The sequence below is a fragment of the Notothenia rossii genome, assembly GCF_949606895.1.
Source record: "Notothenia rossii genome assembly, chromosome: 4".
NCBI classification, from domain to species: Eukaryota; Metazoa; Chordata; class Actinopteri; order Perciformes; family Nototheniidae; genus Notothenia; species Notothenia rossii.
This window is the reverse complement of record NC_136902.1, coordinates 31420612-31492700: the sequence shown is the minus strand read 5'-3', so window position 1 is coordinate 31492700 and position 72089 is coordinate 31420612. Positions and strand designations below refer to the sequence as shown.

Here is a 72089-nt window from a genome sequence, read left to right as displayed (position 1 = left end):
TCAACACTGAAAGATACAAACTTGCGACGTTATCAACAAAAACGTACATCAAAACAAGTGGCGCTAGGTAGCTCACAACGCTAACATGGCTTACCTTCGTCTTTGTCTGGTCTAAACTGGTCTTCAATGGCATTAAAACGATAACAACGATGATGTAGTTAATCCATAGGTTAATATCCAATGTGGCTGTGTCCCCTTTGAAATGTTCTGAAAATCGATAAGCAATACAACTCCAATTCCGTTTTAAAAAAGTAGAGCAGGCCATTCCTAGGCTCTATAGCTTCATTGAATGCGCGAAGACGCCATCTTTTTTTTTAAACATGAGTGTGTGCTTACCATTGTTGGAGATTTGGAGGATGTTTAAAACCAACCTCGTCTCCGCGTGTCGTTTGGTAAGCTGGGTAAATTCGTAAAAAGGAAGGGATTAAGAAACACCAGAATGCAAGTTAAACAATAATCTTTTTTTAATGACACAAAGTAATAATACAAATACAAAGGAAGTACTTCCTGCTCTTTTTCCTGTCTTACTCTCTGGTCAGTCTGAAGAAAAAGAGAGCGAACCAAAGGAAAACACAGGCTTTCATACTAAAAACACAGGAGGAGGTGTGTGGATGTTTTCCCCCAGAGGTCATCTTATTGGGAGAGACCAACACATGGCCTGTCGTGCCCAATCAGCGCGACACAGCAGAAGAAACCCGGAAACAAAAAGTCTCTTTCAGTTTGACGAAAACCAGATACCTTTTTGTGTCTGGAACGAACCTGCTCTAAACAACAAGTTTCCTTATCTTATTTCACATCTTGCAGCCAGCACACACACATCCCCTTTATGGCTCTTTGTCCCTGTGTCCATCTTCCCCCCCCTCAGGTTACCACACACAAGTTAAAAGTATGTTTTAAGATATAATTGTTATAGTTGGCTAAATATATGTAATACATTTAAATTACTTTCATATCAATAATAACGAGGAACACATTACCTATGCTCTTAAGCAGTATTAGAGATGCTTTTCAAATAGTCAAACTTCACACAGGCCCAATATAGAGAACACACTCATTTGTACTCCAGCCTTTCCAGCCATTTGAGCTATTGTTCACATCTTTACTTCAAATAAAAGGTTTCACATTGCATATTTCCAGCTTCCTTTACACATACTGTTATTATTAATACAAAGTAATTAACCACACACATCTATTTAAAACAAGTAGATTTCCCTGATAATTGACATGCTGAAAATCTTAAGAAGAATGTCCCCTCCCCCAGCTCTCTCGTCCCTGTCATAAAAGCTGCTTCCATTTCATATAGAGTAATAAAACATGTTTAAGCTAATTTCTCCACAATGTCTGTAGCCATTTAGTACCCACACATGAAAGAATAAAAACAGAGGTATAGTTGAACAGTAATCACGCAGCACATATATTTACTGCAATGAAAACACACACATTTGCCATAAGCATGTGTAACGCACCCTCTTCTTTTATGAGGGAAACATTCCAGAGTTTTGGAGCTATCCCCAAATACGGATATCCCCTGCTCACATCCCTCTCTAAACACAAAGACTTCACCTCAATATATTGTCCCTTCAAATTTAACACACATGAATATATATAAGGTGACATTAAAATGAATATACCAGATTGAACTTTCCTGCCATAACACGTTACTTTAATACTTCAAATAATTCAAATAATACTTCACCATCCATGGTGTGTGCAGGGACGATTTCCCTTCGATTCTATTGGCTCTAATGATCAGAAAGAGATGTCACATGTCAAAATCAAAGAAGGGGGGCCAGAGATATGGAAAATCCACCCAAATGGCCCCAGAAGAGGTTTTCTTGTCTAAAAAGGTCAAATATCACTTGTTTTGCATCAATCTTGATACAGGGTACTTATGTTGTACTTTGGATTCCTAAAGCTTTTAGTCTACTAACTGTCACACTTCTAGGTTTATGTCACGGTTTTAGTGTTGTCTGTCTGGTTATGGGTTTTGTAAGTCTGTTCATTCGGTGTTTTGTCTGGTCCTCCCTGTCGTTAGTTTCCCTGGTGTGTCTGATTGTCTCATTGTGTTCACCTGTTGCCCTTGTGTTTCTCCCTCCCCTGCCCAGCTGTGTCTTGTCCTGTGATTACCCTTCTGTGTATTTAGTCTAGTCTTCCCATGTGTTCCATGTCGGTTCATTGTTTCCCCTCCATGTTATTCCACGGTCTGTGTTCCTTGTGCTGCTCGTTTGTTTTTGGATATTTTGGATACTGCCTTTTTTGCCACAATCTCATTTTTCGTTAATACTGCTTTTGGGTCCTACTTTTTCCACGCACCCTAACAGAATGAACCGACCAACAATGGACCCAGCGGATTTTTATGATTTTGAGTTGGATCTGTTCGATCTGGATTTCTCCCTACATTGTTATCATGCCGAGTGGAGTGGAACTTCTTCTAGAAGGGACAAAGAGGCTATCCTCAAAAAGGCACAAATGGAGGTGTTCGAAATGCGTTGGTTGAGGAGTTCGTTGCCTGAGTGGCTGCAACTTTTCACAAGTTGTCCTTAGGACTTGTCCGAAACTTCTAACCCTTTCCTGGGATCCGACTACTGTCCTGTTGGAGGTCCACGGAGTCTCCAAAAAGCCTCTAGGAGACGCAGAGCCAGGATTCCAGCCCGTACTCCAACAGCCATGATCCCGGCTTCAGTTCCGGTTTCCACAGCCATGGATCCATGCACCAGTACCGGCCCGCAGAGCTATGTTTCCTTGCTCGATTACCTGGCCCACACAGCCATGGTCCAGGCCTCTGTTCCGGTTCCAGTGGCTCCAGTTCCAGCCTCAGACCTTTTCTCAGGAACCCGTCTGGCGTTTGGAGGTCCACGGAGCCTCCAAAAGGTCTCTGGAAGATGCAAGGCCGGGATTCCAGCCCGTACTCCAGCGGCTCCGGCTCCAGTGCCGGTCCCAGCAGCCATGGATCCGGCCCCAGTTCTGGCCCCAGCAGCCATGGTTCCATCCCCAGTCCTGGCCCCAGCAGCCATGGTTCCGGCCCCAGCAGCCATGGTCCCAACTTCAGCTTCGGCTCCAGTGCTGGCTCTCCGGCCGACGCCAGCTCCCCGTGTCCTGTCGGCGTACCGGCCGACTCCAGCACCTCGTTTCCTGTTGGCTCTCCAGCCGACGCCAGCTCCCCGAGTCCTGTCGGTGTACCGACCGTCTCAAGTCACCTCTCCAGTCCCCTCTCAAGTCCCCTCTCAAGTCACCTCTCAAGTCAACTCTCGGGTCTCCTCTCGAGTTCCCCCTCAGGTCACCTCTCGGGTCCACTCTCGAGTCTCCTCTCGAGTTCGCTATCGAGTCCCCTCTCAAGTCACCTCTCGAGTTCCCTCTCAAGTCAACGCTCGAGTTCCCTCTCAAGTCTCCTGTCAAGTCTCCGTTCAAGTCCCCTCTCGAGATCCCTCTCAAGTCACCTCTCAAGTCAACTCAAGTTTCCTCTCGAGTTCCCTCTCAAGCCCTCTCTCGAGTCCCCACTCAAGTCCCTACTCAAGTGCCGTTGGAGGTTCCGCTGAGGGTCCTGCCAACTCCATGTCCTGTCCCGTTGGGGATCCCGCCGACTGCTCTCCTGCCGGGGGTCTGCCAACTCCATGTCCTGTCCCGTTGGGGTCCCGCCGACTACTCTTCTGCAGGAGGTCCTGCCAACCCTATGTCCTGTCCCGTTGGGGGTCCCGCCAACTACTCTTCTACCGGGGGTCCTGCCAACCCTGTGTACTGTGCCGTTGGAAGTTCCGCTGGGGGTCCTGTCAACTCTATGTCCTGTCCCGTTGGGGGTCCCGCCGACTATTCTCCTGCCGGGGGTCCTGCCAACCCTGTGTCCTGTGCCGTTGGAGTTCCCGCCGACTACTCTCCTGCCGGGGGTCCTGCCAATCCTATTTCCTGTTCCTATGGGGGTCCCGCCGACAACTCTTCTGCCGGGGGTCATGCCAACCCCTTTTCCTGTTCCGTTGGAGGCCCCGCCATCTCCTGTCTCGCCGGGGGTCTTGCCTCTTCCGTGGGGGATCCTGCCGAAGCCTGTCCCTCTGGCTCCGGTTCCTGTTTGGCCGACACCGGGTCCTGCCCGGCCTCCGGAGCTGTCTGGTCTTCGCCCTCGAGCCCGGCCCCCTGAGAGCCATGGTCTTCGCCCTCGAGCCCGGCCCCCTGAGAGCCGCGGTCTTTGCCCTCGAGCCCGGCCCCCTGAGAGCCACGGTCTTCGCCCTCGAGCCCGGCCCCCTGAGTGCAGCGGTCTTCGCTCTCGGGCCCGGCCCCCTGACTCTTCCTGCCGCTGCCTTCGCCCTCATGCTCGACCCCCTGAGTTCGCCCGTTGTGGTCTTCACCCCTCCATGGACTCTGCCTTGCCCCCGGGCCTTCCGCCCGAGACCCCCAACTTGGTCTCTGCCTTGCCCCCGGGCCGTCCGCCCGAGACCAGTCCTCCAGACCCCCTCCACCCACCCTTTCTTGGCCCTAGTTATGTGCAAATGAGCAAAATTCACAGATGCTTGCAGCTAGCCTGAGAATAAATCAAGGCCTGACCTGAACTACCACCAAAGATTGTTTCCTTTTTGATAATTTTGGCAAGTGGGCCTTAAGTTTTATCCTGTTTATTCTCTCATCCTTGCCCCAGACCTTTCTAGCCAATGCAAACCTTTTCACATTGCTTTATGTGGCACATTTAGATTCACCTTTCTACAGTATGTGAAAATAAACCAAACTAAGGGGAAAACTATTTGGCCGACTGCAAACAAACCACAGGAATGTGAATTCCTGCAGGAGATGTCTATAGCTGTCTCATGTGCTCAACATCATTTGAATAAAAATAGAATAAAATAAAAATAGTGGCCATAAAATGAAAGTGGCCAATAAATTCAGGGAAATTGGATTGCAGTCAGCCATTTTGCAAGCAGAATATGTGTGACGGTTTAATGAGTCAGTCGGCCATTTTGGCTTCAGGAGACACAACTTAATCAGTCAATTAGAGCGACGGTTGATTAATACGACCGGACTGGGAGAATTCTCAGCCAAGAGAGAAATGGGCCGGTGAATGAGTAATGACCACCAGAGAACTGGAGCACTGCTGCGTGAGTTATAATCATCAAAGATTGAAGGGGGAAATAAACTCAGATTTTAAATATATGGCCCTGGCACTCAGTTCCTGAGTATGACGATCCATGGGCAATCTTTCTGAATGACTGGAGAAGGATAAAAGTTCAAAGACGGTAATTTGCCAACTGAACAATAAGGACATCTCTGGGGGCTATGAGGAGCAGAGTAATGAATCCAAATGTACTGGCTATAAATCTTTAGTCTCTCCTACTTTCAAAAGACTGAGTAGCCCTTACGTACAATATGACATCATTATAAAGGGGACTTATTATGCCAATTTTCAGTTCCATACTTGTATTTTGGTTTTCCACTTGAACATGTTTTAGAGTCCAAAATAGACATTATTGTTCTCATGACTTTATCTATTCACCACAGAAAGTGAAAAAGTGAGTTTTTCTTAACATGACCCCTTTTATTGTCAATACAGAGTAATTATCCATCTTTGAAAGATGGATACATTTATAAATAATGATTGAGCTGTTGCCAACGAGGCAAAACATTTGTTACCTCAAATGTAATACCAAAATGTTAGTCCTAACTTTTACTGTACACCTTTCAAACAATAAGTTAATGTGTATAGTGCTTGCATGGCATTATGTTTCTTCTCTGTGTAATGTAAGCTAGTGTCAATGCTACTTTTCACAAAAATAAACCAGTAGAATGTAGCAGTAAAATATCATACTAATATTCAGTCATCTTGATGATATTTGTTTAGCCACACAGTATGCAGTATGAAAAGTGCTCTCTGACACATATGTACGGTGGCCGTCAGGTGCAGACGCGTTACCACGGCCCGAAATATTTCCATTAGGAGGAATGCGCTGCAGTTCTAAAAACTATGCAAATTATCTCTCTGTTTCCATTGTGTTATGAGTTTCCTGCAGCGTTTTTTATTTGCAGAATTTTGTATTTGCAGCGTTTCATTTATGCTTTCAGTAAATCCTGCACATTTCTCGTCAAGTTGGTGAAGAGGTGTTTTCATTGCATGTGTTTTGGCACATTTGTGCTTTTGGATCTGCTTCGTTTTTGAAACTGCTAATGGAAGTATTTTTTGCCTTGTCAGCCACCATACTTTTAGTAAAAATACACCTACCATATCTTCCTAATCCCTAATCCGGGTGCTACAAAAGTGAATCAAAAATAAGAAGAATTGTGTAAGTGTGAATTTGAACATTATTGATGTTTCCCAGAAGGTGTCACTTGCATCATAAAGGAAGATATGATCACATACATTAAACAAGCTGCAAAAAAAACAAAACAAGTATGGACAACATTAAAGACCCCAAATGTATAAGTGACCACAGTTGCTTCGAAGTGCATCAGCAAGGAATCTTTTCTCACACTTGTCTCACTCTTAACTTCTAAACCTGACAACTTTAGTGTCTTCAGGGATGTTTTTATCCCTGTCACCAGGCGTCAGCGTCAGACAGTGTTGTAGTCAAGTCACCAATTCACGAGTCCAAGTCACTCTCGAGTCACCACTCTTCGAGTTCGAGTCCAAGTCCGAGTCACCAAGGGAGAGTCGTAGTCGAGTCCGAGTCCAAGTCCGAGTCACCCAAGGAGTGTCCGAGTCGAGTCCGATTCATCATTACCTGTGTTCGAGTCTGGGTCCGGGTCCGAGTCACCTAAGAAGAGTCCAAGTCAAGTCCGAGTCACAAGTCTTCATGTATTAATCTTTGTGGATATACAGTATGTGTTGAAATGTAGCTGCTCCTCTACATTGCTTTTATCCTGTCATGTTATACTAATCTGTCTATTGAACTGCTGTGAAGCGAGTTTGGCTACAATTCTTGTAATAAGTGCTATAGAAATATAAAGCTTATTACTAATATTCATATTATTATTATTGTAAATGACATTTAATATGTCTAACTATATTTAAAATAAGTTACCTTTTAGAGAAGTGATTATATTTGTATGCCAATATTTTCTATGGTAAAGTTTTCGTTTTGCACTTTTATTTTGATAGCAATAAGATCGGGACTCTTATTTTGAAGGAAAATGTACTGGTTAAATCGATTTACTGATAAAGATTTAGACCCAGAAAGCACATGGCTACTTAGCATGCAAAATGACGTCATTCTGCATGTTAAGTAGCCATGTGCTTTCGTGTTATGGCTGAATCTTTATTTATTGATTAGATCACGTTACTCTGATGAGTGTTCAAGACAGCCTATGTCTGAACTAGATCCTTAGAGTAATGTGTTTCGGAACCTTATTTTCTTCAATATTGTTTCCACATAACGAGCATTTTGCGCTGCTCTTTTCCAATGTGGAAGCAGAATGTATGAAAGCATACAGCACGATGCGGGATGTGCCTGACCAGTGGCGTTTTCTCCTGGAGGCCAAGGGAAGCAAGGCTTCCCCTGTTTTTTCGGATTGTAGTTGTAATTTTAATAAATAAATAAAAACACTTTGTTTAGTTTCGGAAATTCTTTGTTGTGTGTTGCTGCCGGCCCGTCTCTCCCCCATTCTCATTGAGTATTTTACAAAGAGTGAAACAGCGCCCCTCTAGATGTTATGGTGAAACAGTAGATTGCACTCTCTGTTGCGAGAGGAGGCCGAAATTTGCTTCCCTTCGTGAAAAGAAATTGAGGGATTGACCAATCAGATGAGGCCTACGTCATGCCCCTGCCAACCTGTGATTGGTCAGAGCCATGCCATGGGAAGCCAGAGGCGGCTGGCTTCCTTTGCCTCACAATCCAATCAAATTGCATCAATTTAGTGGTGCAGTGACGCGTCCCAAAAAGCGGAAGTAAGCTGCGCTCGGTTTCCCTCGACAAAATAGCAATGGGATTTCTCCATAGGATTTTGGAAAATAGCTCGAAAAAAGGTCAGTGGAAAACGAACTTGTTAGGTAAATGCACGTTTTGTTCAGTCGGATAATATCCACATGTCTACCCTACTTTTATAATTTTCGAATCATAAATCTAATCGATAGACGATAGATAGCGTCACTGCACCACTCTCACCGCCGTTAGAAAGTAGCAATCAACTGAAGCAAGTGCAATTATGGAGGGTGAAGATTTGGAGTATTTAATCAAAAATAATTGTACTAAACTTCTGCTGCAGCAGCAACAACAAATACAATCTGATGAAAGGCCAATGCCCAAACTGGAGCTGTGTACAGCGAGGAACAAAGGAGCGAACCGGACATAAAACGTTAAAGGTCTCCTGATTTAGTTTGTGAATGAATGCTTATTAGAGTTTCGGCTGGAGAGTGCGTGCGGACCTGTCGGTCAGATAACAGGGATGTGTAAGTCCTGCATCTGTATGATACAAATGTGTGTAAAATGATACCGGGCGCTGTAATCACTCATCTGGTTACATTATTACATTGACCACCACACCCCCCCCACCCCAAAAGAAAGGACGTATTATTGGCTTCCCCTAATTTTTTCCCCACGCCACGCTACTGTGTCTGACATCTCTGGACTGGAATAGCGGGGCCCAGTACGTGAACTCGCCTCACAGGTGCCCATGCCAGGATAGAGGACATCAGACACTCCAGAGAAAACTTGCTCGATACCGAGTCCGAGTCCAAGTCGGAGCGTCAATGTACAAGTCGAGTCCGAGTCATCTTGGGGGGGGAAATTCACGAGTCCGAGTCCAAGTCATTGTGCGCGAGAATACACGAGTCCAAGTCCGAGTCGCGTCAATCAGTGCGCGAGTCCGAGTCGAGTCACGACTCCCGAAAATACGTACTCGAGTCTGACTCGAGTCCGAGTCCAGGACTCGAATACTCCATCTCTGGCGTCAGAGCTTAACTGCCAGTTATATCTGGCTGTAATAATCACATTTTCCAGTATGGATTTCATATGTATTGCTCCGCAGCCTCATTTTTAAGGTTTGACCAGTGATAATAACCTTCCTGGTTCAAGTCCCCGAACAGACTTAACATATGGAGTGTGTGCTGTTACTTGGAGAGGTGCCAGTTCACCTCCTGGGCCCTGCCGTGGTGCCCTTGAGCAAGGCACCGGACACAGAAAGTCATGTTTAAGCTGGAGTATGGTCTATTCCTGAGAATGGTTCCTAGTTGTAAGAAGACTCATTCTGGTACGTTTGTTCTTTAATACTTAATATTTATTTCTAAAAGTGAGCAAATTTGAAAGAATAACAGCCCGGCTAGAGGGGAACGTTCTCACAACTTTGGCTAACGTTACCTATTGGTTCTAATAAGGTTTTAAAGAAACGTTTTAATCTGATTTTCAAAGAACCTTTTTAGGATGTTTATTTTTTCAAATAATGTTCCTGTAAAATTTAAGGTTAACTAAGACATAACGTTTTAACTGCAACATTCAGAGGTTGTTTTGAGGATGTTATTAAGGCCTGAGATGACAGAAAGTCTTTTAATAAAACGTTCCTTTAATGTGATATTTTAACAAAGGTGGAACGTTTTGCCTGCAACATTCTAAGGATGTGTTTTGGACGTTGTTGGGTAACACATTAAAGATGTTCTTTATAAAACGTTCCCTCAATGTTAAATGATAACAAATGAAGGACATTCTCCAAGCAACATTCTGAAAATGTTTTCAGGATGTTATTGAGGCCTGAGATGACAGAAAGTGTTCTCATTCATAACACTCCGTTCGATGTCTCACTATGGGATGCGCCTCAACGTATGCAAACAGAAGAATCAATCTTATTACGCCAATCCTGATTGGCTAGTGATCTTGACGTCTACGTCAGGGAATCCACCCACCCTTTAAGTAGCTTGCGCTACGTCGCAGCGTCATTCAAAAAACCTCTTCTCACTTCAGAGCACATCTCGGATATCAATGGCCGGGCTAGCTTAACGGTCCACAGACTGAACCCAAGCTAACATTCGGTCGACGGGCGCTTGCCGGTTACTTTTTTGCTTTGCAGAAGAATTGAACAAATATTAACACACCAGTTAATATTGTAATCTGCCCCGCCGTTTTTTCTTTCGAGATAACGGTAAGGTTTGATTTTTTTCTTCAAACAGTAACCTACCTGTTGCTAGTTTATCCCTCCGCGCCGACACCACGGCGAGCGAGGACGGACTCTTCTCTCCCTTCCACCAGAGGAGACGGAGATAAGAAAGATATTAACACACCTGTTAATATTTTTTAAAGAAAGATCTACCTCGTAGTTTTTTCCTTTCGGAATAACGATAAGGTTGGATTTTTTTCGGTAAGATACCTGTTACTAGCTTGTCCCTCCGCGCCGACACCCCGGCAAACGAGGATGGACCCTTCTCTCCCTCACACCAGAGGAGTCGGAGGCTCGGAGGTTCGGCTCTGCGGCTGCAGGTTTAAGATCTCGGGCACGGACTCACACCAGGTCTGCTCGTCCTGCCTTGGGCTGGAACACGCCCAGGAGGCTATCGATACCCCCGGTTCATGCGGGCATTGTGCCCGCTTCACCATCAAGAGCCTCCGCCGACGGCTAGTGCGCCAAGCTAGCCTGTCGGGACAGGACCCCTTCATGTCCGTTAATTCGCCGGCCGGCAATCGGGACATGGTGGCGACCGCCGCTGAGATTGAGCCCCGCGCTGTGTCAGGCTGGGGCTCAACAACGGCGCTAGCCACGGAATCTGAGCCCCGCGCCGTGTCAGGCTCGGGGCCCGGTGGCGGCAAGAGCCGCAAGAGCGGAGCCCCGCGCTGTGTCAAGCTGGGGCTCCCAACTGGACCTCACCGTGGTTCCGCCCGCGGAGGATGTCCTAGAGCTGGATTATATGGAGGAGGATGAAGAGGATGCCTCTGAGTTTCTCTTATCCGACTTGGATGAGCACGAATATGACATCTTCGTTTCATCTGCCCAGGCTGCCCAGCCGGAGGCGATGTCCGCTCCCCCAGGCGAAAGCACACCAGCTTCGCCCTGCCACAGTATGGACTTGCAGGCCGTGTGCCAACGTGCTGCGTCCAGGCTGGACATCCCCTGGCCTGAAGTGGCCTAGGAGACCTCCAGATCTCGCTATGAGGGGAAGAACTTGCCCCAAGCAGCGAGGATGAAGAGGCAGCTTCTCCCAGTCTCTCCAGAGATGCTGGACGAGGTGTCGTTCTCCTGGAGAGACCGCTCTTTCAGCAACAAGGCCCCAATCCAGGGTGCCTCCTCTTTGGACTGTGACGGCATGGAGAAGCTCGGCCTGCTCCGCATGCCGCCCATGGAGCCGCTGGTGGCAGCCCACCTCCAACCGCGGCTGGCTTCAGCACCGAGCAGGAACCCCACGCAGCAGCCGCTCAGGCACAGCCGGTCCAGACTTTCAGCCACCAGACGAGGAAGAAGAAAAGGGCGGCCTGACAGCCTCCTCCCCTCTCCTCGATAAAAGAGCTGGAAGTTCCCTGTTCTCCAGCTCCAGAACACGTTCCAGTGTTAGATGCTCATGTGTTTCCGGGGTGCAACCATGCCCCCATCTTCCCGCCGCCTCGAGTGATGTCAGAACGTCATCCTCAAGTTCGCGCCATGAGGGAAATGGACTTAACATCAAAGACAGCAAGCTCCGCTGCTCGTTTAAGTCACACAAACACATGTCATCACTATTGTTTCTTAATAAATCATTTTCCACTGTCGTTTCCAGGCTTAAAGCCAAGGGCGCAGTCAATAAAAATGAAAAGAAAAACAATAAAAACAATAAACAGTCTGACGTCTACCCCCCTTCTAAGAGTGGCTGCTGCCTCTCTCAGAAGGCGGACGATGGACGGGGCTATGCAGGCATCACCGCCACGCGCATGCGCAGTGTCACCGGGGTTGTCAACCTGGGGTAGCACCGTTATCAGACACTAGAGGGCCCCATAACACAACAAATAAAGACACAGAGGACAGACGACAGGGATGTGACATCTCCACTCGCTTTGAGAAGCGAAAGGTGGGGGATGCTCACAGATTCTGCTTGGGTTTTCAAGACAATAGCACGGGGTTACAGACTCCAATTCGCTGTCACCCCCCCTCACTTTTCGGGCATTCTGCATTCGCAAGCCCGGGGAGAGTCGGCCCATATTCTGGAGCAAGAGATTGTCTCGCTACTAGAAAAGAAGGCTATATCTATAATACCCTCCGAACAGAGTCAGAGCGGCTTTTATTCCAAGTATTTCCTCGTTCCCAAACGGGGAGGGAACGGAATTCGGCCTATACTAGATTTGAGGGCTCTGAACAAATATCTCAAAAGATACAAATTCAGAATGCTCACTCACACATCTCTGTTGCGTCTCGTGCGCCAAAACGATTGGTTCACATCAGTCGACCTGAAAGACACGTATTTCCACATCCCAGTATATTATCCAGTCCACCTAGGAAATATCTGAGGTTCGCCTTTCAGAGTGTCTGTTACGAGTACAGAGTACTTCCCTTCGTTCTGACTCTCAGCCCACTAGTGTTTGTATGGTGTACGGAAGCTGCGATAGCCCCGTTAAGACAACAGGGTATTCGCCTGGCAACTTATCTGGAAGATTGGCTCCTTCTCGCACAGTCGGAGCAAGAGGCTATTACGCAGACGAATGTCCTCGTAAAATACCTGCTCGACCTGGGTTTCGTAATAAACACAGAAAAGAGCATGTTGTCCCCAGCCCAGACTGTACTCTTCCTGGGCCTACGCCTGAATTTGGTGCCCTTTACAGCCCGCCTGTCAGCAGAGAGAGTGAAAGCCTTCAGGGCTTGCCTCGCTCATTTCCAGCCACGCAAATATGTTCTCTTCAGATCATGTCTGCGGTTACTGGGGCTCATGGCGTCAGCCATCCTGGTGGTACGACTGGGATGCTTACACATGAGGGAGTTTCAGCGCTGGGTAGCTGCCCTCAGACTGGACCCCGTGCGACATGGCGCGCGGAAAGTGATGGTCACTATGAAATGCGTAATGGCACTGCGCCACTGGCTGCACCCGACTTTTCTAGTACGGGGCGTGCCTATGGGTGCAGTCCTATCGCGGAAGGTGGTCACCACAGACGCATGTCTGACGGGCTGGGGGGGTATATATGAAGGTCGACCTGTGAGGGGTCTCTGGAGCGGAGAGCTCCAACGGTCACACATAAATTATCTGGAGCTTTTAGCGGTGTTCCTCACCCTGAAACGCTTTCTGCCTTTTCTCAGAGGAAATGATGTCCTCGTGAGGACAGACAACACGACCACAATATCGTATGTAAACCGCCAAGGGGGTTTGCGTTCTCTCCAGTTACACATGCTGGCACGCAAACTGATCTTATGGAGCTGCGGACGTCTCCTCTCTCTGAGAGCGACGCACATACCAGGAGTGATGAATCTTGGGGCAGATCTGCTATCCAGAGGTGCACCACTATGCAGACTGGACTCTACATCCAATAATTGTGAGTCAGCTGTGGGTGCGTTACGGCCGGGCCGCGGTGGATATGTTCGCATCAAAAGAAAACGCTCAATGTCAGCTGTTCTTTTCAATGCACGATTTAAACGCACCGTTAGGCGTGGACGCGCTCGCGCACGTTTGGCCTCCGGTCCTTCTGTACGCGTTCCCACCCCTGGCTCTGATACCCCAACTCTGGCCAGAGTGAGAGAACAACGCCACACACTGATCCTAATAGCTCCACACTGGCCTGAAATGTACTGGCTGGCGGATATATATCAGCTGCTGTGCGGGCAGCCGTGGCAGCTCCCGCTACGCAGGGACATACTGTCTCAGGCGGGTGGGACGATTTTTCACCCACACCCAGAGCGCTTGGCACTATGGGCCTGGCCCGTGAGTTGTATAACCTGAATACAGTGGGACTCCCTCAGAAGGTGATAAACACTATTCAGAGTGCAAGAGCTTCCTCCACCAGGTCCCTCTATGACTGTAAGTGGAGGGTGTTTGAGGAGTGGTGCCTTCAAAAGGGACACATCTCTTTTCAGTGTCCTGTCGGGGTGATTCTATCATTTCTACAGGACCTGATTGATAAACACAGAGCTTTTTCTATGATCAAAGTGTAGCTGGCTGTTATTGCTGCATGCCATGTGGGCTTTGAGGGAAAGACGGCTAGCCACCATCCCTTGGTCTGCCGTTTTATGAAAGGGGCTCGCAGGCTCCTCCCTGTTTCCAGGTCACTGGTGTCCTTATGGGACTTGGCAGTGGTTTTAGATGGGCTCACTCGACCTCCATTTGAACCCCTGTAAGAAGCTGACATGAAACTCCTGTCACTGAAGACAGTGTTGTTACTGGCTCTGGCATCTGCCAAGCGAGTCAGTGACATTCATGCGCTCTCTGTACATTCTTCATGCACTCAGTTTGCCCCGGGAAAACGAGAGTGTTGCTGAAGCCCAACCCTGCCTTTGTAACTAAGGTGGTTGGCTCATGTACCCCCATTGACATTGAGGCATTTCCTCCACCACAGTGTTCCTCTGAGGAACAGCGGACGAATTTGCTGTGCCCAGTCCGTGCTTAACGCACCTATATGGACAGGTCAAAAGAGTTTCGATGCAATGACCAACTCTTTGTATCCTGGGCTAACCCTCATAAGGGCAAGCCCGTTACCAGGCAACGGCTCTCCCACTGGATTGTGGAAGCGATTGCTCTGGCTTATACGAGTCAGGGTTTGCAGGCACCAACTGGCCTGCGCGCTCATTCTACTCGTGGACTGGCTACATCCTGGGCTTTGTTCAAGGGTGTTTCCATCCAAGACATTTTGTGCAGCAGCGAGCTGGTCCTCACCGCTCACTTTTGTCCGCTTTTACAGGATAGATGTCTCTGCTCCATGTGTGGCCCGCGCAGTGCTGGGCCCCGTGTTGAGACAGGGTTCTACCTGTTAAGTTCTGGTTGTTTTGGTGATTTTCGAGATAAGCTCGTCTGGCAATACGGGAGTTTCAATATCCCATAGTGAGACATCAAACGGAGTGTTATGAATGAGAACTATAGGTTACTTACGTAACCCCAGTTCTCAGAGTAACATGAAGTGAGATGTCTCACCAGACGGCCCTTCTTGCTAAGGCGAAGCGAGAAGAGGTGCTTATTTTGAATGAAGCTGTGTCGTAGCGCAAGCTACTTAAAGGGTGGGTGGATTCCCTGACGTAGACGTCAAGATCACCAGCCAATCAGGATTGGCATCATGAGATTGATGCTTCTGTTTGCATACGCGTTGAGGCGCATCCCATAGTGAGACATCTCACTTCATGTTACTCTGAGAACTGGGGTTACGTAAGTAACCTATAGTTTTATCAAATGTTCCTTTAATGTGATATGTTAACAAAGGTGGAACGTTTTGCCTGCAACATTCTAAGGATGTGTTTTGGACTTTGTTGGGTAACACATTAAAGATGTTCTTTATAAACGTTCCCTCAATGTTACATGATAACAAATGAAGAACATTCTGCAAGAAACATTCTGAAAATGTTTTCAGGATGTTATTCTTCTTTTATAAAACGTTCCTGATTGGCAAATATTAACACGGTCATGGTCAACGTCAGATTTACTTCTAGAGCGCTTTAAAAAACAAACTTGTTGCATCTGTTTGAAAAGGATGTTTTAAAAAAAATCTGATTCTGACACCATATTTTCATTTTGAAAAAAAAAAACAAGCACGTAATTCATGATAAGCTGTAAGCAGATATTGCATGTTTGCGGTGGCATGTGTGAGTTCCCAGCTAGAAATGTTTCTTACCATTCATTGTTCTAGGAATGTTTTCAGCGGGACGTTTTATTTTGGTTCCCAGAATGTTCTTCTGAAAGGTAGGATAACGTTCTCTAAAAACATTCTTAACATTTTTGGTGATACGAATAGACGTATAAAAACGAATTTATGCATCCCAATATTCACTCCCATGCACTTATAATCACACTAAGGTATGTAGGCCCACAGTATTCATAATATCGTGTGAAAAATATCAGAAAATAATCACACTTTTTTTCTGACTATAAAGGTTGTGTCTCGCATGTAGTTTCTAACTGTTGGATAAGCTATCTGGCCGTGTGTGGTTTGTGAGGGCTGTGTCTAAACGGTGTCCGCTGTTTATGCATATTGGATACAAATCGTTATTGCACCCTTTAGATTTGAGACCGACAGACATATAGAGGAACGGACCAACTGTCACTGCCTGTCCCTGAAACCCCTGTTAGTGTTTGTATGTGTTTGTTTCTACTGTGTGTCTCTCTCTCTGCCTGCTGGTCTGCTCGACACGGCTGGGAGCAATCTCAAATCAACCACACTGCAGCCTGCACTCATTCCCTGCCGGATTGTTGCCGTGAATGGTTTGTTGCGTGCCGCTCTAGCTTTTTACCAGCATATTCTTTGACAACTTTCCCTGCTTTTGCCTCACACTAATTTTTATGGTCTCTCCCAGGAGGAATCCAAGGCCTTCCACACTCCCAAGACCAGCCAGGCCTCTCCATCCTGAAAACTGTTTCCCACTGCTGCCATAACCAACCTCCACTCCCAGCTCCCCTTTTCTAATAAACAAATGTTCAAATCTTTCACCAGCTGATTCCGATTAATCCTTTTACATGTGTTAATAGTCAAATTCCAAATGTTAAGTAAACTATCAAAATCATCCTAATGACCACTGTGGTCAGTCCACTTACCCAGGAATTTTGAGTTGAACAATTACAGGAATGTTATGTCTTTATGTTCTAATAATGTACAAATATTTTTAGTAAATTGTTACCACAGAACATTTGCATAATGTTTTAAACATAAAGCATGTTGTCCTTCTCTAAAATAATAACATTCTGGCAACATAAACAAATCTAACTTGCAGCTGAAAACATTTTAAGAACAGTAGGGCATAACAATGTTATCAAAAACATTTTAAGAATGTTTTTAGAGAACGTTATCCTACCTTTCAGAAGAACATTCTGGGAACCAAAATAAAAGCTTCTGCTGAAAACTTTTTAAGAATAGTAGGGCATAATGTTCTAACAATGTTATCAAAAACATTTTAGGAAGGTTATCACCAAACATTTTAAGAATGTTTTTAAAGAACGTTATCCTACCTTTCAGAAGAACATTCTGGGAACCAAAATAAAAGCTTCTGCTGAAAACGTTTTTAGAATAGTAGGGAATAATGTTCAAACAATGTTATCAAAAATATTTTAAGAAGGTTATCACCAAATATTTTAAGAATGTTTTTAGAGAACGTTATCCTACCTTTCAGAAGAACATTCTGGGAACCAAACAAAAACTTCCCGCTGAAAATCTTTTAAGAATAGGAGGGCATAATGTTCGAACAATGTTATCACCAAACATTTTAAGAATGTTTTTAGAGAACGTTATATACCTTTCAGAAGAACGTTCTGGGAACCAAAAGAAAACTTCCTGCTGAAAACATTCCTAGAACAATGAATGTAACATTCTCAGAATGTTTTTAGAACCAAACATTTCTAGCTGGGAGAGCCCGTTTAGCTTCTCTGTCATTTAGCCCCTCTCACATGCAGACAAGGTAGTCATTTTGTTTTAAAAATTTCTCTTTTTTTAAATAAATAAAAATATTTAAAAAGGTAAGTGCAGTAGAGTAGTAACATATTTTCCAGCAACTCAAATGGCCTAAGTCCAAATTGACTACTTATAAACTGCACTTTACTGTAAATCCCTGTAAAATGCAATAATCCTAATATGCAAACCTTAAGCTATTCTAGCTTGATCATTTATTCTAGCTATAGCTAAATACTCAGTCAATATAAAGGGTTGAGCTACATTCAGAATTTCCAGTAAACTGATGACATCTATTATTTGATTGAACAATGGCAGTTTTCCTGCACATGTTGTGGACTGTTGCTTAGCCTTTTTTTGTGCGCCATATTTTTCAGAACATTTTTAACAAATTACGACTATTATGACAATTATTTGGTGGGCCATTTCAAAAGCTGTTTGTGACATGTCCCCAGTGTCCCCAGCGTAAATAACAACAATGCACACTGAAGAAATACTTCAAATATTAAAAACCAGCATTGAATGAACAATACAAATATGACAGATTCTTGCACGTTTTTTTATTTTATTTCTAGTCCCATAGCTGAAAGGACGAAATAGCGTCTACCTTTATCCTATTTGAACAACTGATTGATTACCCCTGCACTGCAGAAGCGGGTGGTGGAAAATATTTTTGGTGGGGCTATGGAAATGGTGTGCAAACAATAAAAGGGGGGTCCGGGGGGATGCTCCCCGGAATTTTCTTTTGAGAAATGACCCCTTAAATTATGACTTCTGGTGATGTTAGAGGGGGGGGGGAGGGGGACTAATTGAGGCTTAAAAATATGAGATAATCCATAATCTTCAGTGTGGTTAGCTATGAATCTTCCAAAACTTCCAAATACCTTGTCCTGGACATAGTTTCTACAGTATAAACTGTGCAGCAGTACAGTAGGCCCACACAAACTGCAGAACACTGCTTTGAGAACACTCATGATTTAATTCCCATTTAAAATCAGGAGACTAAATACGAACATTGTGTGTACACGTGTGTGTGTGTGTGTGTGTGTGTGTGTGTGTGTGTGTGTGTGTGTGTGTGTGTGTGTGTGTGTGCGTGCGTGCGTGCGTGCGTGCGTGCGTGCGTGCGTGCGTGTCATACTTGCCAACCCTCCCGATTTTCAACTCAAAGTCTGAGAGGGTGAGGAAAATAGTCACAGAAAACTGAACAAGAATCGACAACTCGAACCTCTGCTCACTCCTTTCCTGTAAAATACAGGACCAGCCCACAAATATGCTCCATGGTGCTACAGGCATTGCACTTCCAACTACAATAAGCATGTAAATGTTCATCTACAGCTCCGGCGATCCACTAGCACCGGAGTCTCCACCTGCAGACGCAGCCATCCTCATCAACTATACTGTAGCGTCACCTTGGATACGAGTCCAAACAACTCATTCAGACTGCATCGGGCGCTGAAATTGCCGCCCTGTGAGCATCTGATCTGACGACGCTGATTGGCTGAAATTATGTTTCGGCGGCATACAGTAGTTTACAGATAGCAACAGTCAGCAATGTGTTGGCTGCTGCTGCTCTGGCTGAACGCTCTTTCTTACCGCCCAGACGAGAGAGGGTAATGATAAACGCTGCGGCCAGGCAGGAAACATGTGACTTATCAGTAACTTTAGACATCGTAACACAATTTTAAATGAGATTTTATTGTAGATAATACATTTTACTGATAACAACTATATAATATTTACCTTGTTCATTAAAAAAAAAAAATATATATATTTTTTTAATATATTATTTTATTTATTTTTAATGGCAATCAAACATGTGGGAAGAGGGGGCCGGCCGCCACTGCTGCACTGTCTTCCATTGTTTTTTTAATGTAACTTATATCATAAAATGTTTTCTGAAGTTTATATGACGTGTCTTTTCTTTACTGTGTGAAGAGGTCATAGTGGATGAGTGTCTCAACAGGAAAAGAAGCTGCTCTGTTGCCTGGCATGCAGATACTGGGGTAAGTTAAATTCTTATTCGAAACACAACTGTTGTTATATAAAAACTCAACTGGAAGACACCTCAGACTTTTTGGTGATAGGTCAAATGTTGACTGTCTTGAACGAGGTCCCAGTGAACTTCCTGTTTACTAACACTTAAATAAAGTTTACATGGGATGAGTAATTGATGTAAAAATGGTTTTAACGGGAATTATTCCTTTTAAGGCATAAAATAAAAGCAAGGCTCCTCAAATACACTGACTGGAAAATAAAGTAAACTTTCTTCAACGTGGAAATAGTCATGTATTCCGAACAATGTAAGCAGTGAACAATTCCAGCATGAAATCAAATAAGTATAAAAATACGTTTTCATCGCATTGACTTGGACAAACTCCAAACTCATCAGAAGGGCACATTTATTTCAGAGTATTATTATTTCAAACGCATTGGCTTTAATTTCACGCTGCGCACATTTCGATACGAGCAAAAGAGGAGAGAGGAAAAGAGGGGGACAGGGAGGGAGACAAAGAGGAAGAGAGGGGAAATATGAAGTTTAATTTTCTGCCAAAAGTCCCCATACCAAAGACAACTAAAGCTCATACACTTGCAAACAAAAGGAGCAAGAGTGGGGAAGTAAGAGGATATTATGGTTTGTATCAGTTTGTGTGAATTCAGGGGAGGAAATTGGAACTTTGTTTTAAAAATAATTTATTGTGTGCAAAGTTTTGATGTCTTTAGCTTTGTGCATCTTTAACACTTTTAATATCTGGGAGTGAAGACCAGTTGTGAACGCAAGGAAAATGCTTCCGTTGTTGTAAATGCTATTTGTGTGATGGACTTTCATTAAATAATGGAATGAGAAGACTGAGGGATAAACATATTTGTTGTTGTAATTTAATGTTTTCTCATTAAACATCAGAATGAATATAATAGAATATAATAGAATCCTGTATTGTCATTATACAGGTATACAATGAGATGAGTAGAGCTACTCCATTTTTTAAGGTGCCATCAAAAATACAAAAACCAACAAGAGACGTTCAACATTCAGTAGGAGACAACATACAAACAACAAGCATTCATACTTCAATATACAGATAAGTTTAAAGTGCATGACTATATCGGTTTAAGTATGTATACAAAAATATATGTGTATATATACATTTATAATTAATATCACATTTTCTGAACTTTCTTAATACGTTTTGGAAAACTTCATAAAAATGCTTTTGTCAACGCCACGGTCATGACACGCCTTCAAACGAAAATACCGCGGTGTGAGACTTCCGGTTCCTATTTCCAGCGATTCTTCAGCAGTTCTACACGTGTTTGCGTTGGATCCTCTTCAAACCATCTTAAAATAAGTAAGCATACCACCTGAGTTATTAATTACTGCTTTTTAACTAGCAAAGGGGAATTTACTTTTCTTGTATTCACTGTTTCGAACGGAACATCAACATTTTAATGCATGCCAGCGCCATTACTGCTGTTAAAGTTATACTCAGCCCTGTCGTGCTCATGTGTAGTCTATTTTTTCGCGCAAATGGTGTTGGGCAAAGTTTGCATCCATTGCTTACCTACACAATTCTGTTAAAAGTGGTTAAGTTAAGACTACGTGTTAAGAATAAACTCCGCAAACTGTTCCCCTGTGCCGCTGTTAGCGTTGGCCGGGCTCCGTCATGCGGCCGGGTGCACAGAGGCTCTGCTGCCGAGCATGTTGTGCAGTAAAATACCTCTGCTAAAACTATTCCCTACTACTTTATAACCAGTGTTGTGCTAGTTACTGAAAACCAGTAACTAGTTACCATTAATAGTTACTTCATTTCAAAAGTAACTCAGTTACTTTACTGAATACTTACACCAAAACTGTGAACAGTAACGCATTAGTTACTTAACAAAAGGGCTCCCATTAATGCCCTTATAGCCTTCATTTCAGTACTGTTATTGCATTGGAGAATAATACAATCTGTTGATCAAGAAATAGCAATAGAAATAGTAGAAATAGCCTGCATGTGTTCTACAACATACTGTGCAATGGCTTTATCAACTTTTCCCTGGCTAGAAGTCCCTCGGTTAAAATCCAGCTGCTGTTGCTTAGGTGGAGGTGGAGGTGGAGTGGCGTCGGATGAGTCTGGGTCTGTGGTCTTAGCTACTAGCTTCGTCCCAGCATGTTGTTTCTGCAGATGTTTCAACAGATTTTAATTGCTGTTTTGGGCAGTAGATAGGATCTTTGACCCGCCAAGACACAACTTACATTTAACTAAAACGTTCTTTTCTTTGTGCTCGACAAAAGCGAAATAGTGAGAATATCTCCAGGCGGAGAAACTCGACTTGAGCTCCGCCGCCACCATGATAGTCTTGTTAGTAAACACAAACACTCCGCATGTGACACAGGAAGTATCTAAGTACATTTACTCAAGTACTATACTTTATTTTTTTATTTAGCCTTTATTTATACAGGTTTAGATCTCATTGAGACACAAGGTCTCATTTTCAAGAGAGACCTGTCAGTGGTAACACTACCACACAAAGTTACAGACAGACAGGACACTAAACATAGAGGCAACACTAAAATACAACATCGTTAAAAAAAAAAAAAAGTAGTCATTAAAATCCATATACAGTCAGATATAACAGGTGCAAACACCCACAGATGATTTCTCCACCTTTTTTAAAATGAGTTTAAAATCCGTGATGGGTATCAAACTGGTCAGCTTAAGTTCCTGCTGAAGTGTGTTCCAAGTCGAGGGGGTATGATATGGCTTTTTTCCCAAGCACCGTGCGTACTGAGGGGACGGACAGGGTGATGTATTTTTGAGATCGTAGTCTATAGCTGTACTGTTTGTGTGATATGTAAGTGGATATGTAGAAGGGCAGCAGTCCAAGCATAGCGGTATAGATGAGTTTGTACCAGTGCAGTTATCTGCGCATTGATAATGATGTCCAGTTGACTAAAGCGTACAGCGTGCAATGGTGTGTGAGGGGTTTACAGTTGGTAATGAACCTCAGAGCCCCATGGTAAACAGCGTCCAGCAGATGAAGGTAGTGAGCTGAGGCGTTCATGTACACAACAACCCCGTAGTCCAAGAGCGGCAAAAATGTAGCAGCTACAAGCCGTTTCCTCGTACTTGTGGAGAAGCAGGCCTTATTTCTAAAAAATAATCCCAGTTTTAATTTCAATTTCCTTAAGAGATTGTCAATATGTGGTTTGAAGCAGAGATTTTCATCTATAGTGATGCCTAAGTATCTGTAGGAGTTAACAGCTTCAATGGGGTTATGCTGTGCAGACATGATGCAGGGAAGAACATTTGGTAACTTTTTCTTATTGGAAAACAACATGACTTTTGTATTATCTGAATTTAACAGCAACTTAAGGTGGAACAGATATGACTGAAAAGTGTCAAAAGCAGACTGCAGACGTTCAAATGCAAGGGCAACAGTGCTAGCACAACAGTACACAACAGTATCATCTGCATATAGATGTACAGAGGCATCAATAATTTGACCCACATCATTTATATAAATAGTAAAAAGGGTCGGTCCCAAGACCGAACCTTGAGGAACGCCTCTGGGCACATTAAGAAAGCTTGAGGAGAGACCCCTGAATTTTACACATTGCTTGCGATTTCAAAGATAGTTTGCAAACCAACCAACAGCTTGGTCAGACAGGCCTATACGGGATAACTTCTGGCATAGAATGCCATGGTCCACGGTATCAAATGCCTTGGATAAGTCTATAAAAAGGGCAGCACAGTAGCTCTTTGCGTCCAAGTACTTAAGTACAGTTCTCATCTCTGTTCGCCTCGCTGTTGGCGCCGCTCACCAGCGTCTGGGAGCCGACACTATATAAAAAAAATAACGGAGTAACGCACCATGTAGTAACGGTAACTGAGTTACTGAATTTAAAAAATAACACGTTAGAGTACTAAAGATGTAGCACTGAATTTCAGACTCCAGCTTACAGCTTCCTGCCTACGACCTGCCTAAAATCAGTATAGAGGAATGTTAAGCCCTCCCACTATTTTCCAAGAGGGCGTTGCCAGATTTTCAATTTCAGGTTTTAACCAGGAGATGGCGCTTCATTCACAAATACAGAAAGACAAGTTTCATGGAATTTCAGTTGTAATTTGAAGAGCATTTGAACACATCAATATTTTAGATCAACTAAAGTATATCTAATCTTGTAATTCAATAATATATAGTCTTTATATATTAAATAATCATAATTATAATGTAAATGTTTACATTACACTTCTTTATTTGTTATGCTCATACTTTTACCTTTACAATCGTTTGCTTTAATATGCAGTATATTTTTTGAATATTTTTTTGTTTGCTTCCTCCTGCTCCCTTTCGGACACATACTGTATGATTTATTATTATTATTAATATGAAGATATTATTAAGATAAGATAAGATGTTACTTTATTGATTGAACATTTTAGTTTAGAATGTGCTGTCCCACGGTAATTCAGAAGGCTGACAGGTCACATTCCGACCATTATTTAAAACAATAGGTGCTTTCACACCGTCTACAGTTTGATTTGTATAGAGGGACCTCTGTGGCTGAATGGCCAGATTAGGTGTGGCGCATTTATCATAGGTGATCAGAGCTAACTGCCTGCCGTCAGATTTCATTTAAAAAACAGATCTGATTTTAAGACTACTTCAGCGCTCATAAAGAATGATAAGAATAAGAATAATGCGTATTGAACTGGTTTCATTCATTAGTGAGTTTATTTAACACTAGAACCGCCAATCGGGTCAATTTGTGTGATGTGTGTTGTGTGTGTGCAATGTAACTTTTTTTCAATAAAATATTAAAGTCTCCCAGTCCGTGACTTTTCCTGAAAGTGTGTTATGCAGCACCCTATGTTGTTAAAAATTGCATTCTAATAGCGGGATTTGACAGGTTTAGGTAGGCCTATACAAAAACCTCTGGCGGTTTGAGTGTTAAGGTAATTAGATACAGTAGAAGCCCTTTTTTTTTATCAGTAACGAATTTAGCAGTTGAACATAAAAGTCAACTAACTGAGGGTCACTTGCAATGACAGTGTTGTGTCTAATTGTAAGCTTGTCACTCAGAGTAACCTACAGTTAATTTAGCTGCTGGAGAAGAAAGACCAGGGGGGAGGGGGGGGAGAGAGCTGTGGTTGATGGGCCATTAGTTGTTTAAATACACAGCTGAAATAGTAAATCAATACATACAACTATTTTTTTAAATCAATACAACTATTTTTTAAATCAACAAAAACATTTTCTAAATCCATAAAAGCATTTAAATTAATATTGGGAGTCATGTCGTTACTTTGTTGAGAATGTGGCCATGTAATAAGCGGGATAATTTGCAGCGCCTTGTTCCTTATGGGGAAAATAACACCCGTCATGTGTGTGTAGAGGTGTGTGTGGTTAAAACACTTTCATGAAGGGAAGGAGGTTTTCCTTCTATAAAACAGCTGTGGGCAGCAGTGAGTGTCACGGACATGAATTCATAGATCAAGGCAGACTGGTGCACACACTCTCCTGTCCTGCCAGGCGACACGCCCGTTCTAAGCCGTGTCCCTCACTCCTCACATCCCAAGCTGTATCCCCACAAGTGTATTATGTTGTTACATTGTTTCAGATGTTATGTTTCAGTTGTGCTCTGTCTATGTTCAGTGATGCAAACTTGTCACCTTTCTGCGAAATTCGCCGTTTTGAATCCAAAATAGGTCGTTTGTGTGATTCATGTAGATCTGCAATAAAAATATTTTTGGGGTATGAGGGGGTCTGGGACCCGGAGTAATCTGCGGCTGTGAGCTGTTATGTGCCATCATGACACGCATGGTGTTCTTTTTTATATATTATAATGAAGTGCGAGCTGTGTGCTCGAGTCTTCCTGCCTGTCGGCTCTGCTCATGGTGGATTTATAATAAGGCTCTGCTGCTCCGACATGATGGTCTAGCTTCAGCAGCTACATTACCTACGGGTGCGTTCGTTAATATTAACTGTGCGTCCGGAATCACTGTGGCACAGACTGGACCGCTGGTGAACAGCTGTTAGAACGGGCCGTTCAGGTGTTCAGAGCAGAGCTCCCTGTTGGAGCGGCAGAGCGTGATGTGAACTGAAAAGTCTTTCTGTGGCAATATTATTTAAGGAATCGTTGAGCTAGCTAGCTAGCATACATTGTCACTATCTGCTAACGTTAGCTTTAGCCTTCTATTTCTAATAGTTTTTTTCATAGGCTATAAACAGAGGTGGTATAAGTATATATATATATATATATATTGTACTTGAGTAAAAGTAGAAGTGTTCAGATCTTGTACTTGAGTAAAAGTAGAAGAACATAGATCTTGTACTTGAGTAAAAGTAGAAGCACTCAGGTCTTGTACTTGAGTAAAAGTAGAAGCACACAGATCTTGTAATTGAGTAAAAGTAGAAGTACTCAGATCTTGTACTTGAGTAAAAGTAGAAGTACTCAGATCTTGTACTAGAGTAAAAGTAAAAGTACTCAGATCTTGTACTTGAGTAAAAGTAGAAGTACCAGAGTGTAGGAATACTCTGTTACAGTAAAAGTCTTGCATTCAAAATGTTCCTCAAGTAAAAGTAGAAAAGTATTCTCATCAAAATATAGTGAAAGTAGCGACAGTAAAAGTAGTCATTGTGCAGATTGGTCCATTTCAGAATAATATATATGATATGTTTTATAATGATTGATGATGAAAGTGTTCTCAAAGCTGGTAAAGGTGCAGCTACCGTAATTTTCGGCCTATAAGCCGCACCTGAATATAAGCCGCAGCAGCGGCAGACCACTCTCGGTTCCACTTTTACTTTTGCGCACTACCTGTCTCACTCTTTTCCGGCCTCCAGCTTTTCCTGCTGGAACCCGCCGCTTAAAGGTGGGGGTCCGCGGACCGGCCATAGAGCCCATCGAGTTAAAGGTGTTGGCCGTTAGCTGTACAAATCCATAGATTAGCCGCACCGTTATATAAACCGCAGCGTCGAAAAATAGGGAAAAAGGCGCGGCTTATAGTCCGAAAATTACGGTAGTTTGAATGACTTTGTATACTGCAGGGTAGCTTGTGGATTTGCTCCAGGTGGAACTAAAGTCTGATTTAACACTTGATTATATTTCACATCATTCATCCACATCTGTAAAGTAACTAAAGGTATTAAATACATGTAGGGGAGTAGAAGTAAACCATGTACCTCTGAACTGTAGTGGGGTAGAAGAACAAAGTAGCAAAACATTGAAATACTTAAATAAAGTACAAGTATCTCAAAATTGTGCCCAAGTATAGTACATGTTGAGTTTATGAACTTAGTTACTTTACACCATGTGGCTATAAAGATAGAAAGACTTAAGCCTTGCACAGAGGCATTAAAATACATTTTCAAAATGCTCAACAGTGCTGCCAAAATTATAAACTGACTGCTACACAATTTTAAAATAAATGCTTTTATATATTTCTATTAGATGTGACTCTTTGGCGTTGCTGTTATTATTAACACTGCTGCTTTAGTTGTTCTGCTAATATCCTCTGTTATTCCTCATTTTAAAGCCGATATTCTGTGGGGTGGGGGAGCCGGGGGCTCGGATCCTTGTCACCTTTTTCATACCTGATGAGTTTGCATCCCTGTATATTAAAAAGCCTCAGTCACCTTAATTCATGTCATAAAAACATCTCAGTTCAGTAACACTCAAAGCTAAATGTGCAATACCATGTTCAGCTATTTTACTATTTATAATGTTATTGTTGTTACATCAGAAGATGTACATATTGGAATGATTTCTTAACTTACAGTAGGCTATTTTTTACAATGTGAGTTGGAAGGATTTATTAAATTACTATGAATATTGTCATTGTTGAAGGCTTTTAGAGAAGGGTGAACTATAAGCCTGAATTACATAACATTTTATACCTAAAAACATAAAAGCCACAATAAATGAATCACAATTATTCTAGTTATTTTTACCTCCCGTATTGCTTTCATCCCACCAGCTTTTATGGTGTTGTTACGTCACTAACTGTAAGCTTGTCACATTTAGCTGCTGGAGAAGAAAGATCAGGGGGGGAGGGGGCGGAGAGAGCTGTGGTTGATGGGCCATTAGTTGTGTAAATACACAGCTGAGAGCTGCCGTTTCATTCAGACTGTTTAAAAAACGGTAACAACGGACTATCTTTCTTAGCGGATGCATGTCAATTTAAATCAATACAACTATTTTTTAAATCAATAAAAACATTTCCTAAATCCATAAAAGCATTTCAATTAAGTCATGTCGTTACTTTGTTGAGAATGTGACCGTGTAATAAGCGGGATAATTTGCAGCGACTTGTTCCTTATGGGGAAAATAGCACCCGTCATGCAGATCAGGATCCCTCCGCCACGCTTTGGGATCCTGATCTGCCGACGAGGCCCCATTAAAATATAAATATTTTTAGTGAATTACTGAGTTTAGGCACGTTAATAACGTTTTAATGAAGTTGAATACAGTATATTCATATGTGTCAGTGATTTCATGTCAATTCGGCGAACATAAACATAAATGATCGTGGTGAAGATGATGATTAAATTAGGATTAAAAATCGAGAGCCGGGCTGCATTTCCTCCTGTTCGTTTTTTTTCGACTAAACAACATTATTTTGTTAAATAACAACATGGTGATGTTTTGTAAATGATTACATGTCTCTTATTTAGCACAGAGTATGATATCCGTGACATATGGATCTTAACAAAGTTCCGCTGTACATCCAGCGTACTGTATCTGACTTTATTTCACATGAGCTCCAGTGCGGAACCCCACTGCACCCCCTGGTGGATCAATGATCCATTGCAGCTGGCTTCATTATAATTACATTTATCTATCACGGGGCCGGTCTCAAGTCAAGCTGGAGGTTTTCCCTTGAGCGAGGGCAGATCACGTACCAATCACGACCCTCGCGTTTCAAACTGTCTGAAATGAATCGCTACATCTGTAGTTACTGCCAAAGATAACGGCGTTACAGTAACGTGTTACTTTGTAACGCGTTAGTCCCACAACTGTTTATAACCCAGCGGTTATGTAAGAGTAAGCTACTAATGCGCCTATTTGAAATGAATTCCTCAGTAGGCTATGTATTTCACCGTTTGTTTTACTGTAAGCTATTAATTATAAATGTCAGCATCGAGTTGTTATTATACAATATGAAGTGCAAACTATATTTGTCATGCTTATGCAACGCTATAGATGCAAATCCATGTTTGAATCTGCAGGAGAGTTTACGTTAGCTCTCAGTGGCTAGTGACGGAAGTGCCATAGCCGCTTTCACACCAAGTACTTTGCCGTGCTTAGTGCCCAGCACTTAGTGCCAGCACTTAGTACCCCCATGGAACTAAGTACAGATCGCGTTCACATCGGAATAAGTTCCCTGAGGGAAGATTACGAAAATGAAGCCGCTGACGTCAACTTCTTCTTCTTCTGCTTTGGGTTTACTGGCAGGCCGCAAACCACTTCATGGCGTATACTGCCACCCGAAGTTCCTGGCCGGAAGTCCCCGGAGTTGGGGACTGGCTTCAGTAGAAGCTGTTGGGACTCCCAGCAGCTTCTACTGAAGCCTTCAGAGTAAATCGCCAGAACGCCGACACCTCCTCATCACTCCACCGCTCCCATGTTTTATTTTGTGTTGCCATAAGTTATTCTCTCTCCGTTGGTGTGCGAGGCTAATGCTAATGCTAATAATGCTAATGCCAGCAAATACAATCACGGCCGTATCTACCATTGAGGTCACCGAGGTCCGGACCTCGGTAATATTTTTCGAGCTGTGTATACAAAACTTGTGAAATAATTGCACTGAATGGGGTTCTTTGTAGTACTTCCATTTACTGCCAATGGGGGCGATGCATAACTGCGTAGCCTCGATTAAAGCAAACAGAAGAAGACGACATGTATCAACAGCAAACCACCGCAGCCGAGCAGCCCGGACTTGTACCGGAGCAGCGAAGGAGTGATGAAGTATCTAGAGATCTGAGTCCAGCGGGCTGCTTGTGTTTCTGTTCATCAGGACATCATATGACCAGCAGATCCTGTGTGAACGCTCTACGTTAGTCAGTGGACGTCTGACAACATGCACACTAACTTATATTGCAATTTGCAGCTATACTTTGGTTTAAATTGCGTTAATAAACTAGCTAGAGAGCTAAAGTCAATTACATTCATCCAATGTCAGAAGGATTACCTTTTAACAAACGTTGTAATTTTTTTCTTTCATTTCAATTTGAGTAAAACAATGAAGATATAACATTGTATTGTTTTATTTTTACACTGAGTCAGATATAATGAAAAGACTGCATCAGTTGAAGCTCAGCTTTGGTAAGGAAGAGACAGGACAGGCAGAGAGAAAGAGAGAGAGAGAGAAAGTGATGGAAGTCAGGGAGGAACTGCAGGTATAGTCACACAAAATAATGTAGGCTTAATAGACCAATCTATCTATCTATCTATATATATATATCTATAACAATAGTCTTAATTTACAATAGGCATAATTGTAAAACAACATAGGCCTACATTTATTGCAGTTATGATGTCATAATAACATACAATTGTATAAAACACAATTTGCTTACATCTTTGTTCTCTTTTGATAATCAAACAAAACAGATTTAAATGACAAAAAGAATGCAAACAAACAAGTGAAATGAACTAAATTGCTGAATTGCTTTTGATTCACTGGCAGGAGCGACAAGTGAGGAGGAGCAAAAAGTGAACAACGAGGGAGAGATTGAACAAAGAGAAAGAGTCGAGGACAGAGAGAGTAGTGAACAGGAAGAAGACAGAGAGACTCAAGAAGATGGAAGAGAGGGTGCAGGTTATGGAAAGGAGAGAGACGTGGAAAATGAATGTTGACAATGTGTTGTGATCATTTTAGCCTCTTCTACATGTCCTGATCATTAATAGTAACAATCAACTGATTCTTATGCATTACACTTTCAAAAATAATTGATGCTGCAGCCCACTGACATGGTTTGAAATCAATATATTATCCAATTTGTGACCCCCCACAGGGCTTAAAAAGCACCTAACTAGATCATGAGAATCCCCAAAATCTCGGGGGGTGTCCCCCGAACCCCCCTAACATATTTGGACCTCGGTATTTAGGAAATCCTGGATATGGCCCTGAATACAATGGCGGCTTCACAAAACTTTTCAGAGTTTTACGGGCGTGGTTTCCAATTCGCCCAGCCAATCGAAATTGGTACTTTCCCCCCCCCAGGATAGTACCACCTCTCTTGCAGGCACTACAAATGGGGGTAAAAGTTCTCGGAACTAAGTACTCTTTTTGGTGTGAACGCAACATTCCAGGCACTAAACGGTAAAAGTACGGGTAAAAGTACTCCGGTGTGAATCGTGTGAACGCGCCTTCAGTTAAGGTGCATTCAGGCGCAATTCAGTAAAAGTGTGTATTGGGCAAAGATGCATTTATAACGTCAGCAAGATGTGTTCAATGTAGTCCAGTAAAATGCAGTCTTTAGCGAGAAATATCAATAAATAGCGTTTTATTAAGGAGATGTTTTACTACAAAATAAAGTCAGTGCTTGAATTGGAATAAAAAAGGTGCCAGTACTCTTAATCAGCAACTGTTTCAAGTCAATTTAGATATACAGCCCAAAAACAAGTATTTGTCTCAAAGTCATATAGTATATCCTATGGTGCTGGTGGGTTTGTCTCTTTACTGTATATTTTAGAAAGGCTCACTTTAACAAAATGACTCAGGGTTAATCTGAGATTAGAGGGGGTGCAGGGGTAAAGTGCTATTTTTATAAGTGGGGAGTGGACCTCACCTCCTCTAGGGGGGTACGGGGGCATTTTTTATTTTTAATATTGAAGTTAAATGCATCAATCTGGTGCACTTTGAGAGCAAAATGAAGAGATATATGGATACCTCTCAACATCCATATGAAACAGAACTGTGAACAGATGTACTTTTTCTTTATGGATATAAAAGAAAGTAAAGCCTGGCTCCTACTGGCGGCTGGTTAAATTACTCCTCGTCCCTGAGTACACTCACCATCTTTCAGCAGTAAAGGAAAGAGGGAATCAATGGAGCTGCCAGGGAGGACACAGGGGAATCCAGACGGTGGTTTATGGGATGCAGAACTTGGAGCAGGAGGCTCGACCAGAGAAGGCGGTCAGACAACATTTCTAAAACAGGCACATTATTTTCTGTATTTGCAGTCGGCTCCATGTCCGGCGACAACCGCTGTCTTTTCGCACTATTATTATTAAGCCACGCTTCTACCGCCGGCGGCATCTTATGACGCAACTAGATACGCTGGGCATATTTGTTGTCATGCGTCATTACGTGCAGGCGGCGGCCGGCGGCTGAGTACTGGCATCTAGGAAAATCAGAAGTTCCGGTACTGCGTACCGGTGAGTACCGGCCCAATTCAAGCACTGCATAAAGTAGATATTAAACAGTATGCAAACGAGATAAAGGAGTGTATATTGAAGTAATTAGGATCCGCTGTGTAGAGAATCATGGAATTTGACCAATACCATCCAAATGCCATCCTTATAAATGCATATATACAATACCGTTTTAAATGATACTTGTATTTTAATTATGTTTGATTCCATTAATTGAATTAAAGATGTTTTAATGAATTCTACTGAAATTATTGTTACATTGTCATCATGTAACTATTTTGTTCTTTTATTTGCCTCACCAGAAAATAGTCCCACCTCCTCTTGAAGACATTTTGCCTCCTGCTATCGACTTCAGGTTCACATTAGGTAAGCCCTTGAGTGTCTCAGACTAAAGTTGTTGTTTCAGAGGTTAATTCAAGACGTGTTATGTTTACATTCTAATATAATGAGCATCAGGTAATCACAGATGGGATGGAGATGAAAACTATACAGCACTAGTGTCACCACTCAAAGTGATATTTTAAAACATTATCGACTCAATCATGGAACCTTTGGACAGAAACGTGCCTTGCCCTGCATTCATTGGCCTGCACTCTCACATATCATGACTATGCGGTCCATTTTCTTGCAAACCAGCCTTTTTTTTATGGCTTACTCCCCTTGTAATGCATGTGAATAGCACCTCTGTTACCGTTTGTTAACAGCTAATGTAAACTGGCTCGTTATAAATTCAAGACGGATTTGATTTTTGTTGTTGAGGAAAACACATGGGGCCTTTCTCATTTCACTAATTTCCCCTCCTCAACTCATGTTGGCATGTTGAGAGCTGTACATACGAAAAAGGGGAGTTAGTCGGTTCCGTAAGAGCCAGCATGCGGGACCAGCTTTACAAGGTTTCGGTGAGTAACACGAGTGTAATGTGTAACGTTAATGTCAGCTAGCTAACATTAGCTAACAAGGTACACTCTCGTGTTTTGTTTTAGTTGCTCTTCGAGAACGAGCAAGAGGTACTATTACTGGTATGATAACAACCTGGTACAAAGCAGACAGGCATCTTGTTAAAGTAAGTAAGTACAGTAAGTAAATGTATTTTTAGCTATCTGTAGGGAATACATCAGTTATGAAAGCACTTACTTAATCTCTGGGATTTGTAGTCTTTCTAGTTGCGTATTTTTCATAGTCTTATATTTCAACAGTTTTAAGACAAACTTTGAATTTTTTGACATGGAAATGATTTTTTAAGATTGACAAACAACATATGTGTAATTCATGGCACAATTCAAACGGGATCAAAAGTTAAGTTTTCTCTCTCCATTGACTTCAATGTATTATTTTTTCGGAATAAGGTCCCATGATGCGGAAGTAAGTGGGCGTGACTTCGCCACTCTATTTTTAAATGGACGTAGGGTCCGTGACGTCACCCATAGGATTCTGCAGAGTTGCCGAGAAGCCCTTAGTAGGCGGAGTCGGCCACTAACGGCTTGACAGTGACGTCATAGTTCAACTCCCGCCTACTCCAGCCTGCTCGAAATCAGGACAAAAAGGCGGAGCCGAGGCGGGACCTGCTGCCACCGAGCTGAAAGTTCCAGAGCTAGCTGAAGCTTTGTCCATTATTCTTACTGAAAATGTTAGATTACACATTCACATCTGACTGAAGATTGGCCCTATTTATTTGTGACGTTGCAAACTCTGCGGTACAAGGCACAAGTGATGTGAAGCTCATAAAGCGAGGTAAATAGAAATAATCAGCTGATGGAGTGTAGATGTGGAAATAGGTGCATTCGATCAGCTGACTGTTTTTACAATACAAGTAGTTTCTTAGTGTACTGGTCTTATAATCTCATAACATCAGCTTTTGATGTTCCTCTAGGACAGGGGTTCTCAAAGTTTTGATGAGTGAGGGCCAATTTAGGTACCCAATATTGGATTGAGGGCCGCCCAAGAAAGAACGGAACACAAAATTCCAAAACAAATCTTTTCTTTATTGCACACACACACACACACACACACACACACACACACACACACACACACACACACACACACACACACACACACACACACACACACACACACACACACACACACACACACACACACACACACACACACACACACACACACACACACACACACACACACACACACACACACACACACACACACACACACACACACACACACACACACACACAGAGAGTATTGCGCTGGAGTTAGTGATATGCTGTGGATTTCCTGTCTTATCAGCAGGGCCCTGTTTCAGAACCAATTCCAGCTACTCAAGCACCACAGGATAGTCTCTGCAAGACAAATACAGAGAGACAGAGAGGGGGGAGGGAGAGAAAGAGACTTTTAAAATAGAAGCTTACCAAAGACCACAATAACACAGTATTCATCATCATCATTGTTATTATTATTGTTGTTGTATTTGTAACACAAATCGGCTATTATTGCCTGTCATCAACATACCTTTTCCTACTTTGAATGGGATTTATGGTGCTGTCGTCTGTTGGCTACTATTCCTTTGATGTCCGGTTCCATCTCCGTTGTTGCTATACGAAGGACAGCATGTAGATGGGCATCCGTCAGCCTGGATCTCAGCTGGGATTTGTTGATGGCCATGGTGGAGAAGGTTTTCTCACAAATGTATGTGCTTCCAAACAGAGAGGCCATTCTGATGGCATGTTGGCGAAGTGCAGGGTACGTAGATGGGGAAAGTCCTTTGTAGAACTCTATGAGATTCTTGTCTCGATATGCTGCTCTGGCCTCAAGAGCTCTCCTGCAGGTCGATGAGCTCGAACTGCATTTCTGCAGGCTCTTCTTCGGGTGCACATGTGAAGGGATCTTGGAATAGGTTGAATGACTTCTCGTGGTCACTGAAGTCCGAGAAGCGGTGGTGGAATTCCTCTTGGAGTTTTTCCATGAGGTTGTGGTTCTTGTCTGAACACAGGTGATGTAAAACGTCACATTCACCTGCGAGCACCTTGCAGGCGGGGAAAGGGGTTAGATCCCCCTCTCTGAGCTGTCCCTGCACTAGTTGAAGTTTTCGCTGGAAAGCTTTGACGCTTTCAAACAATGTGGAAATGAGCTTCCCATGGCCCTGCAGCTTCACATTGAGATCGCTGAGAAAGGTGTTCAGGTCAACAAGGAACGCTAGGTCACAAAGCCATTCAGTGTCACTTAACTGTGGCAGATCTTGTCCTTTTGATTGCATGAACTCAGCGATTTCTTTCCTCAAATTAAAAAAACGCTTCAGTGTGGCACCTCTGCTCAGCCACCTGACAGCAGTGAAGTATATGACGTCACCAAATTCAGCCTCTGATTGCACCAAAAAAGTTTTGAATTGACGGTGATTCAGACCTCTGGACTTTATGAAATTCACTGTCTTGACAACAATGTCCATGACATGTTTCATTTCAAGCGTATGAGCAGCAAGGGCTTCTTGGTGAATTATGCAGTGATATTTGATTAGGTTCTCACCTCCGTTATTGGCCACTTTGTCGCTGACCAAAGAGACAGCGCCCGCCTTTCTCCCGACCATGGCTGGCGCTCCATCTGTTGTGACACCGACCATGGATGTCAGCTCCACATTGTATGCATCGAGACTACGACACACAGCATCACAAATGTCGATTCCCCTTGTTCTGTCTTTGATACTCTCCATGCTTAGCAGTTCCTCGCCTATTTCAAAGTCCTCCGTGACCGTTCGAATGAAAATCAGCAGTTGTGCAGTATCAGAAATGTCTGTACTCTCATCCAGTGCTATAGAAAAGGACCCCTTGCCTAGGCCTTCCACACGTAGTCCCAATTGCTCTTTGAGATCATTGGCCAGATCTTCGATTCGTCGTGTCACTGTGTCATTCGATAAACTTATGTCACGGAACTTTGACTTTTGTTCAGGGCATACAATGTCAGCCACTTTCAAAATGCAGTCTCGCACGAATTCTCCATCACTGAACGGCTTGCTCCGCCTGGCAATTTCGTAAGCTACCACATAGCTAGCCTGTGTTACAGCTTCACCGGATTTTGCAAGATTTGTGAAAACTGACTGCTGGGCAGTTAAACCTCTTTGAAGTTGTTCAAGTTTAGTTCTGCGCTCCTTGCCCATGAACTTGTCATACATTTTATGATTGGTATCATAATGGCGTTTTATGTTATACTCCTTGAGCATTGCATTCACCTGCTTGCAGATGAGGCATATCACTTTATCCGACCCCTGAGGTAAAACGAAGTAAGCGTTGCTCCATTTCTCCTGGAACTTCCTTTTCTCCTCACTGACAAAACGTTTTTTACGCGACGGCCCTGGCTCCTCCATCTCGCTTACGGTACGTCTACACTACAGGCATCAAAAAATGCTTTCAACGCTTCGCCCATTCACTTGAATGGGGTGACGTAGAAGATTTTGAATCTTCGCCGAACTGCATTGTGGGGAGCATGGCATGGCTTTGCAAGCATCACGAGCATCTATCGGCATCAAAAGTTGAACAATGTTCAACTTTTGAGGCTCGATGCTTGGCATCAGCCAATGAAATTCCGTTTATGCAAATCCCGCCAGTGCAAGCGCAGCCAATCAAACCGCGTGCAAGCTGGGAGAGCCAGACCGCAGTTCATTTCCTCATATTCCAAACGAGATATTACGGTAGCAAATCACCCGGTTCTTTACGACCGGAACTATTTACCGGGATACAAACCGGAGGAACCAGGCATGGAGGGAGGTGGCAGAGACAGTGGGTGAAACTGGTCGTTTTTTCGCCTGTTTGGAGAGTTTATATCCAGTTTACTTCGTTTTAACATTGCTATTGCTTTGTATGTCGGGGGCGGGAGATTCATGTGATTGGTTGCTCGCAAAAAATCGCCAAGCTTCAGACACGCCCAGCTCCAAGATTTTTTCATGCCTGTAGTGTAGACGGGCCGTTACACAACGAAAACTTCCAACAAATTTAGTTTCCGCTGTTCACGTGAACACTTTGCCGCCTTTGGGACGTGCATCCAATCAGGGAGTGAGTTTGGGGATGCTCGCGCTGGGGGTATTCAGTGGAAATAACAGTGTGCCTGAGTGTGGACGTTGGGAGAGACAGCTTGTTGTTTTATTATTGTATAACCGGACTTTTGTGTGCGTTCATATACTTAACCACACACGCAAACACACACACTCTTTCTCTGCCGTTACATAGCAGACACTACTTTATCTGTCAAGTTGTCTCCGATGCCACCACAACTTCCTGTCAAACACGTTATCTCGCCTTCAAAATAAAAGCATGCAAACGGAACTGGAAGTTAACCTAAATTAAATCCAAAATACACATAAAACTACAACGAAGGCAACAAAAACAATGCAACATCTCCTTCAGTCTCAGAGGACACAAAGTTGGGTTATCTACAGTCAGTGACTAGCTAAAATCGCTAGCTAACTCCCGTTTCTGATAACTTACAACAGATTTTCCGCTTAACTGCAACTCGCGAGATTTGCGAGATTTGCGAGATTCAGGTTACCAAATAAGGAGTGAGAGTGACGGGTAGAGGAACCGGAAGCTGCGCCATCCTCCGGTGGCTACCATAATGCTATCATTTAGTTTCTCCGATTTTTGCACAAAAATGGATTGATGGACCATCAATAAATAAGCCATGCCTGCTTCATGTATGGAAGAGGACCAGCGCCTCAAGAAAGCAATCATATCATCAGGTGTGGTCTCTAACATTTATAAATTATTATCTAGGGCTGCCCCGAATACCTATTCTCCTGTCCAACTGTCCTGGGAGCATACCTTGAATATTTCTCTGTCTGCTTTGCAATGGAACTCCATTTGGCAGTCAGCTATGTTCTCTTCTAAATGTGTAAGATTCAGGATCATACAGTTCAAAATTCTCAATAGAGCTTACATCACCCCTGTTACAAAATCCAAGATGGACAATAAACACAGAGATTTATGCTGGCATGAATGTGGCAAGCGAGGTACATTGTTGCACCTACTCTGGGAATGCCCAGCGGTAAAAAAACTTTGGTCAGAAGTAATATCCTTATTGTCTGAATCTTTAAAAGTTAATTTCCCTACATGTCCCATTGCATGTCTACTGGGTCTCAAGCCAGATGGCAATCCTGCAAGGACTACCGATCGGCTCTGGACATTGGCCTGTTTAGCCACAAAAAGACTCATCCTATTAAACTGGAAGGAACGCAAACCAGCCTGCTTTACTAGGGACTCATGGCTGAGGGAGTATCTGGACCTACTGAACATGGAGCGTGCAGCTTCTCTGCTGGGGGATTTTGAGGGGAGACAGGAGGATTGCGGTTCACTGTCCGCAGCTCTCCTATCTAACCCTGTCAATATGGCATCTCCTGTGTAATGTATAATGTATTGTGTATGTAATGTCCTGTGTATGTCACAATCAGCTGTCTTAGGAAGTCATCCTTGCATCCACCCCCCACCCCCGTTACGTTTTGTTTAGTTGTTTGTTGTTACATGTTTTGATGTACGGTTTGTTATCTGGAGCAATGTCTGTTAAAAAAAAAAAAAAAAATGTTACTGTACTTGGGGTTTAACAGGTTAACTATCGCGGGCCGCCAGAAACATTTCCGAGGGCCGCCATTGGCCCGCGGGCCGCACTTTGAGAACCCCTGCTCTAGGATGTTCTTCTTGACCCTCAGAGAAGGAGAAAATGTTGTGTCTTTCAGGCATGTCCTTTCCTAACAGAAATTACAGGAAACATAAAACATATTATTGCAGAACAAGTGTGTTATTTATGAAAGCGGTGTGTTTGTGTGTTTAGGGGCTGTAGATATAATTATTTTGTAATTGTAATGTTTTGTTTTTTATTTCAACAGTGAGCTACAAAGAAAATCAGATTATGAATGAACAGTGTGAAGTTCATCAACATTGAAATATATGTTATCAAAATAATATTTAAAGAGCATCTTGCAGGTTTTTTTTTTACTACATTTATGCTCAACCTTGCCTGAAAATTACAATTAAAAATGTTAATGCAGGATTTGATATGTTTTACAAGACATGAGGGCAGGAATTCAGAGGAAAAGGAGCCGTTTTGAGCTCTGCTACTAAAAACTGCTTTTTTTTTACGTCATACATCAAACGCGTCATATTACGTCACATGGGGGAGTTAACTTTCTCGGACTCGTTCTCTGCCCAATCCGCGGTATTAGTTTGTAGTTGGTTTGAGCAGTTATGATTTAGTGAGCTGGTATTTTTTCGGTAATTTTACATTGCATTTCACCATTTGTAATCATGGTTAGCTTGTGTTTGTGCAGGTTGCACAAACTCAAGCCTTTCAGGGCCTCGAGTCCACAGTTTCCCTCACGGGAAAAGGACCGCGAGCTAGCGTTCGTTCCTGGGTGCGTTGTGCATCCACCCAGGGCAGCCCCTCCCTACAGGCCAATTATGCAGACTGCATGGGGCCCCGCCTTGCCGAGGGGGCCCCGCCCTGAGGACCTCAGCTCTCCGCGTTTTCCGCGCAGTTCAGCCACGAGGATCCGCTGCTCCGCGGCTGCTGCTCCGCGGCGCTCTGCGGCTGCTCCGCGGCTTCTCCGCTCCACAACCTTTCTCCGCCAGATCGTCAAGTATCAGCCGTATCTCGCGTCTCCCCTCCGGTCAGCACAGTAGTGTGGAGTTGCATTAGGTAACGCGAGATACGGCTGATACTTGCGCATTAGTTTCTGTTATGGAACAGTATCAACAGTTCTGCCAGTAACGTTACTATATTATCAATAGTACTTTAGTTATAGCCTGATATGATTGCTAACTTTACAATGTTGTGATGTGACTGACCTTAGCTAACATGCTAACGCCGGTCACTCACCAAGACAGCTGCTCTGTTCTCCACTGGTTCTCCACACACCAAAGCTCCATTTCTCTCCGATGGCCGTTATTTTTTCTAATCCTTGGCTGCTCCTGGTCTCTTGGACGCCTAGCAGGCTCATAATTATAATCATATGCATTCGAATATATATTTTCAACCTCTTCTGTGTCAAATCTAGCATTGTGATCCATGTTTATTCATACGTTAGACCGGCCGCTCTCCCCCTTGTTTCCCCCATGTTACGTCACACGCGGGAGGTCACGTGCGGAGGCTTTTTTATGCGGAAGTGAAAATGTTTTACTAAAACGACGCCAGATGTCACTGTAGTGTATATTTCTGTATATATTTTGGAAAATGTAGTGTATTCATCATTTTCCTACACATTTATTCACTGGTGTCTCTAACCTGCAAGTTGCTCTTTAACTGTTATCAAAACGTAGTGCAACTGTAGAAGCTTGCTCTGTTGTCTCACTGAAAGAATAACTTTTACCACGTTTTTTACAGACAATATTGAGAGATAAATAGTAACAGTTCTCACTATGTGTTAAATATCTTTGCCTTCAATACATTAAATTAGAAAGCTGACAAAATCACATTGCTTGTTAACATCTAAATGTACATTTTTACATGGAAAAAACCCTGATGTGTACGTGATCTAGTATTGTTTAATGGAATGTATATCAGTGTATTAAAGTCAATACTTCATTTATGTAAACCAATATCTTTCTTGATTCTTTTTACAGTATGAAAAAAAGAGTCTTTGTACCTGAGCTGAAGTTCACTGCTGTGAGGAGTCCAGTTCTGTCTCTCACTCTCTGGTCCAGCCTGTCTGCATAACCTGGACACCTTAAAAAAACAGATCTGTAAAACCTAACATTGTGTTAAATAAGAATGAATAAGTAAGCCTTACTTATTTTTTATGAACTTGTTATTAACACTCAGTTTAAATAATTAAGCTGTAATACAGGGTCGAAAAACCTAACTAACTCAATGTAATTGATGTGAGCTAATTTAGAAAAACTAAGTTAGTGGAAATGTTTTTTTTTTTTCAACATTAGGACATGCGCAGATCACTCCTTGACCACTTCGCGCTCAAAGTTACTTTCCGGAACTTTCTGGAACATTTACGAGCATGCCTTGCAGCGGATGGACGTCTCCCCAACGGCTAGCCGCTATGATCATTATCATTGTCACATTACAGTGAATCTTGTGCTTAGCACACTGCTTTGGTGAGTACATATTAACATCCCAACCGTTTTGCTGTCTTGTTGTTGTATTTAATCTCAAGGTTTATATGCTTGCTAGTAGGGATGCAAATTATCGATTAATTCATTAATCATTAGTTGATTGACCTTATCGATCGATTAACGATTAACTGATATAAACGGCTTTTTTCCTGAGAATGTAAATTTCTCACTGTATCGATAGTGTCTTTAACATAAAAAGCTAAATAGCGATAGAATTACTAACAAAGCACTTATATACTAATAAAGGGCTGGCTTTCTAAATGCCAGTTGAGTAGCACTTGAAATGTTTGGCTCTATGAAACCTGATGGACTTATATGATTCTGTTTTCTTAAAGGTTGTATCTTCCTGGTCGAATGCACTTATTGTAAGTCGCTTTGGATAAAAGCGTCAGCTAAATGCAATGTAATGTAATGTAATGTAATGTAAATATTGCTTATTTACTGAATAAAAATGCATGCTATATTGCACAATTGATGTTTTATTGTACCAGTTAGGATAATGTGCAGATAATGGCATTTATGTAGTTTAACAAAATAAATTAAGCACAGAAAATTCAAATACATAAAAAAATAATTGTGCACTGGCTCACCTGTCGCATGTGAAACATTAAGCAAAATAAAATTAATTTTAAATAGAAATCTAAACAATATGGGTAGGCCTAGCCTACACAATATTAAGCCTACAAATTATAATCTGGTTAACTACATATGTAAAACTTGAAACATTAGCAGCAGCATTTATAATCCCCTTTGGTCTGAGAAAGGTAACAGTAAGATAACTAGCCCTGGAAACTTCAAATATATTCTGAACACAACTTAAATCATCCCTGAGGAAGGTGACAGTAACATTAGAGGGCGACCCTTAGAACACTCAAATGAAGATATAGGCTACCTCTCCTGAAACAAAAACATTCCTGTCTCAATGTGTTTTGAATAGGCTCCTGACCTAGACCCCTCTATTTTTGTTCAAGAAAATAAGCATATTAACGTGGTCAGGAGTAAGTCGTGTGCGCAGCCTGTTTACAGTCAGGCCAGCTGCTGAGAATACACGTTCTGATGGGACAGACGTGCCCGGTATGCACAGATATCGTCGTGCCACATTTGCCAGCCTCGGAAATCTTCCTTCATTGACTTTCCACCATTCTGTGGGACTGGAATCAAGGAGTGGTGAGGCATCCTTCAGAAACATGTCCACTTCCTCTTTAATGTCATCGTTGCTGCTGGTGGTATAGTTTTCACCCAGTAGAAGAGTCATAGCAGAAGTGTGTCTCTGAAGTGTAGCTCCCTGGACTGGCACATCATCTCCAGTGGTGGCTTCATTTGTTGATGTGGAGTCCACATGTTCCATAGCCAGTTCAAGCAGTTTGGTATTAGCTGAGATCCTGCTTGCTGGGCTTAGAAATCCCAGGTGCTTATGCCGTGGGTCCAGCATCGTTGCTATCATTGGTGTTGTTGATGTGAGGTCTTCAGACTCAACCTGTTAAAATTAAATAAAGGAGAAAGCTAGCATTAGAGTTTTATTTAATAAGGTTTGACATGACAAGGGTACAACTGCATAAAAACGCAGTTTACACTGTGACAATGTGTTGGTGATAAGTGATTCACCCCATAATCTGTTATATAGCTCAAATGTGATCGAAGAGTTTAATTAATTAATGGCCATAGCTTACCTTCATCCGTTCCCCCAACGAAGTGCGCACTTTAGATTTGAATTCCGCCACTCTGTTGCTGTCTCCATTTGCCATCTTCAGATGCGTGTTAATCAGACTAAATGTGATGGGGTACGTGTTGGATATGGATACCTCCGTCTCTGCTGACATTACAGTAGTTGCACATTGGAGAGCCTCTAGTGCTGGCGCTATGTCCTCCATAAGCTGCCAGAAGTCGTCTCTCAATTCCAGCGTCCTCGCATCTGAAAGCTTGGTCTCTGAGCGGTCTGTTAGCACAGCACACACGGCCCATCGCTGTTCTACGAGTCTGCCAAACATCGCATGTACAGAGTTCCACCTGGTCTTACAGGACTGAATGAGCCGATGAGCTGGTAGCTGCATTTGTCTTTGTTTTGCTTCTAGCGCTTTCGTTGCTGGTGTGCTGTGATTGAAGTGCTTGACCAGCCTGCCAGCAGCTCCAATTACTCGGTTGACACCAGCAGCAGCGAATCCGTCATTGACGGCCAGATTTAAAGTATGAGCAAAGCAACACACTGATTTCCAACTGACTCGTGCGGGGTTGTTTGCTGAAACAATGTTCCGAGCGTTGTCGTGCACACAGGCTACTACACGGCCGGTGAGTCCCCATGACTCCACAGCCTGGTTCAGTTTGGCAGCTAAATTATCAGCTGTATGTCTCTCGGATAAGCTCTCCGTAAGAAGGACTGCCGACTTTACCTGCCAGTCGTTTTCAATATAGTGGCAAGTAATCGTGATGTAGCTTTCTGTAGTCAGTGCTGTCCAACAATCCGTCGTCAGAGCCACATTAGCCGCGGACAAACATGTTTTTAGCTTAGCCTTCTTAATTTCGTAGCGTGCTTCCAAGTTGGAAGTCACGGTCGCTCGCGAAGGGATGTTATATCCTGGCTCCATGAATTGTATCAGCTCCCGAAATCCCTCGGCCTCGGTGGTGCTAATTGGCATTATATCTCTTTCAATCATCCCGCAAATTCTCTGAGTAATGCCGTCTGCTTTTCTTTGGTCGCATACTCGCCTTCCCAGCACAGCAGCAATTGTAGGTTGTGAAGGCGACGGAATGGCTAACGTTACATGCAAGTTGTTCAGGTGGTATCTTAACGAACTTGTAGAGCTGTTGTATTTAAATGTAGCACCGCAAAGTTTGCATTGTGCGTCTTTTTCATCGTTAATTAATCTAAAATGCTCCCACACTCCACTCCGTTTTGACCGCCTCATCATTGTTTGTTTTAGTTTTTTTGCCGCCTCAAGTTTGTGACAGGTCTCGCGAGAATCTCGGGTCACGTTCAAGTACGTCCTGTGGGAAACGGTCTTAGATTACAATGTTCAATTAGTCACAATTAATTTAATTTAATCGAGTAAATTCTTTTCGACAATTAATCGATAGTCGATTAACCGTTAACATCCCTACTTGCTAGTTAAGATAACATTAGCTAACGTTAGCTAATGTTAGCTAATGCTAACTATTGCAGACATAATGTGGCAAAATCGTGTTGCAGCTTGGCCCAGGAGATAGTCTTAAAACATTTAATATATGGAGATAGACGAGGGCTGACTTGATTTATCTGCATAAACGTTTTTAAGTACTTTTTGTATGATTTGAGGTTCTGTTTAGAAGGCATTGAACAAAGACTAGCACGTGAGTAACTTCATTATTAATGTCAGTGTGTTAGCCTAATGCCGTGACTTGTGGCTGTTTTCAGTTTTATATATTAGCCTATACAACAAAGTATAAAGTTACACTTCACAACGTGTGAGCGCCAGCAGTATATACTCCAAGCGGGTTGCGGTGCGGGACCGGGAGCTTGAGGAGGGACTCTCCCGCTTCGGGCGGCCGTTCATGGGTGCAGACTGCGGGTCCCTCCGCCAGCTCCGCGGTGCTGCAAGCCGTCACTGCGGAGAGACCCTCCCGCTATGGGAGGCCATGCCTGGGTGGAGATTGCGGGTGCAAGCTCCGCGGGGCTGGCTTGGCCATGTAGCGGGCATTACTTCACCGCGACTCGCTCTTTTTTAAATGTGTGGCGGCTGTGTCTGTGGGCATTACAATTCGCCACAACGGGGAGTCGGCGGGGGTCGTCAGGTTCCCACGTGAGATGTAGATGTAACGTTCTTGCCGTCTGAAGTCACTGTTGATAATTATACAATCAGTTTCTTTCTATTTTAATTGTTTAATTAACAAAGTGCATCGGATTAATGGATTTCCATTTTCAAATATAAAATATATCTCCTGAAATGTTCAACAAAAACAAAAAATCCCAAACAATGTGTGACAGTTGAATCATGTATTACACAGTAATAGTAGGCTATTACCTTTTTAATAATTTATTTTACAATAATCATATGGAGGTACCAACTGAAATGGTTGTTTCACTCCTGCATATGTTTAAAGTGCATTTGGTGAAACTTGATTTAAATTAGCATAGCATAAAAGCTAACTGATATTACTCTACATTTAAAAAGAGTATAGTGTTTACATTCAATGCAACCATAATCTGTTATAATAGTGAAGATGTTGGCTGGCATACTCAGTTGAATAATATGTATTTGATGGTTATAATATCCAGGTCTTTGTGATTTAAAGGCTATGCCATATTTTAAAAAATGTGGTGAGGATTTGTCATGTTTGCAATCTTTGCTATAATCGATTAAATGTCTATGTTTTTGTTAGAAATATCTGCTTTCAATGTTTTTTTTTTCCCCATTCAGGATTTAACAGATAGTGGCAACTCCACACATTCCATGATCCCAGCAGTAAAAGGTATTTTTACACACTACACAATTCCTCTCTGATCGTTTGTATTTTTTCTATGAGCAGCGGCGTAAGAGCTTTATGTTAAAGGGCCAATGTCATGCTTTTCCGGTTATTACCCGTCCCCTTGTGTATTATGAAGGTTTTTCTGCATGTAAATGGTCTGCAGAGTCACAAACCCTCAAAGTACACCCTGTAGCGAGTAAAACTCTAACACAGAAAATACCTCCCCAAAACGCCTCGTTGGAGATTTCTCATTTTCCAATTTTTTCTTCCTGGCCGTTATGATGTGTGAACACCCAGAGCCCCACCCAGAGCCTTGACGTGCATAGAGCTCTGTGAGCGCTGACAGACGAGTTGGGATCTCACAGCGTTTATAAACCTTTTTCTTACTCAATATTAAGCCACACTTATTGTTTTTACTTCGGCTGTGAGTGTTTGTGTGTGCTCAGGATGAGTTTGGCTGTGTTTAGGTGTGTTTAGGTGTGTATCGCCAATCAGGAAACCACACCGCCATGGAGCACACACTGCAGCTCAAACTGCAGCTGGGAGCTTCTCAACGTCCCGACCAATCAGAGCACACTGGGCTCACAGGGAGGGGGGGGGAGCTCCAACAAGGCGTTTACGACAGAGTGAAATTCAGTGAATACACATACTATACAGAGATGCTGTATGAGAAACCAATGTGATTTGGGAAAATAGCACAATATAAATCTATTTTAGTATACCTCAACAATGGAATTATGACATGGGACCTTTAACATCACTAGAATTTGATCACAACAATAGCATGGATGCAATTTAGTCCTCTTCTCCCTTTCACATATTTCATAATACACGTTTTGCATTCTAAATCAGGTAAATACAACACTGTAGTTTCTAAATGGTTGTATAGGTGATGTTTGATTATTTTTGTTGGTTTGTCGTTCTTGATTTTCAGATCTCCCAAGCAGATCGAAAACCTCCGATGCAGTGGACCTGTAAGTTCTGCTCATTTTGCTCTGTAAAAAGAGGCTTTTTACTTAAGCATTACCGCCTCAAACATGGCTGCCATACTAGGACATCACCACTCCCATGCCTCCATAAGGAATGCCTTTGCACATTTAAATCTTTTAATGCACTCAAGGTTCACTTATCAACATGGCACACTCGTAAGGATATCGAGAAAGGGAGTGAAACAGCGTTCCATTGTCAGCTATGCGACTTTATAGAGCCTTGCAGTCAAGCAGATTTTTTCACACATTTGCGAAGACATTTGAAGTTGAAGCAAGAGATGACTTGTCCATATCAAGGCTGTAACTTTCAGAGCAATGTTTATTCCACCTTTAATTCACACAAAAGCAAAGAACATCAGATGCAGGATAGGTCAGCATTCAAACCTGACATTTTTTCAGAGAATATACATGAAGATCTTCCCCCTAATCTGAATGATCCACCTGAGGATAGTGTCCCTGAAGCTGAGGATAGTGTCACTGAAGCTGATGATGTTGAGTTCGGTGAAGATGTGGAAGATTTGGAGAGTCAGTTGGAACTAGGGGTGTCACGGTGTGAAATTTTCGGCTCACGGTTATTGTGACCAAAATTACCACGGTTTACGATATTATCTCGGTAATTTTTTTTTTTATATATGTATATATATATATATGTATATATATATACAGAGAGAGAGAGAGAGAGAAAAACAGCCATTAAGTTACTATTCAACAATCATCAAGTTTGCGTATGAAGTCAAATACCTACATTAATTTATTACCTTAAAAGTGTAATGTTGATGCTCGAAATGGTAAGTTTAGGTTATTAGGCAAGAAGCCAGTACTGTATGAGAACTAAGCTGTTTAGCGCCTTACAATGGCGTTTAGTAGTGCACTAGCTACCAACGAATAGAGCATGGCACCGCAGTAGGATGTATTTTAAAATGCTAGCAGTGGGCGTGCTTACACTGACATTTAATATCAAGGTTTAACATTTTAGACAATCGGGTATATCGTTGCATTATCCCTTGACCCAAAGTCAGAAGTAACTTAATCATTAATGTGTTTCACTGCACTATTTTCACTGTCTCATGGCATATCAAAGTTTAGCTATTCAACTTAGCTTAGAATGGCGTTTAGCGCCGATCTAAGAATGGTGAACACACGAGAGCAGGTGCATTTGCTAATGTAATGTAAATGATTATTATCAAGATTTAACATTATTGACAGTCGGATATAATTGTTACATTTCCCCTTTACCCGAAGGCAAAAGTTATTTCGAGCATTTCAGCTAAAACTATGTGTTAATATTAACAAATATACCTTGCACTGGCTGTGCAGCTGCGGGTGATGGTCTCGTAGATGAGTGAGCAAATTCGATGTGTTGCTCCCTTTCGCGGATACCTTCCGCCGGCATGTCCTGCACACGGGGGCACCGTCCTCCACCAGTTGCCCCTCGGAGTTTTTTAAATATCCAAAGTAGGACCACACTTCTGATCTTCTGCGCTTAGAAGGTGGAAAAATGGTACCATCGCGGCTTCCTTCTTCTGCTGCCATGCTTAAAGTGAGAGAGTGTGATAAAAGAACCTAGGACTAGTGGCGCCTGCGAACGTTCGAAAGTGTCACGTGTGTGGTGTAGAGCTCTAGTAACGCACATAGATAACATTATGTTTTGAAATGCAAAGTATTTAGCGCGGTAACAGTGTAATACAGTGTAACCGTGGGAGTATTAGGGAAATGAAAGCTCTCCCGGTGTAACGGTGTGCGGTAATTTAACCCACCGACATAACACCGTGTTTTGAAATTCAGAAGGTTATCTCACCGTCAAAATATTTTAGCGCGGTTACCGTCTACACCGGTAACCGTGACACCCCTAGTTGGAACATAATGTTGCTGCTCTTTTTCTGAAGATGTCATCAATTCTTCACATCTCTGAAAGTGCAATGCAAGAGGTTATAGACAGGGGTGCACATAACTTTTTTTGTGAGTTACTCAGATGAGTACCAGGAGACAGCGTTTGGTACTCACCCCATACGAAGCATGGTCCTCCTCAGTGTCTCCTTCACTGTCCTCTATTTACACTTATTGCATGCTAGATGATGAAGATGCACCTCCCTGTCTCTTTTTAAGCCTCCGATTTGCTTTCTCCAAAACTTCTTGCCAAAACTGTGAAGTCCTAGCATTTCCTGAGGCCAAGTGGAAGGATCAAATACTAAGAAATGATCACATGACTTGAAGTTATATCTGATTTCAGATGTGGGAAGTTACTAAGTACACTTCTTCAAGTACTCTACTTAAGTACAATTTTGAGATATTTGTACTTTACTTGACTTTGATCTAATTTAACCAGCTTTGAGAACACTTTAATGATCAATCATTACAACACATATCATATATATTATTCTGAAATCGACCAATCTGCACATTGACTACTTTTACTTTTGGTACTTTGGGAACTATATTTTGATGATAATACTTTTCTAATTTTACTTGAGTAACATTTTGAATGCAGGACTTCTATTGTAACAGAGTAACACTCTACTTTTACTCAAGTACAATATCTGAGTAATTCTTACACCTCTGTCTGATTTAAAACTCTTCCATAACACCCTGAGTAAGTTTGCAACTGTGTGTTTTACTCCACTTTGTTGGAAATAAAATTGCAGCATCTTGACCACAGAGCGTGAACGTTGTGATCAGCTGATTTTGCGCAGTTCTCCAGTGTGTGCGCGGGGCACAGAATGTGCACAGAGGAGTCTCCCACTGCAGCCAGGTGGCGGAGTTTTGGCACAATTCTGTTGTTCATACCGACGTTAACCCTTTCTGTCACACGGCGACCAACTCTGTAGTCCGGTGATCTAAGCCTCTGCCTCCTGTAAGCTTCACAGGTCCGTCGGTTATGTCCTGCGCGGCTCGGCCAGCACCCAGTTCAGTCAGCCACAGAAAGTCCGAAGATTTTTTGCAGGGAGCGAAACGGCAACGTAGCTGCTTAATGTCTTTGTTTTTTTTTAACATGTCTCGTAGTTTACTCCATTGACTGTTGACAAGAAACTCGTGTAGACGAAATATGTGTTTTGTTTAGATGTTTTGAGGTACGCAAAGGCGCGTAGTGACACAAGTGACGTTACGCAATTCAGATTTTTGCCGCGCATGCGTACCTGCGTACCAGTTATGTGCACCCCTGGTTATAGAGCAGGTCAACCACATTTATTTGCTGTCGAAGCCCTTGTTACATTCCTCAATTCGAAAAATACTAAATCAACATTGTGAAGAAGCTGATAACTCTTTAGTGAGCGAGATAGCCAGAGTAGTCACTGAGAATAATGTTTTCCTGAAATTCAATTCTGCTGGGGGATCATTGTCAACTGCTAAAAGACGAACATCATACATTACAAGAGAATTCTCTGGTAAAGCCTGTTGAATTTCTCCTAAAAAACGACAAGCAGTCAGTGGTGTATGTCCCCATACTGGAAATGCTGCAGACTTTGCTAAGCAATGGAGACATTTTGGACAAGGCCATGTCACTTGAAAACAATTTTTCACAGGGATACAAATCGCACAGGGATGGTTCCCACTTTAAAGGCAATTCTTTCTTGACAGATGAAGAGTTCAGGATTGCTCTGTTTTTGTACATAGATGATTTTGAGGTAGCTAACCCCTTGGGAACCTCGAGAAAGAAACAAGCTATGTGCTATCTACTAGGTACTTGGCAATCTGCACCCTAAATATCGCTCTTCTCTTCATTCCATTCAGCTTGCTATTCTTTGCAAGGTTGACAACATCAAAGGCCATGGCTATGCTGAAATTCTCCACCCTCTCATCCAAGACCTTTTGTCTCTTGAGCAACATGGTGTATATGTCGAGCAGCTAAGAGCCAGCATAAAAGGCACTGTATTATTTGTGGCTGCTGACAATTTAGCTGCCCATTCTTTAGGAGGATTCTTTGAGAGCTTCAGAGTTAGCCAGATGTGTCGATTCTGTATGGCAACGCGGGAGGAAATAAAACACAAGGAAGTTCGGACAGGCTCATTCCAACTAAGAACAAAAGAAAATCATGACAGACAGGTGCAAGATGTGTTGCATGATTCTACAATGGCTCAACAATATGGTGTCAAAAGAAGCTGTCCACTTAGTGAAAGCTTGGAACATTTTCATGTTGTCGATGGTTTCCCACCAGACCTTTTGCATGATCTTCTGGAGGGTATCGTTCCAACTGAATTGGCCTTGTGTTTGAAGGCACTGATATCAAAGAAATACTTCTCCCTTGAATTCCTGAATGGGGCCATTAAGAAGTTTCCGTATACATTTTCAGACAGAACAAATCAACCCCAGCTCATCACGAAGACCTTTTCCTCAAAGGGAACAATTGAAGGAAATGGTCATGAAAATTGGACACTACTCCGACTTCTGCCACTACTGGTTGGTCATCACATTCCTGAGGAGGATGAAAAATGGGAGGTTTTAATGAACCTAAAAGATGTACTGGAATTGTCAGTGTCCTCAAGCTTCACAGAGGAGTCGTTGCACTTTCTTCAATGCAAGATCTCAGAACATCGAGATTTGTTTCAGAAAGTTTTCCCAAATCAAAGAATTCGCCCAAAGCAACACTACATTGAGCACTACCCTCAATCGATTCAAAAGTTTGGTCCATTATGTGACGTGTGGACAATGCGTTTTGAAGGAAAACACAAGTTTTTCAAAAAAGTTGTGAGGCATTCTCACAATTTCAAGAATGTAGCCCTCACTTTAGCTCTCAGACACCAAAAAATGATAGCATTTCATTTAGCTTCCACCTCCTTTTTCAAGCCATCTGTTGAAATCAATAAAGTAAAGTTCGCCATGGTGGCTTCATTTCCTGAAAATGTGCAGAACTTTCTTCATCACAGGAATGCCCAGCAGAACACAGTCCTTGTTGCATCATCTGTCTGCATAGATGGCATTAAGTACAGTGCTGATATGGTCATTTCAGTTGGATGTTGCTCAGGGCTCCCGGATTTCAGACAAATAACTAAAATTGTGGTTATCAATACCGACATATTTTTTGTCTGCAGACTTATGACTTCCTGGTATGATGAGCATCTGCGAGCATATGAGCTGTCTATAAGCCATTTGTCTACCTTTTCAGTCACACAGTTGTGTGAACTGAACGATGTTTTCCCCCTGTCACTCTACAGAGTTGGAGGCAAACAGCTTGTTACCCTTAAACGGTACCTATTATGCTGAGCGATGTGAATTCAGCATTGTGGCAATCTCACAAATGTCTTCCTTTTCCCCAGGATAAGACCTCAACATGGACCAACGGTTATTGCTGAGAGTTGTCATCACCGAAGATTCTATTATGAAGTTAACTTTAAATAAGAGACCGGATTCCGTCGAAGAATTGATTGCTCAACTCAGGGATAAATTATCTCTGCAGTATGAATTTAAACTTCAGTATGAAGACCAAGACTTCAATAACGCACTCTGCAATTTGACGGAAATATCAGATTTGCCTGAAAGAGCTACACGGAAAATCATCCCTATCGTGACTCTCCATTTAACTACCATTTCATCACCCTCAACAAGATCAGAAACGAGTGAGTGCAGCACAGCAGACACTGAGATCCTGTCGACTGCAGGAACCTCACCATTGCTAAGACATCAACAATGGCCAGAGTTCTTTAACACACCAAATTTCTCAGTTGATGTGAACTAACGACTTAGACAGGGAGATCTTGCCTATATGAAAGATGGAACACGACTGACTCCATCAAGAGATATGAAGCATGACATATTACAAAAGCTTGCTGAAACAGTGTACAGTTTCAAGGCTTATCCTGATGATGATGACTTCAGCAGTGTTGCAAAATCCCTTATTAGCAAACATCCCTGCCTTACGGAGCCTGGTTCTCAGCCTGGATGGTATGGCTGGAAGAATAGCCTGAAATTTAAAATGGTAAATCGTCAAGCAAGAATATAAAACGACCAAAAAGAGGTGAAGCAAATGATCTGCCTAATTTACCTGAAGGACAGGATGAAACAAGCCTCGAAAATGCCAGAAAGATTCTCACGGAGGAAATGAAGAAAAAAACACCTAATGGCACTCTCATCTCACAAATGATGGACCAAACATTCCCACTGCGCAGACGAGAGATTGTGAAAAAGGAGCCTGCTGTACAGAACATGGTTGAACGATGGCCGGCCCTTTTCACAGAGAGACAGGTAGGCTACTTTTAGTTTGTACTGAATAATGCCTTTAAGGTTGACTTTCCTCCATGTCAGCATTTCACTTTACCAACTTCCCAACCACTAATATAATGCCAATCAAAATAAGGCTGCAACTAATAATTATTTTCATTATCGATTAATCATCCAATTATTCTGTGATTGATTAAAGATATGGTCTATAAAAGGTGATGTTTTTAAATGTTTTGTTGTGTAAGTTCAACATCTAAAGATATTGACTTTAATATGATGTCAAATTTATTTTTGATTGATAGGAAGAATTTTACCAAAATCTTTTCATGAAAAATTACTTACCACATTCATTATCATAACATTTGGCAAATATTATTGTTATATATGTTAATGTTAATATTATATTGTTGTGGGCTATAAGTGTACCCTGCCTTTCTATCTAAGCCATAGTGATTGCCTGCTTGAACAATTGTTATGATTTAAACTGATGTCTTCCTAATGTGCTGGTTTTCCATCTCCTACCCCACCCCCTTCTCTACTTTTTCAGGTATTTGCCGAATTTAATCGGATTACCAGTCGGAACTTCGAAGCAGACTTCTTTGAGGCTCTGGACCAGCACACCCCAGGTTTCATCCAACTGTTCAAGTCAAGAAAAGGATCGGTTGGACAGAAACTGACAAGAGTTGATGCAACTGGCCGGTAAGTAATATAACTTAGCAACTTTTTGTCACATACATTGATGACGATATGGTACTACTTAAAAAGCCTTCTAAAATAATTAAAACAACCCCTCAAAAACATGGAAAAGGCCAAAATGTTTCATCTTGTGAGTTTGTCATTTAATCTCATCTGTATCTTCTTTATCTCTATCATTAGACACCGGACGTGACTGAACAGCGCACTGTTGTCCTCAAAGGCATTCCAATTGTTCTTGGCAACGACTCCAGGGATTTTTTCAAGACATGCTTTGTAAGTACTTGAAAACAAAAAACGGTTTGGTTTGCATTTATTGAAAAGTTATATCCCCTATTTACACAAACTTGCAACCAAAATATTGAATTTGGTGTGTTCAAAATACTGTACACTAAATTCCATGACCAGGAGTCTAGATTAGAAATGAGGTGTAAAATAAATGTACGTTCCTAGCTGTATATGCATCCATAGCATTAGTTTCCTCATACCACATTTAGAGAACCTTCTTGGATATAATGTTACAACGCCGTTTGAGTGTGTACTTGAGCTACATTTTTAGCAAATACTTCAAAGCAAATGCAACATGAATGTTTTCATAGGAAGACCTACTCTAATAGGTAGCGATGATATTCTAAATAACGTGTTTTTCTTTGCAGGATACAACGAGAAATGAGGCCCTATAATCCGTCACCGTTGGTGTGCTGACTGTTCTCAGCGAAGACAGTCCTCAGGAGGGTCCAAGCTGAATGCAACTCGAGCCCATCTCCACTGACATTGTGCTTGAGGGAGGTATTGTGATGGAAAATATCAAAAACTTTCCACAGGCTGTTTACCTGTTATTTGGCCTGATATATGCTTTGCATTTAGACTACCCAAAATGCATGGCAAATACTCTGATGTTCCTTCAAAGAGTGATGCTTGGACTGGGAACCAAAACATTCTCACCTAAGATATTAACGCTACGAAACGCTCTATTGGATTAGACCTTAATGAAGATAGTCATCAGCTATCAGATAGAACTTGGCACTTAAAAAAGTTGCACTGTTAAATATTATGACAAAAGTTTGTCACTATGGGGGACACTGTTATAACTCTGTTAATTGTTGAGAGCAAAGTACAATGTTTTTTTGTTTTTTTTAAAGTACTCTTCTTCATAGTGGTCATTATAGATTTTAAATGTTTACAATTGGTGTGTTGTGCACTGCTGTTTTTTATTAAGATAAGGGTTTTTAGTACTTAAAAAGCACTGTTTGTTGGCACTTGAAAATAAATGTTATATTGCAACTGAATCAATTTGTGTTTTTAATGCATTCTTTTTGGAGATTGTTGGGAGTTTACAAAACGTGTTTAGAGATTTGTTGTAGTACAATTATCTTAGTTAGCAGGAATTAGTTTGTTTAATTTAATAGTAAACCTTAGAAATTATGAGTTAGTCAAATTTAAAAGGGTTAAGTTCTGGTGGTTTGTATATTTAAGTTTAATTTGTTCATTGAGTTCACACAAATACAAAAAAATAGGTTAATACAAAGCATGCCTTTTAAGTTTACATAACTTAGTTTACATAAGTTTACATAACTTAGTGTACATAAGTTTACATAACTTAGTTTACATAAGTTTACACAATTGTATTCACATAAGTGTACACAACTTAGTTTATATAAGTTTACATAACTTAGTTTACATAAGTTTACACAATTTAGTTTACATAAGTTTACACAACTTAGTTTACATAAGTTTACATAACTTAAAAGGTTTTTGTCAACTTTACTTCTCAAAATCAATTGAAGCACACCTAGAATACACAAGTTGTTCGTACTGGCAATAAGTAAGTTAACTTAACTTACTTATTGTGAGGCAACGAGTTTGCATACTTTTTCTAAGTTACCACAACTTATTAAGTTTTACAGTGAAGCACCATGTGTACAAACAATATAACTTATTCTCTTCTGTTGAACATGTTGGATTGTGTATTGTCCGAGTCAGGGTCCTTTTTATTCTACTGTAACTGGGAGTTTTGTTACCAATGCTTACTGTTTATTTGATACCAATTTGGTAATGCAATTCATAAAAACAACAAGGTTTGGGTTTGTTCTTCAGATGACTGTGATGTTAACGTGTAAGCTCAATAATTAACTCCAGCTCAACCAACCATATTGTAATATCTAAGTAATCATCTTGAAATATGACATTAATAATTGTAATATACACACATCTTATTGTGAGGTTGATTTCACATACACTACTTCGACATTAGCTTGTCTAAATACTTGAGCATAGCCAATTTAAATTAACCTTAGCGATGCATACAGTTCCTACCTACATTATAATCATCTCTCTAAGTTACAAGGATGACCTTATTTTATCAACCTCAAACAGAAGCCGTTTGTTGTACAGTATTATCCCGCTTAACACTTGTCTATTTCGTTTTAACCTTTATAAATATAGTCTATGATTTTAACTTGGAGGCTACTATTAGCGTCATTAGCACCGATGTAGCTACCACTCGCTTACACGCTAACCCAAGCTTTAACATTAATTACGTAGCTAATTAAAATCATTAACACATAAATAAGTACTCGAATTTCACTTACAGCAAAACCGCATTCATGCACCGTCTGTTCCAACCGCAGAGCGAGTCACAATAGTCCGATATATAAGCATGAAGAACAAACAAACACGGCCGGGGGCAAGTTGTGTTCCCTGGATGAGCTGAACAGGCAGATAGAGATGGGCGAGTCCTGATTCATCCGGATCATTAACCCGGATCCTAGAAATGAGCTGGTCGTGACCAGTCTCCCCTCTCTATTAACCCGAGTCCTTTGAGTGCTACACCTGGTATGACTTAAAAATTAAAACTATCAATTGCGTCACTCGCTACTCTCTTTATAACATGTAAAATAACATTACAACTCAGGACTCGGGACTCAGAGCCGCGGGAGCCGGCTCCTCAGAGACTCTCAAATCCTGACTCACTGTGCAAAACATAGCAGACTCGTGCGGACTCAGAGCCGTAACCGTATAGCAGCAGATGCAGAGATCCAGCAGACTCGTCGTCATGCACGAGACAACAGCAGATGTAGAGTGGTACAGAGTGAAGTAGCCCTCCACTACACATTTAATTTGAAAGTCTTTTATTTTGTTCTGCAAAGAGCAAAAATAGGTCTTATTATCACAGTTCGCCACACACACACACACACACACACACACACACACACACACACACACACACACACACACACACACACCGTGACTTCACTCAAGTGTGTGTTTACGTTCTCTGAATGTATTCACTATACTAAACCAGAAACATAACGAACATTTGCATCAACATCCAAACAATAATCATGTTTATTGCATTGCTATTCCAAACCAGTTTCATCTTGTACATTCAATATCAATTATGTATCTCTTTTAACTTATTTATTTATTAACTACACACGAGCAGTCCGGGCTCTTTAGACCGGCTCATTGTTCTACTCTCCCGCCTCACGCTCGCTCAAGCTAACTAGTGCCACCAGTGCTTACTACTTCCTAACCATTTTCAGTACGTTGCGTTTGCTGAACAAGTAACGTTCATAAACACTATTACATAAAATCCAAGCGGACAACCGGACCGACACAGACAATTCTCACCACACTCTGAACATGAGCTGTACTAAATGCAAATCATGTTAACCTTGTAATTACTAATACTGTAGGTATATCAACCCAATGATGTTTCTGTATGCCACACCGACTCGCGGCCCGTCCACACACAGACATGACACAAATCTTTCAAAGCTTCGCCCATTCACTTGAATGGGGTGATGTAGAAGATTTTTAATCTTCGCCGAACTGCATTGTGGGGAGCGGGGGAGCGGAGCATGGCTTTGCAAGAATCGTGAGCATCAAAAGTTGAATAATGTTCAACTTTTGATGCTCCCAATGCTTTCGAAGCTGGCATCAGCCTTTACGACCAGACTATTTACTGGGATACAAACCGGAGGAACCAGGCATGGAGGGAGGTGGCAGAGACAGTGGGTGAAACTGGTAGGTTTTCGCCTGTATGGGGAGTTTATATCCAGTTTACTTCGTTTTAACATTGCTATTGCTTTGTATGTCGGGGGCGGGAGATTCATGTGATTGGTGGCTGGTCGCGTTGCTCGCAAAAAATCGCCAAGCTTCAGACACGCCCAGCATCAAGATTTTTCAAGATTTTTTTCATGCCTGTTTGTGGACGGGCCGTCAGAGATTCGCAAATCCTGACTCACTGTTCAAAACATAGCAGACTCGTGCGGACTCAGAGCCGTAACCTTATAACAGCAGATCCAGAGATCCAGCAGACTCGTCGTCATGCACGAGTCAACAGCAGACTCAGATTAGCCAAATCACAAAATAACCCTTTTTTTGGTAATCAACATTTTTTATTAAAGCAAAAGGCACTGTGTAGCGGAGGTTAATATAACGTCAGTTTAATATGCTCGTGAAATGCAACAACTTTTTGGTTTCACCGGTAGGATTTCAACTGTCTTGGTGATGCTGACTCATATGACTCAAATGACTCGTATGATCCGGATCTCTTCAATGACTGACTCATAAGACTCCAAGTCCATAAAAGGATCCGGATTTGCCATCTCTACAGGCAGAGTGCCTGTAGCTTCACGGAGCAGCTAGCAGAGAGACAAGAAGCTAACAGCAGCAGTCACATCACAGAGCCGTCACTCAATGTGACCACGCCCTATTTTATGCAAAAACTTTAAGACCTAATATAAATAAAAGGGTCGTGTTAGAAAACAATTCACTCACAGATCCATAATCATGAAGGTGGAATCTAAATATATTCATAATAATATTTATTGCATCCATGGGTAGAAACATGCTTTTTTTCTGCTGTAAAGTTGGGCATTTTAACATGGGGGTCTAGGGAAATTGCTCCTTTCTGCAGTCAGTCCCTATCGTCCAATATATGAACTGCAGTGTGTGCCACTTCCGTATTGGCGTCCCGGCTCTTCCACAGAGTTTTCCGCTGGGATATATCCCCTTATTTACTCTTGTCTTATGTGGTTCTTAGCAGATTGTTATTTGCATTGGTTACACTTAATGTCTTGGCTTTTAATTGTAGGCTCTTGGGTGAGTTTACCCAACTCCTAAAATTGCTTGGAAACTGTTCACACAATTTTTCAAAGGTTTTAGCAAAGTAACACGTTCTTGAGTGGAGGAAAACAAAAAAAAGTATATTTCACCAACTCAAAAAATGAGACTAAACTCTTAAAATTGCGAATCTGTTGACACATTATTTTATTTTTTTACCAAAGCAACAGTTTTTGTACTGTCCTTCACAATGTTCTTTGCTCTACTGAGGCAGCGAGAATTGAAGATGTCCATCAGGGAGGGGAAAGGGCAGCCGATGATTTTCTGCGCTGTGTTGAGCCTTTTCCTGTCTGCCCGCAGTGCAGCTGGAGTAACATACGGTGATGCAGTATGTCATCAGGCTCTCGATGGCTGAACGGTAGAAGGTCTCCAGCAGCTTGGGGTCCAGGTGGTTCTTCCTCAGCAACCTCAGGAAGTGTAGACGCTGCTGGGCCTTCTTGATGACTGCTTTGGTGTTGTCTATCCATGAGAGGTTGTTGGAGATGAGGACACCAAGAAACTTGAAGCTGTGGACCCTCTCCACACACTCGCCGTTAATGTAGAGGGGGGCTGGATCGCTGCTGTTCCTCCTGAAGTCCACAATGATTGTCTTTGTTTTTGTGGTGTTCAGTGCCAGGTTGTTCACTGGACACCACGCTGAGAGTCCCAGGACCTCACTCCTAGGCCGTCTCGTCTCCTCCTGAGATAAGCCCCTCCAAAGTGGTGTCGTCAGCGAATTTGACAGAGATGTGACCTGGGTGGTCTGGACTGCAGTCGTGGGTGTAGAGCGAGTAGAGGAGTGGACTCAGCACACAGCCCTGAGGAGAGCCCGTGCTGAGTGTGCGGGTGGAGGAGGGATGGAGCGAAGTCTCACAGACTCAGGCCGGTTGGTTAAGAAGTCTTTGATCCAGGAGCAGGTGGGTGTTGGGAGGCCTAGGTTTAACAGTTTTCCAACTAAGGTGTCTGGGATGATCGTATTGAATGCTGATCTGTAGTCAATGAAGAGTATCCTGACATAGCTCCCACGATGTTCTAGATGGCTCAGTGCAGAGTGGAGAGCTATGGCTATGGCGTCCTCGTGGATCTGTTGGCTCTCTAGGCACCTGGTGTGGGTCAAGGGTGGGAGGGAGGCAGGTCTTAATGTGATGTAGCACCAGCCTCTCAAAGCACTTCATTTAATAACAGGTGTGAGTGCTACAGGGTGGTAATCATTAAGGATTTCTGTGGTTGTTTTTTTGGGAACAGGAACAATAGTGGCTGATTTCAGGCATGCTGGGATAACAGTGTTTTAGGGAAAGATTGAAAATGGTGGTGAAGATCTGTGAAAGCTGGCTGGCACATTGAGTGTACTCTGGTCTTGAAAGAATGTTACTGTTAGGGTGAGTGAAGCAGGCAGGACCCAAATGCAGAATAAACAGAAAAAATACCTTTATTTCAAGGTTTAAGGAACAGACAGAACACTACCTCGTTAACATAGTCAACGACAAACAATGAACCAACAATGACAGACAGAAAAACCAGAACTTAAATACACCCAAGACTAATCACACAAACAAGACACAGATGAGGAGGGAGGAGAAAACACATTGGCTCCAGATGAACACAGTCGGGTAATTAGGTAGGAGGGAAAACGGACAGAAAGCAACAGGCAAGACAGGGGGTGAACACTTTTCAAAATAAAACATTGAACCAAAGACAGAAAAAGACAAGACAAAACACAACACAGACAGATCGTGACATTACCCCCCCTCAAGGGACGGATCCCAGACGTCCCAAAACACAAAAAAGTCCAAAAACAACGTCTAGCAGGGAGGGTGGAGGGGGACCGGAGGAGGGACACAAAACTAGGCCACCAGGGTGGGTGGAGGGGGTCTGGAGGACGGGTTTGGACTTACAGCCCAGGAGCACAACGGAGGACCCGGGAGGGATCTCGGGCGGACGGCCCGGGGGCAAGGCAGAGTTTGCGGTGGGGGTCTCAGGAGGACGACCAGGGGGCAAGGCAGAGTTCACAAAGGGGCCAAGGCCACAGCGGTCGAACTCGCCCGGGCATGAGGGCGAAGGCAGCGGCTGGAAGGGTCAAGGGGCCGGGCCCGAGGGCGAAGACCGCGGCCGGGAAAGTCAGGGGGCCGGGCTCGTGGGCGAAGATCGCGGCACTCAGGGGGCCGGGCTCGAGGGCGAAGACAGCGGCCGGGAAATTCAGGGGGCCAGGCTCGAGGGTGAAGACCGCGGCACTCAGGGGGCCGGACTCGAGGGCGAAAACCGCGGCTGGGGAACTCAGGGGGCCGGGCACAAGGACGGGCAGGAGCTGGTGGAACCCCTGGCGGGTCAGACGTAGACGAGACCCTGGACGGAACCTGGGCTGGTGTCAGTGGGACCCAAGACGGAGCAAGGGCTGGTGTTGATGGGACCCGAAACAGGACAGGACATGGAGTCAGCAGGACCCCTGGCAGAAGAGTAGTCGGCGGCACCCCCAACGGCACAGGACATATGGTTGGCAGGACCCCCGGCAGGGGAGTAGTCTGCGGGACCTCTAACGGCACAGGACATAGGGTTAGCAGGACCCCCGGCAGAAGAGTCGTCGGCGGGACCCCCAACGGGACAGGACATGGAGTTGGCAGGACCCCCGAGCAGAAGAGTAGTCGGCGGCACCCCCAACGGCACAGGACATATGGTTGGCAGGACCCCCGGCAGGAGAGTAGTCTGCGGGACCTCCAACGGCACAGGACATAGGGTTAGCAGGACCCCCGGCAGAAGAGTCGTCGGCGGGACCCCCAACGGGACAGGACATGGAGTTGGCAGGACCCCCGGGCAGAAGAGTAGTCGGCGGGGCCTCCAACGGTACAGGACACAGGGTTGGCAGGACCCCCGGCAGAAGGGTCTTGTTCCTCCATAATAGCTGAGTCACTGCTCTGCTGCTCTCTTTGGGAGGTGCATGTATCGTTATGTGATTCAACCATAGGAATAAACTGGAATTTAAAAGGTTACATTTAAAAAATATATATAAATATGTATATGAACAAAGCTTAAGTTGGTTAATCCTTTAACTTAGTGAAAGTGGAAAATAACATTTATATATATAATATATCTAATTATTGACATAAACCAGATTATGTACTATTTTATTTAAATAAACGTACCTACCTACTGGTTAACAGACTGGGGGGTACTGTATAAATGAATCATTAGTTAATGGTTAGTTAATGAGGAGTTCCTTTAATTGAAGAACTCCTGTCCCACCTCCCAAACTTTCTTTTTAGTTGTGCATTGTTATTTGTGCTTGAGAAACATTCCACTTGAACTTTATTTCAATGAAATTAGTAATAATTGTTGTCCTACTTTTTAATTTGTTTTACTGAGTTTTTATTTAATTGTTTTTCTCTTATTTTTTGAGAAAGGAAGCGATTATTGTAAAATAATGTGTAACGATAGTTACGTCTGTAACTACGGTTCTATGAGTCCCGGATGACCGCCAGAGGCGGTGCTTTAGCACTGGATATGTCCATCGTGCGCATGCGCAGCTCGAGTACCAATAACAACAAAGTCACCTGTGACCCACGTGACACCGGCTATATCTGCCGGTGTCGTCAGAGGATCTGTTCCCAGAATTTTCTCGCGAGCACACAATAATTCTGATAGACAGGATACACTGGCGGTCATCCGGAACTCATAGAACCGTAGTTACAGACGTAACTATCGTTCTATTTCGTCCCTACTGACCACCAGAGGCGGTGCTTTAGCACTGGATAACTTATACCAACCATGTCATCAAGAATCCAAGCCCTTGCTCACTATTGGAAGCAGCGTAGCTCGGCAAAAGGACCACGCCCAAAGGATGGGGAGTGGCGACATTAACCCGAAACCTGGAGAATGTGCCACAATGCACCAGTTGGGGTAAAAAGTGCGTGAGTGCAAGCTGCACAGCCCGAAGCTCTAGCACGTTGACATGGCGTGCACCCTCCTGGGCAGACCACTGACCCTGAACAGTCCTGCCCTGCCACACTGCACCCCACCCTGGGATGGGATGGCGCCCCTGGGCACGCCCATCAAAAGATAGGCCCTGTCCCTCCAGCGGGACAGAGAGTGGAAGCACCGCTGAGACACCCTGACTCTACTGTGCCTGTGCCGCTTGGTGTCCAAGTGAAGGCTGTTGAGCCACATTTGCATGGGGCGCAGCGACAGCAGGCCTAAGGGCACAACGGATGAGGCAGCCGTCAGTCCGCCCAAGAGCCGGAGGAACTGAATGTAAGGCACCATCTTGCCCAGCCTGAAGATGGGAAGAAGGTGGAAAATGTCGTCCACACGACGAGGTGACAGGTAGGCCCTCATGGCGGCCGAATCTAGGACCATCCCCAGGTAAGTGACCTGTTGGGAAGGGTCCAGGCAACTCTTCCCGGTGTTACTGTTAGACACAACCGGGCTACGTGAGATAAAAGGTGAAACCAGCCAATCGTTTAAATACGGCAGGACCTTCACACCTTGCGCCTGCAGGGGTGCGAGAGCTGCCGCCACGACCCTGGTGAACACCCTTGGAGAGAGGGAGAGACCAAAGGGAAGCACCCGGAACTGATAGTGTCGTCCCTGAAAGGCAAACATCAAGAACTTCCGGTGGTGAGATGCAACCGGCACGTGGAAGTAGGCATCCCTCAAGTCCACGGTTGCGAACCACTCCCAGACGAAATTTCAATGTTCTTGCTCACGAGAAAGTACGCCGAGTAGAACCCCCCAGGCTGAGCAGAGGGTCTACTGGCTCGATTGCGTCCTTGGCCAAGAGGACAGACAACTCTTGGGCCAGAGCTAAGGCCTTTGCCGGATTGCTGACAACTGCAATTTTGACCCGGCCGAAGGCTAGGGGCCGGAACTGCAGTTCGTACCCCTGGGTTAAGGTGGTACCACCCAAGGGTTGGAAGTACAGGCAGCCCAGTAACTGAGCTGCTGCTGGGAAAAGCAGCCGACGACCGACCCCGAGACTTCGGGGCCTAGCCCCCCGGCCTCCGGAGCCCCTTGGGGCTGGTTAACTAACCATTAGCGAATGATTCATTAATACAGTACCCCACAGTCTGTTGACCAGTAACTAACCATCAGTTCATCAATCACAGTCACTCAGGAACTACTCATTAACTATCTAGTCATACCTTCACTACTCAGTAACTAAGCACATTTTGTGTACCTTATTGTAAAGTGTTACCCTTTTCAATGCATGTAATTATGTAACATTAAGCTGCAGTGGCGTAACAAGGTTGTGATTGGCCCCGGTGCAAATATTGTTTTGGGGCCCCATTGCCCCAAACATGAGCGCACACTGATGCACTCACACACGCACGGACATACACAACCACTCTGAAGCGCCGCATGTAGGCTATCAACAACAGCCTGCCCTGGCCTCAAACCACCACAGCCTGACAACGGCACAGCGAACTAGGAAGAGGATTACACCTGTTTCCTTAATATTTTGTCAATCTAATGTAGGCCTACCGGGAATGGGCCGGTAGGCCTACATGGACCAGTTGCTTTAATATAATATTGCTTTTGATATTGGCGTTGGGGGTCTCAATAGCATCATAGAGTCCCCTATTGGTTGGGGCCCTTGGGGGAACTGTTGGACCACCGCCGGGCACAGCCAAATCCAGCCTTTCCTCCTGGCTGGCTGGAGAAGAAGGTCGCACAGCCACGGATACAGCTTCACTTGTGGAGCTCAATGGCAATGATGGTGGTGAGGCAGGTGAGCTATCGTTGGCCTCCGGCTCCCGTTGCACGTCAACATTGCTAACGTTAGTACTCGATTTCGAGGACGATGTATGACAAAAGAACGGTCTAATTTAGTCAGTTTATACGGCTTGCTCGTCACGCATGAATCACATGACTCGAAAGGGAGCAAGGTCATTGGTCATTTTTTGCATGGGCCCCTGGCCGGCTCTGGGCACCGGTGCGTTGCACCGGCTGCACGGTCGATATTTACGCCACTGTTAAGCTGTCTGTGGCTCTTTTTCTGCTGTAACAACATACATTTCCCCTCTGTGGGACTAATAAAGGGATTCTGATTCTGATTAGAAATTATAAATATATTGAAAAATAGTTGAAAAATAAATATTTATAAATTATTTTATGAGTTTTTTTCAGATTATTTACTCCTCTAGTGCCATTGGAGAAACTTTTAAAATGGATGCATAATTGTGAAATGTCTTTCTTTCTAAAAAATTAAAGTTTGAGTACAGTGAGTACCACAGTAACTTAAGCATCACACACATGCTGTACACACACTTGTATAACATATGATCAACTATGGCAAAAAGGTTGGGCGTATTGTTACTCTTCTTTTTACTATTGTTGTATTCCTTTTTAACTCTCTAACTTGATAGCAATAACTGTCTCATACATGTTTGCGCCATCATATTCCAGTTTAAATCACAAGTATAAAGACAGATTGCACACACACTTGATGCTTGGGAATCCACCCTGACGCATAAAGCGGAAAAATGTAGCCATCAGAACATAATGTGCATCTATCTTCACCACCAGCTCATTTTGAAATGTAATATGTGCTACGAAGTGTGCAGTGACACAGGGACAATGATGGATGGCTTTATAAACCAAGTCCAGCATGAAGAAACATGTCCTACATGCACAAGCGAGAAAGCAATTACAGCAGAGATAATTCTCATGTACACACAAATGTCATCTCGCTCCTCTTCATCCAACATCCTCCGTCTGCCTGCCTCTCCCCCGCCACCACTCACTTTCTCAAATATTTAAACTGGTAGAGCTGCACTGTGTTCATATTTCACATGAGCACTCGGCAGGCTTGAAATTAGATTTTTTTTTTTTATGACAAGGAAACTGAAGCGTTGGAGTTTTTAAAATAATTAAAAAAGGTATTCTAATTGGCTATCATTTCATCACTTTCAACAATTTAACCATCAAGGTGTTCAATTGGAACCCATGTCGTGACAGAAATTATAATCAAAGGAAGTGGTTGCTTTACATTGGAATAGATATAGTTTATTTATTCTAAATTGCAATATTATTTTTTGTCTCAGCAGCCTATTACCAGGCATTAGACATGAGTTAAAGTACATTAAAATGAAATTAAACATTTACAAAAAAATACCGACTTTGGTACCGGCCCATTGGGATTCGTCCCGAATGTCCCGATGGCCAGTCCGCCACTGGCTCTCTCTGTGTGTGTGTGTGTGTGTGTGTGTGTGTGTGTGTGTGTGTGTGTGTGTGTGTGTGTGTGTGTGTGTGTGTGTGTGTGTGTGTGTGTGTGTGTGTGTGTGTGTGTGTGTGTGTGTGTGTGTGTGTGTGTGTGTGTGTGTGTGTGTGTGTGTGTGTGTGTGTGTGTGTGTGTGTGTGTGTGTGTGTGTGTGTGTTTCCCTATAAAACAGCTGCGGGCATCAGGTACTCTGAGAGTCACGGACATTAATTCATAGATCAAAGCAGACTGGTTTACAGACTCTCCTGTTTTGCCAATCCGGTGATTAAACAAATAGCTCTACACCCCTGGCCGAAATTTCCATAAAATTAAGTCTGAGTTCAAAATATATCTCAAATAATGTATGCACTGTCATTTCCCCACGTAAACATAACAGTCTCCAATGAAATGGTTGTCTCCTGTGTGTTCCACTTCCTCCTTGGTGCATCGGTAACTTTCTCAAAAAAAATAAAGTCAGGATAACGGATTCGTTTCTCTTTTTTTTCTCTTTTTTTTTTCCATATCCCTTAGGGGCTCCGTACAAATGCATAATTCCAGGTGTGTTGTTATTTATTTTTGAACAGTAGTGCAAGTTTCAGTATACAAATAAGGAACTCTAACATTTTTGAATAATTAACTGTATTACACAGTGAAAAACAAACCACAAACAGTACCACACACACTCAGGTGGCCATATTATCTGTAATGGCTGATGTCAAACAAAAAGGTTTCATCAAGCTGTAAAATTAAAAAGAATGTCTTGAAAATATTACAAAATAAATAATAAGAGAGTGTTTCAAGGGCGCATGCATAGCCGTTGAAATATATATGCCAATAGCTTCCGTTATTTATTTTGGTCTCTCGGCTTTCATGTCTATTGGCTTCTTAAAAGCAGCGGGGATAAGCTGTTGAACTGCTGTTGTCTTTTGCCGGGCTCCGGTGATTGGCAAATCTGGGTGATGCCTTCTGATATGATTTAGCATGTTTGGCGTGTGTTACATTACATTGCATTTAGCTGCCGCTTTTATCCAAAGCGACTTACAATAAGTGCATTCGACCAACAAGATACAAACTTGAAGAAAACAGAATCATATAAGTACATCAGGTTTCATGGAGCTAAAACATTTCAAGTGCTACTCAACTGGCTTTAGATAAGCCAGTCCTTTATTAGTATATAAGTGCTTTGTTAGCAATTCTTTGTTATTAATTCTATCGCTCGAAGTGGAGTTGAAAGAGATGAGTTTTCAGTCTGCCCCGGAAGATGTGCAAGCTATCTGCTGTCCTGATTTCAATGGGGAGCTCATTCCACCATTTTGGAGCCAGGATAGCAAACCGACGTGTTTTTACTGATGGGAACTTGGGTCCCCCTTGCAGTGCTGGTGCAGCGAGCCGTTTGGCCGATGCAGAGCGGAGTGCACGTGCTGGGGTGTACAGTTTAACCATTTCCTGGATGTAGGAAGGGCCAGATCCATTCGCAGCATGGTACGCAGGTACCATTGTCTTGTTACCATTAGCATACTCTGTCGAACAACACTGACACACCGTCCTCGTCCGATCCACCACTCGCACTCCATCATTATTGTAGTCCACAGGGAACCCGAAATGTTCCCACCATAGACTGGTTCCCACACAGCTGATTTAAAAGAAGTAGGTGGGTCTTCTAGCTCCTGTGGGTTATCTGAAATCGCCATAATAACCTTCCTTCTTCTTCTATTTTGTTCGTTTTGTTTACAGCCGTCGTTTCTTCTGGATTATATATACTGTAGTGGATACTGCCCTGAGTGACAGACTTTTTTCCCACTCATAAAAAAGGCATATTCTTCATGTGACTGTATGTGCCAAACCATGACGGTTCGGGACGAATACGGATACCGTTACACCCCTAGTAGGAAATATGTTTATCAATCGAGTATCTAAAGAATACACAATAAAAAATGCACAGAACAATGAATAACTTAGTTACGTCTGTCAATATTGGACCATTCTTCAGACCAGGCGCGTCGCCTGGGCTGGGCATCCGGGGCGTTTAATGTTTAAACTGTCAGTCGAACTCTGCGTTTTTGAAGATGGACATCAGAAAAATATTTCTTAAAAAAGCTCACACAACAACCCCAGAACCACCACTGGCGCCAGGTAAACAAGGTATGTAAATGTCAGTAAACTTCCAAGTTATGCGAACATGTAAGCAAAGCATAAATTACAGCTACGTTGTTGACGTTACTTTGAATCGCGCTGGTAAGCTAAACCGTTAGCCATTAGCTATAGCTAGCCAGAGATATTAAATTAACACTTTGTCATACAACCTAAATGCTATGTTTGTTAGTGTTACCTGGTGATTTCAAAGAAAGCGCTTTGGAAAATGTTGACTTACTGTCAGTGTTCGACTAGAAGCTACCTTACATTACACAGTCACAGGGGAGTGATTTGTAAAATATCCATACAAAAAAAGAAAATCTGTTTACAGTTCTGTTTTATATGGGTGTTGAAAGACGTATGCATATCTCTTCATTTTGCTCTCAAAGTGCACCGGAGCATGCCCCCGGAACCCCCTACAGGAGGTTACCCCTGCTTACACCTATATGCCGTGAGTGATTATCGAGCCTTCCTTAGCCGCTTTCACACCAAGTACTTTGTCGTACTGCACTTAGTGCCCCGGCACTTATTACCCCAGGGCACTAAGTACCAATCGCGTTCACACCGGAATACTTTTCCCTGAGGGAAGATTACGCAAATGAGCCTCTGACGTCACTTCGTCTTCTTCTGCTTTGGGTTTACTGGCAGGCCGCAAACAATTTCACGGCGTATACTGCCACCCGAAGTCCCCGGCCGGAAGTCCCCGGAGTTGGGGACTAGCTTCAGTAGAAGCTGCTGGGACTCCCACCTCTCTAGCAGGCGCTAGAAATGGGGGTAAAAGTTCCCTGCACTAAGTACTCTTTTTGGTGTGAACGCGACATAAGGGGTACTAACGGAACTAAACGGGAAAAGTACCCCGGTGTGAACACGCCTATTGTAACAGTCGCACTGTGTATTGTAAGAAATTAAAATCAATGTTGATATGGCGTAATTTAAATTAAATACAGGGTTTTGATTTAAAGCTGTTTTATCCTAAAAAACGGAAGTTTACACTAACTTTTAAATTAAAACTTTTATTCTGAAAATTCTTCATTTCCGGTTAGCATTAGCATGTGGCTAACATTTTGAAACGTGAATTGAAGGTGAAATTACATTGCAGTGTGGGGGAGCCCCGGACCTTAGGGGGCCCCGCCCCCACTGTAGGCTATCCTCTTAGATTTCGTAACGCGGGAACAGGGCGCAGAGGGCGGGGCCCCCCCCCCTCCCTGCTATGTTGCTAGGCACCCCGTCCCCGTCATGTGTACGCTGCCTGTAGTAGTACAACAGTGTATCATTATAATTATTTGCTGACCTGCGATAGGGCTAGCCGGCTGATAACTAATGTTCATTGGCAGGCTGGACAGCGTTCAAAACAAAGCGGGAAGCATTGCTCATATAAATAACGTTCATTAGTTGCGTTGCCGGTAAACATGAAAAATGAAGCGCCACTACCCAAGCGGTGCTCAGAAAAGCAAAATGAGAGCGAAAGCCGAACAGGAGAGGGCAAAACTACCTAAAATAACGTCATTGTTCTGGCAGGCAGCAAAGGTAGACGTAGACTCTAACGTTACTGCAGATAGACCGCTAGCAACGCCCTCCGGCCGTCAGCTCCGAGTCCAGGCAGACAGCCCAGCAGCCCCGTTACAGCCGAGCCAGCTAGTCGTGGCTCGCGCTTCGAGACAGGTTAGACATTAGAATAATAGAAAGTTTTATTCGCCATAACCAGTAAGAGTATGCTACAGGTTACATTGGAATTGGAATCTAATCCGTTAACTTTTGCAGGTCAGCAAGAAGTCAGCTGTGCCCCCTCCGAGGCCAGTTCAGACATAGCCAAGGTTGCACAGCCAGCTAGCCGTGCCCCGACAGTGACAGCAGCTCCCACCCACCCTAGGGACACGTTGGCCAGAGACAACTCTGTGACTGAATACCCTACTGATAGGGGGAAATTCCCTGTAGATTTAGAAGACGATGATGTTAAACGGTACATTCTGAATAACGGGCCATGCAAGCCTGAAGGGCCATTCAAAAGGGATGGGAAGGGAAGGTGCTTTTCAAAAGAGTTCTATAACAAAACATCTAAAATTGGATGTAGGATTCCGCGCAAGTGGCTATGTTACTCGCCATCTATGGACCGGGTGTACTGTGAGCAGTGCTGGCTGTTCGGTGACAGACCGTCTGCCCATCACCTCCACCAAGCGTGGAGAATAGGAATAAATGATTGGCAGGGTCTCTCTAAAAAGATTAAGGAACACGAATTCTCTCGCTCTCATTTGGCAGCATGTGTCGTGTATGATACGTGGAAAAATAATCTGACCATTGACGTGCAAATATCATCTGAGTTTAAGAGAGAGGTGGGGTTTTGGACCGAGGTCCTCACCAGAATAACTGATGTTGCACTAACACTGGCTTGAAAAAGGCCATGGAGAGCTTTGAGTTTGTTTTAATGACTGTAATACAGGGCAAGGTCCTTGAAACAGTCAACATTGTGTCCCAAGCTCTCCAGCGCAAAGACGTGGACCTCTTACAGGCGACAGCAATGCTTGGTAACGCAACCGATACACTTGCCCAACTCCGAGGAGAGTTTGATGGCTTAAAAGCGCAAGACCTGGCATCCTCATGGGGTGTCCACAGTCTCTTCAAAGACAGACGCGCAAGGCGCACGAAGAGGCACTTTTCAGAGCTTTGCGAGGACCAGCGGCTCCAAGACCCAGGGGAGCATTTTAGAGTGGCGGTATTTTACGCAAATATCGATATTGTCGTTGTCCAAATCAAAAATCGATTTGTTGGAATGAGCGAAGTTGCACAGCAATTTTCTTTTCTGCTTCCCCGCGAACTTTTGCGCGCAACAGACAAGGATTTGTCTGAGTCCGCAAGTGCTTTATCAGGCCAGTATAAAGACGACCTGTCAGCCGAGTTTGCTTTCCAGATCCTGTCCCTCCGTAATGCTCTTAGGCCTACCATAAAGAAAATTGAGCGTGGAACAATCATAGACCTTGCACAAACCCTGCTCATTGAAAATCAGTCAATTTTGCCAAGTATCCCCGATGTTGCCACAGCACTGACATTTTTTTTAACTACAGATGTAGCACTGAATTTCGGACTCCAGCTTACAGCTTCCTGCCTACGGCCTGCCAAAGACCAGTATAGAGGAATGTTAAGCCCTCCCACTATTTTCCAAGAGGGCGTTGCCAGATTTTCAATTTCAGGTTTTAACCAGGACATGGCGCTTCATTCACAAATACAGAAAGACAAGTTTCATGGACTTTCAGTTGTGTTTTGAAGAGCATTTGAACACATCAATATTTTAGATTAACTAAAGTATATCTAATCTTGTAATTCAATAATATATAGTCTTTATATATTAAATAATCATAATTATAATGTAAATGTTTACATTACACTTCTTTATTTGTTATGCTCATACTTTAACCTTTACAATCGTTTGCTTTAATATGCAGTATATTTCTGTGTTTGCTTCCTCCTGCTCCCTTTCGGACACATACTGTATGATTTATTATTATTATTAATATGAAGATATTATTAAGATAAGATAAGATGTTACTTTATTGATTGAACATTTTAGTTTAGAATTTGCTGTCCCACGGTAATTCAGAAGGCTCACAGGTCACATTCCGACCATTATTTAAAACAATAGGTGCTTTCACACCGTCTACAGTTTGATTTGTATAGAGGGAGCTCTGTCAGTTTTCGAATTACCCATTTGCTTTCGGGGAGCCCTATTTTTCAGAGCACATCCTGCTACTAAATATGTCACACGCACGCGATGCGATCAATTGCTATAAAAACACTCTTCTACTAATACAGACGGTCTCACTATGCCGGCGGATGTGGCCGTTGTTGAAGCCTCTTCAGGCTCCGCATCGGCAGGCCTCTCCCTCGGTGTGGAGCTGTCAAACTCGACCCTAACGCCGCTTACAGCCGGCCAACTAAAAGTTGTTTTCCGTTCACGTTCTCATTTTTAGACTCCTTCGCTTCTTTGCTTGTGAATCCAAAAGCTGTGACGCTTGGCTGTTTTCGTTTTGCCATATTTTTTTATTACACAGCCAGAGTTAAAAAAATATCAATATGAACATTTCAAATACCGCGCCGGCATCACCGCCATAACCATAGCAACGTAAGTAAGAATGCAGCGCCGCCACGTACAGATGGCAACACCCAGACATATTCACAAATATAAAACAAATATTCAGAAACTGTAATGAACAATAACTATTATTTATTTCAAGAACTGTTATTTACAGAAACTCAACATTTCTAATCTGTGTGACACAAATATGTACGATTGTTTTGCCAAGCTCCCCCTCGCTCCCCCCCATTTCGAACAGTGTCTGTGGCTGAATGGCCAGCGATTAGGTGCGGCGCATTTATCATAGGTGATCAGAGCCAACTGCCTGCCGTCAGATTTCATTTAAAAAACAGATCTGATTTTAAGACTATTTCTGCGCTCATAAAGAATGATAAGAATAAGAATAATGCGTATTGAACTGGTTTAATTAATTAGTGAGTTTATTTAACACTAGAACCGCCAAT

At 43.1% G+C, this 72089-nt stretch overlaps 3 protein-coding genes across 5 annotated transcripts; 1 reads left to right on the top strand and 2 right to left on the bottom strand.

Annotated features, from left to right (window-relative positions):
- Positions 1 to 20692: 20692 nt before the first annotated feature.
- On the top strand, positions 20693 to 54417 carry LOC307036576 (uncharacterized protein). 3 transcript variants are annotated; one of them, XR_013807388.1, is made up of 10 exons: positions 20714 to 20773; positions 32097 to 32160; positions 40350 to 40505; positions 40665 to 40835; positions 45245 to 45296; positions 46228 to 46267; positions 51535 to 52459; positions 52983 to 53134; positions 53312 to 53404; positions 53785 to 54417. XR_013807388.1 is itself a non-coding variant. In XM_079677019.1 (9 exons), the coding sequence occupies exons 6-8, from the start codon at positions 52316 to 52318 to the stop codon at positions 53322 to 53324; spliced, it is 309 nt and encodes a 102-aa protein (XP_079533145.1). In that variant the 5' UTR covers positions 20693 to 20773; positions 32097 to 32160; positions 40665 to 40835; positions 45245 to 45296; positions 46228 to 46267; positions 51535 to 52315; the 3' UTR covers positions 53325 to 53404; positions 53785 to 54417. The 3 variants fall into 3 exon arrangements, 1 of the variants encoding a protein (XP_079533145.1); XM_079677019.1 differs by lacking the exon at positions 40350 to 40505 and having other exon boundaries at positions 20693 to 20773; XR_013807389.1 differs by lacking the exons at positions 32097 to 32160; positions 40350 to 40505 and having other exon boundaries at positions 20736 to 20773.
- LOC307036575 (general transcription factor II-I repeat domain-containing protein 2A-like) lies at positions 33756 to 40312 on the bottom strand. The gene is made up of 2 exons (XM_079677018.1): positions 34264 to 40312; positions 33756 to 34094 (listed from the first exon to the last, which is right to left on the bottom strand). Exon 1 carries the CDS (start codon positions 36107 to 36109, stop codon positions 34562 to 34564), a length of 1548 nt encoding a protein of 515 aa, XP_079533144.1. The 5' UTR covers positions 36110 to 40312; the 3' UTR covers positions 33756 to 34094; positions 34264 to 34561.
- On the bottom strand, positions 41315 to 44819 carry LOC307036574 (E3 SUMO-protein ligase ZBED1-like). The gene is made up of 2 exons (XM_079677017.1): positions 42524 to 44819; positions 41315 to 42330 (listed from the first exon to the last, which is right to left on the bottom strand). Exons 1-2 carry the CDS (start codon positions 43757 to 43759, stop codon positions 41800 to 41802), a joined length of 1767 nt encoding a protein of 588 aa, XP_079533143.1. The 5' UTR covers positions 43760 to 44819; the 3' UTR covers positions 41315 to 41799.
- Positions 54418 to 72089: the final 17672 nt, after the last annotated feature.

Coding starts and splice junctions, on each gene's coding strand:
- LOC307036575 (XM_079677018.1), bottom strand. CDS start 36,109: ATGGAGGAGCCAGGGCCGTCGCGTAAAAAACGTTTTGTCAGTGAGGAG.
- LOC307036574 (XM_079677017.1), bottom strand. CDS start 43,759: ATGATGAGGCGGTCAAAACGGAGTGGAGTGTGGGAGCATTTTAGATTA. Junction 42,331..42,523: donor CGTTGGGGGAACGGATGAAG/GTAAGCTATGGC, acceptor TAATTTTAACAG/GTTGAGTCTGAAGACCTCAC.
- LOC307036576 (XM_079677019.1), top strand. CDS start 52,316: ATGAAGAAAAAAACACCTAATGGCACTCTCATCTCACAAATGATGGAC. Junction 52,460..52,982: donor CCCTTTTCACAGAGAGACAG/GTAGGCTACTTT, acceptor CTACTTTTTCAG/GTATTTGCCGAATTTAATCG.